Here is a 72,089-nt window from a genome sequence, read left to right on the forward strand (position 1 = left end):
AATGTTATATATCATTTACTAATTTTATCGAATGTGTTGTAATAATAATTTTATTAAATTACACTTAATTTTATTTTTACTTTCATTTATAAATTATTAGATGCAGGATCCAAAAATAAACTTGGATCTTGCTATGTACACGACCCAAATAACCTTGGATCTTGCACGACTTGACCCAAGGCTAGACTTGAGCCAGGTTGGACATGATCCAAAATAACCTTTAGATCCTGACCACAGCAGGACCCAAATATGCTTGAGATCTAGCTTGATAGGATTTAAATAGGCTTTAGTTGTGCTTCTAATTTTTTTTGCAAATTGAAAATGAGCCCGTGACGTAACGCGAGTCACCTAACTAGTTAAAAGCTATATGGATTAGGACTACTTGACGGTTAATAACTTTTATTTATTTATTTATATTTGATTTTGTATTACAATTTAACTGGATTTATTATTGCTCATTTAATTAATTAATTTATTTTTTTAGCTTTTAAGCACTGATTTTTATTAAAAAAAAAGAAAAGAAAAGAAAAACTCAAATCAGTAATCAAATCAAATTTATCATAATCAGCAGCACAGATGAAGCTGACTGGAGCTAATTCAAAAAATCGTAAGCAATCTCTCCAGCAACGTATCTTTCAAAACTAAGTTAGGAGGAGGTAGCTTTAAGTGCCTATTGCATGCTCCAGGGGACACCATTATGCTTTCATGAAGAATTCCACTTTGAATTGGTAGTTTTGTCCGTTCAAAAAGCCATTGAAGCTTGAAAGGTTCGATCCCCAAGAGAAGTACGGCAGCTCTATAACCTGTACCGATTCTCAATAATGTATATAGCATTTGAGCGCATCTTCCTCTATGTGATCCTTGCCCTCCAAACAATAATGATCTCTTGCAAGTTGAGTGTTGTCGAAAGGAAGGGGGGGATTATGAGGATAAAGCAAATACATTTAGCGAACGACTACTTTCTATTAGGACATCCTTAAGGATATCTCCACATGTTGATCTGGACGTGGCCACTTATTTAGCATGGTCAGCCTCCATTAGTGGTTGCTGATGGGCTCTTCAATGGGATGGATTCCTTCAGTGTTCACGACTCATCGTGTATGTGATCAAACAGCATTGCCCACTTGCGGTGGTGGTATCTTAATAAAACACAGGCTCCGATGTCATTAGGGCCTTACGGAGGCACTGATTTTGAAGGAAAAGAGAGGAGATTCTTCTCATCATTTCTTAATTACAACTCTAAATAAGAATCCCCCCCACCGCTCGTTCTTGGATCTCAGGGGGTGATGTGTAGCGACAACAAAAGGAACAGTGCCTTTGAATTCCTTCCATTTTAACCTCTGATATTCCACTCACCTCACACTTGCCAGTCTAACCTCTTTGCAAAGAAAGTGGTGCGGTCACCTTCGGTCATATTGGCCTTTCAGAAAGTGGTGCGTCAGAATTCAGCTTCGGTTTGGTCAAAAAGAACCTTGAAAAGAAACTCCAGATATTATTGTGGCCCATTTTTGGTCAGGTGCAATAACCAATAATATATATATATATATATATATAACCCTTCAGCCTCTGGGACATCCCTGCAACTTCATTTTTGCTCAAAATTGCTTTCATGGCCAGGCAGAGGTAAATAGAACTCCGATGCTATGGATGAACATCAATTTTGGAGCCATTCACACCAGTGTGTACGGTTTCAATGGATAATTATCAATATTGTATTTTTCGGGGTCCAACCGTGATAGGAAAGAAAGCTTTCAAGATCCACTAATTAACGTGACTTGCCGTCACAACTCTCTCTGTCCTTTAGGAGCAATTAAGGCAATTCTATGGAGCACAAAGCTGCAGCCAAGTCCGCACGGTGCGGTCATGTTGATTGGATAGCCATGGGAACTATAACCTTGACGAACAGGAAATAAAGCTGAGATCCTCACACCAAACAAAGGACCATGCATCACCCTGCTACTTTATGCAATAGAAAGCATACAATATTGTTGAAATACCAGTGATCTTATGCAAACGAATGAAGAAGAAGATCAGAGTAGGGAACGTTCTAGTTAGGGAACTAAATGGAGAAAAGTTTTGGTAAGAGTTAGTACACAATCAATTAAGGCGCACAAATCCCTGTAGAATCAAGAAAATAAATTCTTTACCGCATTCAAGAATGGTTTCGAGTCATGTCTTTGCCATCGTTATTACAAGTGATACTTGTAACAATAAAAAACAGGGACAGCCTACCTCTGCTGCCCGAAACTTTTGCAGTGTATCATGTCTCTCCTTGGTGTTTCACATTCCTATCTTGCCTTCCAATTAAACTCTAAAATCTTAAACCCAGCTTCCACCCATGCCTCTCTCTTCAATTATTTCACCGATAGATCTGAGATCCAAGATCTAAAATCACAGTTTAAGGTTCCTCAATGAGTTACAATTTTTGCTCCTTGGAACTAACAACACTTTCTAATGCTGGCAACAAAACAGTCAATTAAACAGCAAAGAAAGAAATTATCACTATACTATATCTGTTACTTGTACCAAAATAACAAAACAAAAGCAACAGCTATATATGTATTGTTCAGATTCCTCATCAGGAACTTTCTGCACAGATCCTTCCACTCGAACCTCAAAATAAAAATCACAGTTACTATTCTTTTAGGCAACAGACCAACAGCTGGATCAACTTCATGATTGTATAACAATTAATGGGCTATAGAACCACGCCTAAAGTAGAGTGGAAGGATAGCCTAAATATCATGCAATATATGGATAATGGTAACATTATATGATGGTCATAGTTAGGCAATTAACATGAATTATCGATGCAGTGCAAACATCATTCTCTTGACAACGGTAAAAAACTTCTACTATTTCTCAGATGCAATGCAAACATCATTCTCTTGAAAATGGAAAAAACCTTCTCCTACTATTTCTCATGAGCAACAATGTAGCATTGATCTCCGGGTTATTCAATTATGTCCCATATACAATGATGACAGACCTACAGCTTTGGATACGGGATCAGCATGTGTGAAGAGAACTAAATTAAATTGAGTATAAGCAGAATGTGATACCAACCTGCAGCTGCTAAACATTTACTGCCAGTGTAGCACTGGATTCAACAATGGACTTTTGAGGTTAAGTTTACACATTATTTGAATCATCTGAGTGAACTTTAACTAGAAAAGATAAACTGCTCCATGGACAAATGGACCAACTGAAGAAAATGAAACTCCACGGTCATATTTTCCATAAACAGATGTGACTGTAAAAGGTGCAGAGAGTGTACAGCGCAGATCTACCAGTAGGCAACTAAGTTAACCACAACCCAACAATAATGATCACAAGAAAGCCCATGAAACCAAAAAAACAAGGGTATTTTTTGGTTTCATGGATCCATAAGAATTCACACTTTTTGTCCATTCTCAAATGCCTGAAGGACCACACAGGTGAATATCAAATGCCCATCAGTGTCTACTGGATCGATATATAATCTAAGCTCACTTACAGCATACAACAATGAATATGATATAAATACAATGCCTCCTATCAGCCTTTTGTTTGATATATCCTCAAGGCCCCCTTCCCCCAAGAGAGGGGATTCAAGTTCAAGTAAATTCAAAAGGCATGAAATACCTGCAGATTAAGACCATCCCAGTAGAAAAGGAGTGATGCATGAGGATTTTCAGATTATTCACGTGCCTTTCGACTTTCATAATTGGTGTACCTTAAAAGTGTAAGATTTGCAGCAATATTAAAAACCATGAGAAGTTTTGGAACCGAATCTAATCTCATAATTTCCATGAAAAAAGCAGAGCACTTACCAAACAAACCCATCCTTGTCAACTCGTTTCAACAACACAATTCTTGATCAGCTGTTGCAAATGGTTACATAACAAGTAATGGTTAGGTAAACTAATTCCCTCAATGAAAAAATTTTCACCGGTCATTTCTGCATCTTTACAGACATCAGATAATTTTGAAAGAACATTCAAAGTGCAGATGTGTTGGGATCGGTTGATCTTTTCCCGGAGGCTAAATACAAGGTCTAACTTGTTTCAGCAACTCGCCTGCATCCATAAAGTAGCCAATATTATTAGATATAGAGAAAGCTACAATTACACAACAATGGAGGAGTCAACTCAACTCCATGCTCTCTTACTCACTGTGCTGCTGCAGCCACTACTGCTGCCCTCTAGCAGCTCACTCATCTCTTTTCTCCTCTCAATTGGCTCTACATTTCTGCTAGTGCTTGCCTCTATTTATAGCTGAAAATGGGGAGCAAACTTCTCCATTTTCAGCCAGCATTTCTACCAATAATGGAAGAAATCCAGCCTGATTGCTGGCTAGAAGTGCACCTTTTGTCTCCACACCCAACAATCTCTCACTTGGAGACAACAGGCACAAGACATGTCTTCTAACCTCAAAGACCTACTCAGTTCTCATTTGCATGACTAACTCCCACTTCATTTGAGTAACTGTCACATAACTAACTCCCAATTGATTTAAGTGGTCTGTTTAGCCTATGCTCATTGCACCTCATTGCAGTTCATCTAGGCTGCATTTCCTTGGTAATTTGGTGGAATCTCTTCATCATCTATGAGTTTGGTCTCCAATCCCGAGTGCAGCAGTATCCATTCATGTATTACAATGCGATCAAAAGCACACTACTCTTTCAAGAGCATGCTTATCTAAGAGTTTGTGCCTGCCCTTTGCTCCACCCTAAAAAACATATCTTATTACTCCATGAGTTATCTATTTTTCATTTAAGAATCCAACTAGCTCTCTACTTTATCATGGGACAGCCCACTGAAGTTAATTCACGCTTGTCTTCATATTTTGAGTATTACAATGCCATTAAAAGCTCACCTATCTGAATATTACATTAGTTTTCTCATAGTGGATTTATCTATCTTCATAAAGTTAAATTTCACGGTTAGAGTATTGTACTACAAACAAGCATGAATGCTCTATTAAAGTGTGACAGATTATCTTGTTGAGTAATACACAACAATGGAGGAGGAAACTCAACTCCATACTCTCTTAATTATTATGCAGTGCTGCTGCAGCAGCCACTATTGTTATCCTTAAACAGCTCACTCTCTCTCCTTTCTCCTCTCAATTAACTTTACATTTATGATTGTGCTTGCCTCTATTGATAGCTGAAAATAGGGGGACAAACTTCTCCATTTCCAGCCAAGATTTCTTCCAATAATGGCAGAAATGCAGCCATGATTTCCATCCTAATATTCTGCCGTTTTCCAGCTCATGTCCATCCTTCTTTTCCAGCTTAATTGCTGGCTAAAAGTGTCTTTTGTCTCCATATTCAACAAAATGTTCCATAACATATTCATTAATATGAATGAAAAGATGGTAATTAATTCTACAAGAAAAATCAAATTTGCATTTTTTAAAAATAAGAAAAGTAGGACAATGTTTGAGTGGAAAATCCTTTCATTTCTAATTCATGAAAGAACTGAGTTAATTTTAAATGAAAAGCAAAGAGAAAAAAAGTGAAAGATGCTTTTAACTTTTGTGAAATGAATAGAATAACACTCATATACAACTTTTGTTAGGATTGTAAAATCTAGCGCAACAGCTGAAAATCCAATTTAATAGATAAATTCAAGGCCTACTTTTATATGTGTGTGTGTGTGTTTATGTTATATGTGTTTTTAGTCTTTGTAGACAACTCTAGTTAAAGTCTAAGAGTCGAGAATTTATAGAATTAAGATGCGTAATAAGTTTTATGTAAAGGTATCAATATGGAAGGTAGCTAGTTTTACATATAATTCAAGGTATTAAGCCATCTAGACGAGATTATATGATGCAATTTTAACTCAAGAAGTGATGTCAGGTAAACATTGTGTGTAATGGCCATGGAAATCTAAAAATGATAGTTATAGTATTAATTTCTTTGATTGCACCAAGGAATTTAAGTGAAGACTATTTATCTTTTTTCACTCGTATTAGCCTAAAAAATCTTCCTTTTACAATGCAAATCCATCTTATAATCAATTTTCTTAAAATAAAAAAGAAAAGAAAAACAGAGATTATGACTTGCTAAAAGTATCATAACCACACCAACACCAGCCCTAAGAACTAGATTTCCTTGTTTAGTTTCAATTTGCATTCGTCCTTTAAACAAACTCCAATGGAGCTAACCTACTCCAATAGCTATGTACCATTCAGTTGCCTGTAAACTAAGAAAGCGCCCAAAAAAGATCCATTACTGCAACTTTCATCAAATTTGGGAACTTATTTCTAAAGTCATTTATGTCACATGACATTTAAGTCATTACTTGGAACTCCTATATGGTGCACAAGCTTCAAAGTTTCCATAAAGCACAAAAAAGGATAGACAAGTATCGTGTTAGTTCCATAAGCTTTCTCTTTGAATTCAGATTGAAGATCTTATTAAGAAAGAATTATATGGCCTACCATTATAGTATTTTGAATTTAGATTGTAAAAGTGAAAACTATTATAAATCAGATCACATTATCCCTTAAACAAAAAATCGATAAATACATCAATTTGGTACCTTCAAAAGTAGCATGCATGTCAACATGGTGACATAATTTATCAAACCATCAACAATAAATAGCAAAAGAAGAGTAACATATGATTTTGCATCCTTCCCAACTATTGACAAGGCCATAGCATTTGGTTCCCTCAACCCAAAAGATGATGCGTCATCAAACCATTTATGGAATTGTAAGATAGAAAACATAAGACTTGTAAAAGAGCAAAAATGTCAAAATTTGTTTGAATGCCCTTTCCATAGGGTTTCCCTTAATTATATAGAGAAGATTTGCATAATTAATGATAGATTTCCAACACCTAAATGCTATACAAGGTAAGTATTAATGGCAGATTTCCAGCATGTAAATGTTATACAAGGTAAGTAAATATCCCTAAAATAGTATAAATCAAATCCCTAAATTATCTCCATAATATTTGCTCTCAAATTGATGCTAGTAGATCAAGAAGCATAATTTTTTCAACCAATAATTGATGCTGGTGTCGAGAAAGAGATTTAATGAAGATATCTACAGTTTGATGCTCGGCATAAATGTGAGGAAGAGTAATCATATGTTGGTCAAAAGATTCACGTATGGAACGACTATCGACTTTGATATGTTTCGTACGATTATAAAAGACAAGATTAACAGTGATATGAATAGCACTAGTATTATCAGCATGAAGATGAGTGGAATGATCTTGAGGAAAACCAAGTTCACCCAATAACCTATGAAGCCAAGTGATCTTGGAGCAAGTTGAAGACATAACGTGGTATTTAAACTCAGTGAAGGACTTAGAAACTTTGTTTTGCTTCTTACTCTTCCAAGAAATAAGTGCATTGTCTAAAAACATGCATCAACCAATAACATAATTATGAGTATCTGCACATCCAACCCCGTTAGCGTTACTATACCCCACCAACTGTAAGGAAGACTTCTTAGGAAAGAATAATCAGTGTGTAGAGGTGCCCTTCAGATATTGAATAATGCGATGAACAACGGTTAGGTGAAGATTTCGAGGGGCCTACATAAACTGACTAATCTGTTGCACAACAAAATAAATATCAGGACGAGTAATTGTTAAGTACTTCAAACTCCCATCAAGTTGTCGATACAAGGATGGATCTGATAGGAGATCTCCTTCCTCTTGATGAAGCTTAAGATTTACCTCTAAAGGAGTAAGAATATAAATACTCAATTGGAGGCCAACTAAACTCCTATCAAATCTCTATTGATTTTTTTAAGATCACATCTCAATCTTAATTATAAATTGCGTGATAACGAGTTTCACTCCTTAAAATTCAATTTTATTAGTTTTATTATTTTTATTTTTTATCTATCTTATAACAACAAAATGAAACAAAAATACAAAAAATAAGGAAAAATAAATGAACTTCACTAAAAGTATATTGTTTTTAGAAATTTTTTATTTTTAAAAATACATGGGAAAATAAGAGTCAAAATGGTAACATGATATATCTAATGAATGTGATTCTTTATTTTATTTTATTTTTGCATTTTACTTCATCAGGATAAATATTTGTTAAACATCAACTTACCAAAACCATAAATGTAAGTATTAATAAAAAAGAACTTGATTTTTTTACACAAATATATTAGAAAAAAAAAAGAATAATATACTAATTGCAGGTTGTAACATAAAAATTTTTTGAATTCTAATTTGTTAACTAATTATACAATTATTAAAGAAAATTTAACATCAAAGAAAGCAAATAAAATCATGAAGGAAATATTTTTTTTTAAAACTTCTTTTATGATTCATATAATAATCTCTCTTTAAAAAAAAATTGTATAAGACAAATAGTTCATTGATCAAACAATGAAAGAAATTTAAAGAAAAATATTTGACATAACTATGATGACAAGAACTTTATTTTCATAGAATATTCACAACCATGAACATAAAAAAATTGCATTGTAGGCATATAGAAATAATTAAGAAAATGATTGCTAATATGATAAAAAAAAGGCAAGAGAATCTCATTCAAAAATAAATATTAAATTGATTTATATCTAATAAAATAATATTATAAATATAATATCATTTATTCAATTTTTTTTTATTAAATTTAAAAAAAAATCATGAAGTGCATAATAAAAAGAATATATGCTAATACCATAATAAAAGTCATAAATTTCATTTGAAAACAAATCCAAAATTTGTTGTAGTTATTTTATATTTTATATAAATATAAAATAAAGGCTTAAAAAAGCTTAGGAATTTTTTTTTGTTAGGTTGGGTGGATAACATATTGTATGTTTTAATTTTGTTTAATATTATATGACATGTTGTTTACACTGGTTAAACGTCACCCATTTAAGTTTGGTTTTCGGCTTCAAGGATCTAAAAAACTCTTTTTTAATCTAAAAAAACCTTCCTAAACATCTAAATAAACTCATTTATGAGTTTAAATTAGAAAAAAAAATCAGTTAAAATACAAAAAAACCGACACTAATTTAAAGATCTCATTGAGCTCTGACTTATATTTTTTTGATAGAAAAAAGCAAACAAAAAAATAAATCAATGGAATTCTTCTCTTCAAAGAAAATCTGTTAATATTAAAAATGACTTTTTTATTATTGAAATTGGATTAACCGGCAATCTTCTCTATTTTCAGTAACTTTCTCTCTTTTATTAAGCATATGAACTACAAAAGAAACAGAATGGAGTTGTTTTACTGAAACAAAAATTGCAAAAGCTAAAGGGGTCAAAAACAAAATTCAAATGAAAGTAGGTGGACCAAACTTTCCTTTGAATAGTAAAAAAGTATTCAAAGGTGTCACAGTTATCATCAATAGTAAAAAAGTGATGTTTTTCTTTTTTATTTAATAATCATGCCCCTTGTAATCTAAGAATATAAAAAGAGGAATTTTGATATTACGATGATAATTATATTTTATTTGAAAAAATATTAAAATATTTTTTTATTTTTAAAATTTATTTTTGATATTAATATATTAAAATAATTTAAAAATAAAAAATATTTAAATTAAAAATATATATATTTTTTTTAAATTGATTCGAAAATGAAAGAAGAAAATAAATAAATGCTTCCGCGTCTAAAGAATGAAAAATGTATTCGAAACGCTACGCACATCAAAGCAGTAATTATATGCCACGTATGAAACAAAGTGCCCCCTTCCTTCACCGGATCCCCTCTTTACAAATCCAGAAAAGAAAAGAAATTCGACGGAGGATTTCTTGCTTGAAAAACGTCAACAATTCTTCCAATTGAATTATCGCAAGTCTCCCTCCCAGTCAAATTTCCTTCAAGAATGGCGTCAAGGTCGAGCGGAGGAGGTGGTTCTATTTACGGTGGCGCTGCTCCTTACAGATCCAGGTATTGCTTGGTCGTCAAATTTAGGGTTTAAGATTCTTTTATCATATTTGTAATTTTTGTATTCAAAATCTTTGTAGAGAGGGACTTAGCACGAGACCGATGGCGAGCTCTGATGAAATACAATTGCGGATTGACCCGATCCATGGGGATTTGGACGACGAGATCACTGGCCTCCGTAGCCAAGTTAGGCAATTAAGAAACGTAAGCTCTTTTTAGTTGAAATTGTTGAGCTTGCTTAATTATGGTAAAGCAATTCCTCTGTAAAAGGTGGATATGCTGCAATTTTATTTGTTTGGGGCTGTAAATGGGGTAATTTATTAGGGATTAGGTTTTGTAATACTTAATTGCAAAAATAAGCCTGATTGTGTTGCAAAATTGGGCAGTTCCACATGCTGTTGGAATTATGCACAGGAATTTTCTCCTTGTTTGTAAGATTTTGTATTGGGGTTTACTTCAATGAAATCTATTCATACTCGTTTTATATTGGATTGGAGGTAAAAAGTGGCTTTTCTTTAACAACCAGTGCAATTGAAATATTAACTTTGAATGCCAGGAAGATGAGTTGTGGAGTGAATAAAATGACCATCAAGGTTGTATTGGAGACCCTAGGCTCTGGATGGATTATCCTCTATAATCTTTATAAAAGTTGAAGATATATGTGATTTATCAACTCTGGATTTGTGAAATTTAGAGATGTTCTTTTATGGGATTTAACAAAATTATCGTCAATTTTGGTTTTTGGATATCGTGTTGTTTTTTTTTATTAAGAACAGAAACAAAACAAGGTTTCACTTGAGGTTGTTCCACCAATGGAAGGATTATGGTGGATTGATTGCTTTAAAGACTCTGGGGGAGTGCTTTCAGTTTGAAATATGAGCACATTTCCTGCAAAAATAAAAACTGCTGTTGATGATTTTGCTAATGATGAAGTGCTTTCAGTTTGAAATTTAACATTATTTTCTGGCGTTGCCAGTTTGACTGCAGAATGGTTTGAAGTTTCCCTGCCATTGTTATGTTCTGTTAGATTTAATTTTAATAATGTGGTGCAGGTTGCGCAAGAGATAGAATCAGAAGCGAAGTATCAGAAGGATTTCTTAGAGACTCTGGTATATGCTTATATTTATTTTAACATTTGTGCACGCTAAGTCTTCCTTCTTTTAGATTCTGGTTTCCTCAATATTGCTACTCCTAGGATGTTATAATATCCATTTGAATTGCTAGTTTGCGAAAATCAATCCATGTTTTGTTATTAATTTGAAACGAGCACAATTGCTTTCATTATGTGAAACTATAGTAGATAAGGAAATGGTTGATAAAAGTACTGAACGTTAGAAATAGCACATATTGTAAAAAAGAAGAAGAAGATTATTATCTGCACACAACTGACAGTATTGATTCTCAAAAAGAAAAAAAAGAACTTGGAACATTGAATTTTATTTTCAAGAAGGAATTGATAAATGAAACATTCATCCATTTCTAAAATCTGTAACTGCCTTCTGAAAGCTTGCTTTTAATGACATGACAGCAAATGACTGTGATGAAAGCTCAAGCTGGTGTGAAGAACAACATCAGGAAATTAAACAAGAGTATCATCAAGAATGGTGGAAACCATATCGTTCATGTGGTTCTTTTTGCACTGTTTTGTTTCATGGTGGTTTACCTGTGGTCCAAAATGTCTAGAAGATGAGGTATATTGAGCACCAAAGTATCTGTTAAGCGATCAACGCCCATCCTCTGGATGTACCAAGAGTCAAAATGCGGGTTCTATTGTAAATCTTCCCAGCAGCAGCTTCATTTGTAACGAGACGTTTGAAAATTGTGTTCCCCCGTACAATTGTAGTTGAATGCTAGATTACTTTTGCAAAGAGAGAATATTACTGCATGTATTTCCCCTTGTTTCTCATGTACAACAACAAAGCCTTATTCCCTAAAACTTATCTGTTACCATTCAACTGTGCCCTATGATATAAGATTGTAAAATGCCAACATCGGAGCACGCCATTACTCTGCCCTGAATGAACACAACTACAAAAAGAATGAGCTTTTATTGCAACAACAGGCATTGAGCTTCTTTGTTATTTCCAGTTGGTTTTTTGCTATTTTCATCGCATTCTGTTTAGCATTAGCATGTTCCGAAGAAAATTTCAGTAAAGGAAAACTTGTTGCCGTTATAGTTAAAGAGTTATATATGTACTTAAAGTAGCATTTGATTGTTATCTCGGATTAGAAGAGGTAAAAAAAAATTGAGATATAAACATGTTTAGTTGTCAAGACACTGACAAAAATAGATTTTTGTCTCTACCCTAAAATAATATTTAGTCAATTTTTCATCCATCTAAGAAAGAGAGAAGGAACAGAAACGAATAAAAACCAATTTTTCACAAATCTCTCTTTAAATATTTCGTAATTTCAAAATTTTATTGTGTATATATATATATTGAAAAATACTTTTGAGAATGTCATTGTATTAAAAGTTTGATTTTTTAATTTAATCAATTTAATATGGAAAAATCAATTTCTTAAAATAAATAATAAATTATTTTATATAATTTAATAATTTGTAACAATTAGAAAAATGAAAGAATCAGAATAAATAACCTTTTTTTATATATATATAAATTGAACATGAGTAATTAATTAACAAAAGAGTGATTTTCATTAATTAAAAAATATAAGAAGAAATGTTTTTACCATTTTATATTATGAAAGAAATGAATATCATTATTAAAAAAAATTAATATAATGATTAAAACATACATAGCATAAAGAAATAAAAATTACTCATTTTCTAAAAAAAAAGAAGATTTCATAATGAAGAGGTGAGGACTGAAAGATAACAACACATGTGTATTTATGATGAAATTATTACCTTGTATTTTGTAACTATGTTAGGTTTTAATTTTGTGTTGATGTAAGTATTTTGTTTGACATAATTGGTTTGATTATTTATTTTATTATTAAATATATTTAGATAAATGATTTAATGACTTAGCGAAATCATAATTTTAACATTATCTTCTTAAGAATGAATTATCTTTTTTATGATGATTACAAAAAAAATATAAAAATAACATGACTTTGATGATGAGCAGAGAAATTATCATTTTAAGCTAATTAAAAAAAAAAAGATATTCATTATAGAATATAAACTAAAGTGAAAATAATAATTTAAATAAATCATTACCAAACATAACTTTATTTTGTTTATCTATCTTTTTGTTCTAGTTATTTCTCTTATTTTATAACAATAAATAAATGTCAAATTGGATTAAGTTGAAATTTTGCTTAAATTAGTTATGCCCTATCCTAGCTATTTTTTATTTATTTATTAATATAGGTGTCTGGACTAGTTTGCATGTACTTCGATTAATTCCACGGATCCTAAAATTAATGACTATATAAATTTTTAATAATCCTGAAATTTATGGAACTCGAACCGATAAACTCTTAAAAATAAATTTGGAACTTGACAGGTAAGTTATATTTTGCGAGATTCCTATCCTTATCATTCCTGAGGTAACCGGAGATGTTAATCATCATGATTACTAGCATTTGTTGGTAAGAAATTGAAAGCTGGGTAATTTGCTTCCAGTAACAATAAAGGGCTAGGATGAGTGTCGTTTTTTCTTTTCTTGGAGAAAAATTAAATGTATATATTAAATGGATCGATAGCTGGGATATATCATGTGTTGCATGAATTCTCTCTGACAATATCAATTTTTTTCTTGTAAAAAGAGTGGGAAAGGGAAGAAAAGTTTGAGATCCAATAGAGTGGAGGTTACAGACAAACCTGGTCACAGAAGCTTAGATCTTCTGGCGGAGCTACCTTCAATGTGCAGCCCTCCACCTTTCACATGCTCTCTTGCAAATATGCGTATTACAGCTGCTGCGTTCTTGAATGATCTTGAACCTCTTCTCATAAGCAGCGTCGGCCTTGTAACAAGTTGAACACTCTTTCACTGGTTTCTTGTCCCTTGCCTCCAGGGCTTATGTCGCAAAGTCTTCTAGCATTACATCGCAACAGATCGAAAACCTGAAGGTTTCTTTCCTTTCCCATACTTCCCTCGTCATGTCTCATGATCACAACTGCATGTCTTCTCAAAGCAGTAAGGCCCTTCAAATCTCCTAACAGCTCCAAAGTTAGCTTGCATGAGGTGCAGTAGCCATGAGTACCCCATTTTAGACCTCAACTCTCCCCAATGGAACAGAACCAATCTTGTTTCAAGCTCTCTTTTTTTATAGACCAACCAACACCGACCAGTCGAACGCCATAATAATTGCATGTTGGCTCGTAGTTAGGCGGGTCAATAATAATAATTTTTTTAAATGTAATTTTTTTTTGAAGTATAGAAAATATTTTAAGTGTTTTAAATTTATATATATATATATATATATATATATTTTTTTTATTAAAAAAATATTGTTTAAACTACTTTTAAGGTATTCTTAATAATTTTTTTTATTTTTTATAAAAAAACATTTAAATTATCTTGAAGTAACGAAATACTAATTAATTTTTATTTTTATTTTTTATAAAAAAATATTTAAATTACCATTAAAGCATTAGATTTGACAATCAATCCAAACACGATATCAAAGAAAATATAACATACACAGTAACTGCACAGTATAGTATAATATGACTGACACGAATGCCAAGCCCTTCACGAGCGTGGCAGAGACTGGAAGAGCCTCAGGGCATACGAGTTCTTGGTTCCATCTCTTGTTTGACACCCCTTGATGCATACAAGCCCTCCCTTGGACGTTTGTGAAGGGTCATAGAGGTATTCAGCTTCATTCGCCTCACAGGTGTCATCCAAGGAGCTCATAAACCGAGTGTTCCCCACCATGGAAGTTTCAGCACACCTCAGATCTTTCAAGGGTAGGATGGTGACCGAGTCTCGGAGCTTTGAGATCAAGCTGCCACTGTTCTTGGAGATAGCTGGACCGTCAGAGGATTCAAGTGCTCCATTTGGGGAAGAAAGCAAGTGAAGCAGAAGTGGGAGAAGCAAGGAAAAGGAAAGGAGAAGCTTGCAAATGATTGAGTATGGGACTCAGAAGCAGAAGACAAAAAGATGTGATGATCTTGGTTGGGTGACAAGAGCTCTTCGTTTTGGTAAACGGTAGCTCTTTTCCACCTCCATACTCCTTCACTCAACTTAGTTTTAGATGGAAGTGGTGGAAACCTGTAGCCTTTTTTATGGCCTTTTGTAAGGAGTTGAGTCTTGAGATTGAAGAAAGCTGATGAAAATTTCTGTTAATCGTGTATGGTCGAAGGTTAACGCATAAAATATAGTAACGAATAAAACACTGGCGGACGAAGTCCCACCCACAGGTCCAGGGCTGTAGGATTTTCCTACCAGCTGCTCTAAATCCAGGGCAGGGGGTAACAGATGTTTATATTTCCTGATGTCATGTTCTGATTTTGTTAATTTGCCACTGATCCTATGTTTGGTTAATTTGCAACATTCAAACCTTATTGTAACTGCATCAACTTGGTGCAAACATAAATTTAAAGGGCGAATAATAGAAGATGCTAATCCGCATTTCCAAGTTCAGCAGTTCATGTTCGAAAACAAAGGCCTATTGTTTGTAAGGTTTAGAATCAAGATCCATAATTGACGGTGGCACTTTACCAGTTGAGAGAGAGTAGCAGTCGCCATCCAATCCCGAGGGCATCAGCTATGGCGCAACTTCGACATGATTACTTCTCTGCTCAAAGAGTTGAGCTCTTTTATGCAACTCCCTGAAACAAAATTAAAAAGGGCCTGCAATTTACTCCCAGCAACTGACTTCGAAAAGCAAGGAACTAGCCCATGCAACAGACATTACTAAAACATAAATCATAATTTCCTATTGGCACTCTTTGCAAAACTTCTCAGCTAATCATCAGCCTAGAATAACATTATTGGGGTTAAATTGTGAACATGGCTGCTGAAAGGAATTACAGTCAAATTTGCCGAAAAGAAATGACTTCATATTTACCAGCACTGTTGCAACAAATGCTCCCACTGAATATTGGGGTTAGGGCGTGGTTGTTTTGAATCCTCTCCCAGCTCGCAAAACAGTGGAGAAGAGCAATGTTAGTGGTGTCAGTCTGTCAGCAGAATCAAAATGCTCTACACTGATTGTTAGCTGAGATGTTAGATGAACACTGCTGCTCTATTGGGCCAGTGGGTCCACATAATCTACTCCTCTTTGGCTCCAACATCTTAACATGGGAAATCGCCACTGCAAGAGCGTCAACCAAACCACATTCACCATGCTCTTCTGACATGCAGCTCAAACTATAGATGGATGCTGATTCAAGTCCTCTTCAGGAGAGCCAACTCCCACCTGGTTTCCAGGTGACACAAATACAAGTGCATTTGCAAGTTGGCAGGAAGTATTGATTCTTTGTTTTTGATCTGATGGACAATGTCTTAAAGGTAAGCTCCGTGTAAAACAAAATCCATGGATGCCCTGAGAAGACACCAATTAACAGTCAGTTTAATAGACAGAAACAGCAATAAACTTACAAAGTACTCCACATTCCCACCATCACAGAGTCCAAGAAATGAATCAAGATCACAAACAATGCACAATTCGGGAGAGTTAACAACTTGGTGAAAATGGATTTAACAATCACCTTCGCAAAAAGACAAGGTCCAAGGGGTGGTAAACCAAGTGAAAATGGTATGCCTAAGTTCATGCATGTGCGTTAACATCTCAAACAAATTTACACTATCAGAAACTGATGCAGGAAGAAAAGAATGAGCTCAGAATTACAAATTAGGAAATTTGGAGCTGCTTTTAATCAAAACCAGCACCTCAAGGCCAGGAATCGAGGACTTTCCTGCTATAACTTTGCGGAGCCATTGCAAATTGAGATTAAATAGGAAAGATGAAAAGATTTTTTTGGTTTGACTCATAAAACTCGACACATCATGCATCATTTATCTAACTTAGTATGGCAGTTCACCACATGCAATGCACAGAAGATGAAAATTCTTCTTTCAGTGAGAGAGGTAGTAACCCAGAGAGTAAATACTCTGAAATAAGTGAACAATGGAGATTTATGGAGGAGGAACACGCTGGCAATCACCTAAAAAGCTTTACATGAAGTTGCTGCTAAGCAGACAAGGGCCACAGAGAGAGGTTCCCTTAAAATGCAAACTGCCTACTCATTAAAGAAGCTATTGACATCCTAGAAAATAGGATATGCATTTTGCAACGTTGTAATCACTAAAATGCAATATTTTGGAAATATTTACCCTACATTGATGACATCAAATGCTACTAGATCCAGATCAGAATAGCAGCTAAACACAACAAACTTTTTGCTTGATTGTATTCTCATTCAAGAACCTTCAAAATACTTTAGATGGAGTTAAAAGTTGATTAATATTAGATTACAAGCGATCACATTCAGCATAGAATATACGGCTTTCCTTTCCTTTTCTTTTTTTTTTCCTATCTAGAAACTACATGTGTGTGTCAGTGATCATGCATACATGGGTTACGGAAGGAGAGGAGAAAGGGAAGGCTGCAAAAGAAGCTCAAGAGAATCTAAAGACTGGAAAGTGGTCTCGAGGGGAAACAATTCTTTGGAGGTGAAACTATAGGCGTTGTGGCTGGCTAGATTGGAATCTGGGCTCGAATAGTTGAGGAAATTCTGGATGTAAACCTGATTGATGAAGAGACTATACCTTTGTTTAATGCTTGGTTTCATGATTTTCTAGAACTTCCTATTATCAAAGAATGGGCGACTCCTTATGATAAATTGCTAGAGCACAACATACACTTACACAAGAGATATTGACAGCCATATGTACCTGAAAGAGTGAAGCCTTCAGCACCATTGATGATCGCTCATGCTTTGATGCACACCATCAACAAGTCATGTGGAAGTACTCATCAATTATTCATGATTAAGCATGGCGCAAATAAAAAAAGCTTTGCCAAATTGGAGAGCAATTGTACCCTTCTCTTTTAATTTCCTTTAATTTATTTGCAACAGTAATTTAACAAAGTACTCCTGGATGAAATCCATGCTGTCAGTGTTTGAGAGGCCAATTAGCATCCATATGCAGGATTTCACAACCCTTGTGTCCCTCTCTCTTTTGTCCAATAACGCAAAGCTTCAAAGATCTTTCAGAATCCTACTTCCACTTCAGCTGGAATGACAAAGAAGCAATTCCTTGTATCCATGAAGTGATGATATGAGGTGGTGAAGATGGAACACAGCTTTGCTTGGTTTTGGGATGGTGAGAGTTTTGATTCCAGCCAAGCAAAGCACCAAGAAAGCCAGGCATTTATAAACATAGGTGAGGAACAACTGGGAGAAATGGCTATACGGATATTTGAAGGAAATCAAGTCATAATAACAACCTCCTAATAAATTCTACATAAAAACTTTCATATCCAACCATATAATATAGCACCAAATAAACTTGAGATAAAAATATTGTCTCGGTTCAGGTAACACTAAAACCATAACTTCCAGTTATTAACCAATATATCCAAAACATAATTTGTTTTTCAGCAAAGAAAGAAAACACCCTACCCATTTCAACAAGGTCAGAGCATCATCCATTGGTTTCAGTTACCAATGCCATCTCCAAATCTACTGCAATGACCTATGCCATCAATCACGAGTTCAAGGCAACAAGGGCAGAAGTTTCATCATCCAGCTCAATCCTATCCTTCTCCATCATTTTAAGGATGTCCCATGCTGGTCTCTGAGCACTGAGGTACATTCTAAGGAATAGTTTATACAAAGGTAAAGTTGCAACACCCAAGCCGTGAACAGCCTTAATATAGTGATTTGCATCTTCAAAATTTCCATGCTTCTCAAAGTGCTCTGCAATGGCCATCAAAATACTGTGTGATGGCCTCCAATCACAACGTTCCACCTTCAACACAGAAAAGCCTTTCTTCATGGCATCAATGGCTTTATCCATCTTTTGGCTTTTCACCCATCCCTCCATTAGAATCTCCCAAGTCTTGTAATTTGGGCACCCACCTCTCTCAACTGTATGAAGATGAAACGATTCAGCTTTTCCCATCAATCCATTCCGTACATATGCACCTAGAAGCACATTCGAGACTCTAATATCATACTTGAAACAATTTGTCTCCCATTCTGCAAATACCTGCTCTGCTGCTACAAGGTCACCTACCTTAACCAAGCATGAAATTACGCACATATAATCAGCACAAGGGATCCTCCCACCAACCGCTTTACTTGCTTCCCAAAGCCGAAGAACTCCCTCTTTATTCTTCAAAGATGAATACAACGTAATGAGAAAGAAGTAACCAAGCCGGCCATTAGTAGACAACTTCATCTCCGCATCTTTAAGCACCAAAAGAGCTTTATCAACAAACCCTGCCTTGATATAAACATTAGCCAGACTAGCTAGCGTACTCCAGCCCACCTCAACATTTTCATCAATCACCATTTTCTTGTAAACCATCTCCGCTTTGGCAACCTCAAAGACCTCTCCAAAGGCACCCATCCAAAGATTATAAGAAAGAACATTTCGACATAACTTGTTTCGCTTCATCTCTGCAATCACAAGAGGCACTTTCTCATACTGAGACAGAGCCATGTAAAGCTTCATCATCTCATTGTACGGATGAGGGGTCACAAGGAGGCCCGAGGAACTCAACTTGATCATGAAACTCTCAGCTTTACTGATATCTCTTTCTTTCACATAACCATGTAAAAGAGGCAAAGACGCAGCTTTTTTAGAGCCTGAACCGGGAATTCGTTCAAAATACTCTCCAGCCTTATTTAAACCATGCACTTTAACAATCAATTCCATCATTAAAGCATGATGCCCCGGGGTTATGCGAAAGTTGTTTTGATTTTCCATCCATTGTAATATCTGTGAGCATATATATATATATATATATAGATAGATAGATAGTAACAGATTCTATGTAAAATAAATCCCAAAGAACAAAAACGGCAGAGGATAAAAGAGGTTACCTCAAGGGCTTGTTTGTAGCGCTTGGATTTAAGGAGTTGTTTAGAGATCAAATTGAGCTGGGAGAGCTTAACCTTGTTTCCGTTGTTGATCCAATCTTGAAGCACTCTGCTTGGGCTTTTCAGTCTCAAAATTTCAGTTTCAAGGCGGCTGCTGCTGCTATGAATATATTTATACTTGGTGCTGGCTTTACTGATTGGTGATAAAGATTTAAAGAGGTTTCTTGCTTCGAATTGAAGTTTATGGCAGTAACTGTTATTTCTCAGATGATTTGTTATCAGTGACCTAATCGCCATGGAAGCAGCTGCTTCTTTTGATTTTTTGTCGCAGCGAGCAATTTTCTCTCGCCTTTCCTTGTTCTGCCTGAACTAAACGTCGCCGTTGTAATCGTACTCTATTTTAATCCTAAAAAAGGTTCAGTTTGCCTCTTTACTGAGTAGCATAGTCTTGGGAATTTCAATAAGTTGGGGCGGCAGGCTGGATTTTTGCCTCCTCCACCCCATTCCAACCTTGAATCAGATGCATTAGACTCCCTTCTTGGCGGTTCCTTGTTCCTATTTATTGGCATCCCCGCAAGTTTGAATTTTTTTTTTTAATGCTTTAATACATTTATTTATGAATAAAAAAACTCATTCAATCATGATATTTTAATATTTTATATTTTTTAAAAATAAAAAATAATATTATTTAACTGATTTGTTAAATTCCGTCTCCCAAACTGAAGCGAAATAAGAATCAATCAAGTTTTATCATTGCATCCAGAATAATCTAATAAGAAACCCTTTTTCTTTCCTTTACCTTTCACTTTCATTTTCTCACATTTTCATCTTAAAGTATATTAGAAACAAATATTCTCTCTCTCTCTCTCTCTTTTTTTAATGCTGTAATACATTTATTTATGAGTAAAAAAACTATGATATTTGATATTTTAATAACATAAAAAATAATATCATTTAGCTTTGGAATCTTTTTAATAGGTCAAATAAATATCAATTAATTCAAGTCAAATTTATAACTAATAAATCTAGATTGATCTGGTAGCTTAAACTGGGACTTGGTCGACTTGGTGACTGGACTGGTTTGGATAAGTTAAAAGAACAGGATAAGAAAAAATCCGGCAAAACCCGGTTGACTCGCAACCCGACAAAATTTAGTTGATTTGTTTTTTTTTTTAAATGTGTTTTTTTCTTCTATTAAACACCTCTTTATATATATATATATATATATATATTAGTTGATTATTAATTATTTTTAAAGTTTATTATATAAATACTAGAATAATATTTTATATTTTCATTGTGAGATTTGAAAATAATTTAGTATATATATTTTATGTTCATAAAAAAAAAATTATGTTTTTTCGAATAAAAAACTTTTTTGGTTTAAATATTTCAATTTAAAAAGATAACATATTAACATAATATTTTTTTAATATGAGATAAAACACCTTTTGAAATAATTTTTTAAATTTTATTATTTATAATATTTATAACCTATATTCACATGAATTGTTTTTTAATTTTTTCATATGAAATATTAAAAATTCAATTGTTTTTTTTTTTTTTTTAGGTTGATTGAGGTTAATTCATGTAACCTAAAATAAGATTTTTAACTAGATTAATCCCAAATCGAGTCCGATAATTATCATCACATTATCATTCCATCCAAAATAATTGATAGAAAGTCATTCCTTTTTTTGGTAATATTCTGTCACTTTCATTTTCTCATATTATTATCTTAAACTTCGTAAAAATAATAAATAAAACCATTCAAATCTATACAAGTTCAAAATAAAAACCCAAAAGTGAACTTGCCATAAGTTTTAATAGCCTGGAAACTTCGGGATCTGCAATGAGATTATCATGAATGTGAGATGGTTATTGGGATATATCTAACTTTACAAGGGCTTAAATGTAGTTTATACAAACAGGGAAACCCCTTGCCCCCCCCCGAAGCACGCAAAACATTGCATTAAACCCTAAACCGCCAGCCGTAGAGGTTTATGGAATCGGTGGAACTCGGTGATTCTTGCCAAACACGATGGCTTCATTTTTTCGCTGATTATTATCATTATTATTATTCTTTTATGTTCTTTTAATTTTGGATTGTAAAATTTGTTTTCGATTCCAAATGCGAAGTTACAGCTGGCTAGGACTCGTAAGTGAAATGAAATTTGAAATTTCTATTCTTCGATTAACAAAAAAATAAATTACTCTCTCAACTGAATTTCGTTTCAACAAAGCAACTGTATCTATCTCGTGTTGATAAGTTATTTGGCAATTTATGCTGTGCAGTGCCGGCGGCATTTGCTATCATCCACCGCCGTTGATCGTGGGGATCGCCTTCGAAAAGTCTCGTCGTTTTCTAATCGATGTAAGCTCTTTTTGTTACAATAACAAATCTGATACAATGAATCTTGGCTTTAGTAGCAGCAGCAACAATCTGTGGAGTCTGATGCTAATTTTTGCGTTTTTTTTCTTATTTTTTTTGTTCTTTGATAAGTTTTGAACAGTTGCGGCCATTCTATTAGCAAACCTCCTGATTTCGGAACTACAGAAACTCATTTGATTAAACGGAGATACATTCATGCCACAGGTTTATAATTTAATTATCGATGAGTATTTTATTTTATTTTTAATTCAAAACTTAAGCTTGCTTTTGTTTTTTCTTTCTGTGTAGGAAGTTGCAATGCTAAGGAACGCAGTTTTTACGAAATTCTTGGTGTTTCTGAAAATGCTAGCAGAGAAGATATCAAAACGGCTTTTCATTTGGTGAGTGATGTTGAGAATTTTATGTCCTACGTCTTACTTCACTTGTTAATTGGAGTATTAGAGATCCAGCAAGCTTCTGTTTGAGTGGCTGGCTTTGCTTTGTATTTGCAGCTTGCAAAGAAGTACCATCCGGATGCAAATAAAAATAGTGCTAGTGCGAAAAGGAAATTTCAAGAGATTAGGGAAGCCTACGAGGTCCATACCATTAATTCATCAGCAAAAATGTTTATTCTTATCTTCGCTTTTAATGTTTATTTTAAGTGATTATTTTTCACTATTTAACTGCCAAAGTAAGTATTTTTTGATGAGGGAAAAATTGTAATTACCAGACTTTAAAATTGTTGTTGATCTTACTTAAATTTAAGTGATTTATTTTTACATGTCAGACGCTGCAAGATCCTGAGAAGAGGGCACAATATGATGCGGTAAGAAGCTTCTTTTTTACTTTTATGTATTTGGTTTTTAATATTGGTAGCTTGTTGAATTTCTAAATTGCTCAAACTCTCCAGTCAGCATTGGTTATCGTTTGCTATTATGCAATAATTAGTCTGAGCATTGGAGTTTGTGTTTCTGTTATAGTTTTAAACTAACTGGATTTCTTCTTCTTTTTATTGGATCATATCTTCTGATGAAGATGCGTACTGGAGGTTTCAATTATGGCGCTGATAGTGCAGAGGGATATGGTGCTGATGATGCAGCGGGATTTAGATATGGTGCTGGTAATGCAGGGGGATTTAGATATGCTTATCGAACTAATTTCTCTAATTCATTCCATAAAATATTCTCTGAGGTACACTGTACTATTTTATATCCTTTATCTACCTGTAGTATGTTTCTCTCACTCGTCAGTAACTGAAACCACAACATATTTGATTTCTTGCAGATCTTTGAAGATGAGGCCAATCATTTTGCATCAGATATTCAGGTGAACTTCTTTCATGCCTTTGATTTCCAATGCCTTTTCTGAACTGAGTTTGCATGCTAAAAACTCTCGTGTTGTATTTTCATATTTCATAGGTGGACCTAGTTCTCTCCTTTTCTGAATCTGCTAGAGGATGCACAAAGCATGTGACTTTTGATGCATATGTTCCGTGTGATTCTTGTGGTGAGTAAAACTATTATTTTCTGGGGATAATTGAATTTGGGTAATCTAGCAGCAAAAGGCTTTTCTGTAAATGAATAGTTCTTTTCTTTCTTTGCAAAAAGCTTGGCTATTCAAAGGTCATTCATGCATATTCATTGTGAACATGAATATACAGTAGATTTTTTCTGTACTTTTTAATTGCAACAAAAGCACTGCAGTAGTGAATAAATCTTTTGAAACCCCCATACCTTTTTCATTCTTGACACAGAAATTTCAATTTGTGAATTTTTATTTAAAAAAAGAAACATATGGTAAGTTAATTTTTTCAAGATATCAGTGGACAATTATTAATTTTCAAGGGTGAAAATTTAAATCAAACTCAGATATCCTCTGCACATTAAACATAGGGTTACAATGTTCTTTTTCACTTCCTGAAAAGTGCTGGGAGTGAAATTTCTTTCGGCGGATAGACAAGACATGTTTAAATTGAAAAAGAAAAAAAATCAGACATGATTGAAATTCACATTTTTTTATGCTATCCGTTCTCCTTTCAAAAATTCTTTTGAAACTTCTTTACCCAGTATAAATGATTGATTTTCCTCCTTCCTGTCAATCCCAAAATACACGATGCAGATGGTCATGGCTATCCAGCAAATGCCAAAGCAAGCATTTGTCCTACTTGCAGAGGTGTAGGGAAAGTAAGTGTTCTGAGGATCTACTCTGATTATAATTAGTGTATAAAAACCATTCTGTAATGACCCACTTTTGTGACAATAATTTTCTTTTCCTGCTATTTAGGAAGGCCAGAAGTTTTATATCTATTTGTTTATGTCTATTAACCCCCATTTACATCCAGGTTACAATTCCTCCATTTACATCAACTTGTAGCCATTGTAGAGGATTGGGCCGGATAATTAAGGTCTGACATGACTTCCAGAGTTTAACTCCTATTTTTATTTTGTAACTATTGGTGATGATTTATCCATTTTCACAGGAACACTGTATGTCATGTAGGGGATCAGGGGTTGTTGAAGGCATTAAGGATGTTAAAGTTACAATACCAGAAGGTTTGTTTTAATTCATGTGATTAATGAAACCATGTTGGGGTACTGGGACCTGAGTTTAAGTTTTTTACCACTCAATAATAGGAGGAAAAGGAGATTAATAATTTTTTCATTTAGTTTGTCTTCTGATAATAGTTATAGCTGTTTCCTTTAGATAGTTGGCTAAATGAGCCCTTTTGCTCAATGTCCTTACATTGAAGACTAACTGCAGTATTGTGAAAATGCTAAATTTGTGATTGATGAAATTGTAGGGTTGTGTTGGGAAGTTGTGTTAATGATGCTGTTTGTTTGTGTTGTGGGTAGAAAATGCATCATTATGGTTCACTATGCAGTCTTTCAAAGAAAAACTATCTATAAAAAAATGGTGTACTTTGATTTCTGTATTTCCAATAGATACCTACAAGGTGTCTAAATGAATAGCTTTATAAAAAAAACTGAGAAATGAAGCTGAGGATGCAGACTTTGAAGCATTAGAGTCCAATCCAAAGTCAAAATCAACAACATATGAGATTTGTTTTTGTGCAGAACTTTCTTGATGCATATCATCTATCTTTATGAAAAAAATTATCATTTCTTTGTTATTGAATTGCATCTGTATATGTAATTTTTTCAATTTCTTTTTGTAAATGGATTAGGTGTGGGTTCTGGAGATACGATCCGTGTGCCAGAAGCTGGTAATACAGGGGGACGGGGAAGTCGATCTGGCAACTTATTCATTAATCTTAAGGCACATCCTTACCTTTAGTTAAATCTCCTCTCTCATGCAGTGAACTATCTTTCCTTTCAACATTTATATTTTATACAAGGGACCATATTAGCATTTTATAAAGGCAGGCTTTTAGTTGATTTAAGTATGTCCTATTAGTCTGAACCTGATGCAAGACCTGAAAATTGACTAATGAATCATCAATAGGAATCTGCTTGGAGACTTGCCCTATTTGATTTCCTAAGTGCTTAGAATCAACACATTTTATCTGCTCTGTTTGGCAGCTTGCACTATGCTCTGTCTTCCTCCATTGATCTTTGATTCTTGTGGCATGAGAACTTCATTTGTAGGATTTTCTCGTCAGCTGTTATATCTACAAAGTTTCTTAAACTTTTGAATAAATTAGTCAGGATGGAAAGAGTCTGTATGTGGTGCTAGCTGCAAACACCATTGTCTGAAATATAGTGTATGAACGTGTTCCAAAGTCTTACCTTCAATGGCTGTTTCCAAAAACATAATGTTCGTTATTCGTTTAATATTTCTTGTTTCCTATGCTTTATGAAATTAACTTTGCTGTGCTAATGCAGGTTGCCGATGATCCTGTCTTTGCTAGAGAAGGTGCAGATGTTTATGTTGATGCTAATATTAGTTTTACACAAGTGAGAACTGAAATCCAAAGCAAAATTCTTGTTGAGCATGTGTCCTTTTGTTGTTTTATCTATTTGACTTGGTGCAGCCACTTTCAAGTGTACCTGTTCCACCCACCATGAAAATACACTGTTTCTATTTGTTCAAATTACTGTTTCATTTCTTATTTGTTGAGTCATTCCACCCTGATCAGCATGAATGCTTCACTCTAATCAAAGCAATAAGTACCATATATTAGTTTTATGAATTTGGACACAAAAGAACAGTATTTTTTCAATTAATCAAGGTTTGTATTTTTGTACAGGCAATTCTTGGTGGTAAGGTTGAAGTACCAACATTGTCAGGGAAGACACAAGTAAATGTAATAACCTTTTACCTCCAACTTAATCTTTACATTTCTCTTAAATTATTCTAGAATCAACTGCTTCAATGTTTTACTGTATATTGTCCAATGAGTTGAGGGATGTTTTGTTGTTCAACTTGGTCACTGTTTTCACAAGGACCGCCAGAGCCATGCTTAATTGGGGATACTGCCTATGAAGGAATGTGCAGTTTAAGATGTATCAGCCTTCGCTAATTTTTTCTGGTATTTGAAGCAAGTGAATTGAACAAAGTTTTTCAAAAATTGGCCTATGTTGTGTTATGAAGACTAACTTGGCCCTGAATTTTGATATCATTTGTATTGATTGCTATGGAAAAATCTGGAAATGTGATCACAGGGGCATAAATTGTTCACCCATGCTTTTGTTAGAATTGTCTTTTTAATTTTAGGTCATATTAAATAGTAATATTTCATGATTTCGGAAGTTCAAATTCCATGCTAGACCCAGTGATGTTAATACCATTTCCAAGTTTCCATCCTCTCTGAAATCTAAACTTGTTTTTTTTTCTTTTTAATATATATATTTATTTATTTGTTTTTTGTAAGCTTTAGATGAGCCTCCACTATTTTAACACCATTTTTTTATGCTCTGTTATATATTCACCGGCAGATACCAAAGGGAGTTCAGCCAGGTCAACTTGTGGTACTAAGAGGCAAAGGTACATTGGATATCCAAATCCTGCTTTAATATACTCTTACTACATTTCCAATAAATATGATTACAATTTCAATTTCCTGCAGGTCTATCAAAGCATGGTTTTCTTGTAGATCATGGTGATCAATATGTGCGGTTTTGCATTAACTTCCCCACGTAAGCTTTTTCAATTCAACCAAGTAGTCTTTAAAATAAAATATTGTATAATGTCATGTCCTGTTTCTATTTGAAATTATAGTTTGCACCTGAACACAAAATACATGGACCTTGCTCGGCCTGGCACCTAGAATGTGGTTTTAATGTGCAGCACCTTCTGCAGAGAGGTTATTGTTAAATTGTGACACTGTAAATATGATTTTTTTTTTACACTCTCAGAACGCCCTGTGAATTTTACAATTATCAGATCTGGAAGATCCAACAGTATATATTGGTCTATTTTCCAATCATGTTTTATGTATTCATTATCTTGCAAAGTGTTTTTTTTTTTTTCCTTCTATGTATCCAATAACTTTGTATTTTTGGATGTTATTTGCTGCAGAATATGCAGCCAGATGCAATGTCTAATCTTTTTTTCATGTTTTATTGTGATTTTAGTGCAATTAATGAGCGCCAACATGCTATTTTGGAAGAATTTGCCAAGGAAGAGATAAATAATGAAAATGACACTTCCAATGAAGGAAACTGGTAAGACTTGTTTGTTCTTCAGAATATGCTTGCTATCCACTGCTTCATGTTATCGCAACATTGCTGCCCATGAAGACCATCTGGATAAGGAGTAGGCTTCATTCTAATTGCATATCCATGCTCTGACACACTGAGAGCATGGTCTGTATATGACTACTAAGTATTTGGACCTATGCCTGAATAGTTTACCTTACAATCATTGAATAGTTTATGAGACCACAAACACTTGTAACCATCATTTTGGAGACAAATTCAGAATTGTACCATTACAGTAGTGCTTGTCAATTGTAGGCTTTGTTCCTTTCTTGCTCTTGTTTGGTAAAATTTTAATTTGGACAATCATACATCAATTGGCCCTATATTTGACTGCATCCATGGCTCCTTTGTTAAATTTTTTGTTCTTGCTGTAATGAACATCCTGAAATGGATAACAGGCTTTATCAGCAGCTATCTACTGGTTGAACTTACAGGTGGCAGCAACTTCTTGAACGGGTGACGGATCCTAGGTTTATGCTAAAATTTTCTGTGCTCATGCTAATCCTGCTGTTCTTTAACAAAACCATGATTTGAAAGCTGACTCACGGTGGCTGCTGGAGAAACGTGCACCAATTATGCTGTCATCTGTTGTGGAGCTTTACTTTTATCGATAGAAGGTACTGATTTCTAACACTTAAATAGAAGAGTTCTACATTGATGGTTGTGCTTGAAAATGTAGGACCGATGATAGTTATTGATTATAATGCTTTGTACCTATTTGTGGTAGCCACAAAATATTATCCAGAAATTGATTCAAAGTTGCTCGTAGTTGACCACGTTAATTTATCACGTGCGTCAATGACGTTGATTTCTGCTCTCCATAGTAATACCGTGATAGGTTTGTATGAAGTAGGGATAAAAATTCAGATTACTTGCAAGCAGCGGAACAAAAAACGTGCACTCTTTTCTTTCCCCATTCGATGCAAATGATGTCGTTGTAGGTGTGGAAGAATGAACAAATACACTATTTGATGGGCCGACATGCTTCATCATGGAAGAGATGGATACTATTGGAGCCTCTCTCTCCCCCCCATGCTGGTGGATGAAATGGAGGGATTGCTTTACCAATAATGGGAACACTACCTCACGGAGCTGGGCCTTGCTCATGACTGCGGTGATTTAAATATGCCAGAATGATATACATACCTTTTTTTTTTTAAAGTATTTTGTCTGAAATTATACGAGGGTCATGGTGTATACAAGAGCATGAACATGCTAATCTGACCTAAGATTGTCCATTGTATCTCAGAACGGGGTATTTGTCCGTCTAAAAGCATCATTTCTGCTGCCCTCAGTTCAAGTATAATCAACTTGGTAACCTAATCTGACCTCAGTTCAAGTATACAAGAGCATGAACATGCTAATCTGACCTAAGATTGTCCACTGTATCTCAGAACGGGGTATTTGTCCGTCTAAAAGCATCATTTCTGCTGCCCTCAGTTCAAGTATAATCAACTTGGTAACCTAGTTTCTTCCTCCACGTTTTGAGAATAATATACGAATTATCTGATTTAACCTCTTCCTCTTCCTTTTTTCTTTGAACTCAGTTAATCCCCTTGGTTAGTTGCAACCAAGTTTAAAAACCTAGAAGGAAACGTTGCCATTTTCTCAAAGCAGGAACATCAAGATAGGGGTTTTAAAAAATGAATCTGGAATGGCATGATCCAAATGGATTGGTGCATAATGACTCCTTTTCTGACCATATATAGAGTTGATTATTGACAGTTCCTTTGTTCAAGTTAATATATATATGGAGTCTGAAATTTGAAGAAGTGAGAACCGAAATGAAGGCTCTCATTGCGATGAACATGAATGGCGTTTTAAAAAAAAACTTGGCAATTACAGCACTGTTGCAACAAATGCTCAAACATTTCCTACCGGATTATTACTTGGATCCATCGAAGTTTCTGGAGCAGCTAGTTTCTTTTTCTTGTTTTCTTTCATCTCACCATAGAAGTAAGAAACAAAGCCCCAAAGCGAGAGTACAAGAGCGACACCCTTTTCTGCTTGAAATTTCTCTTGGAAGAAAATAACTGCAAGGATTTCAGTGACCGGAAGGAAAACAGAGATTAGAATACCGGATAGCAAAGAGGAGGCACAAAAGATGACTCCTATGGCTCCCAAGAAGAAACACTGCCAGATAATTGCACTCCACACCAGCACTAGGTAATACTTGACTTCTCCCAGCTCAGAGTTTCTTGCTTCTCTTGGAATCGCCTGTAAGAGACATACCTCGAGTGACATCCATATAACGGATTAAAAAAAAAAAAAGCACATGGATTGGCTAAACTACTCGAACACCTGCCATGAAAATTCTTATTTTATCATGATTCTATATGATGAATTTTGCAATAATATATTCTGAATATACAGACTATAAAGCAAGATTCCAGCAGCTTCTTATTCGCTGACCAATTCTCCTCGTTGTCTATACCTTGGCCGCCAAGAGAGACGGCAATTACATGGATGATATTTTAGAAAAACCAACCTGGAAGTCTTTGTTGATGAGCATCCCTACGGTACAAAAGACAGTAGCAAGCAAACACATAATCATCTGAATCTCCATCACAAGCGTGTAGTTCATTTCCTGCCTGGACTTCCTGTATGTCAATTCCACCAACGGCAAGATAAAGCCGTACAGAGCGGCAGCTACAAGCGTCATGATAAAACCCAGTATATACTCTCTACTCGATTCATGAGCAGGCTTGTCACTACCTGTATGCATAGCCAACACTCCAGCCCCCACCGTCAATAAAACAACAGCGTTTATTGAATAAGAAGTGAACTTTTTTTTGACTAGAAGGAAAGCAAAACCAGCTGTGAAAGCTAACTGTGTTGCAATAATCAGAGAAGAGGTTGAAACAGGAAGACGGGCTACACCATAAGCGTAAAGATAGTCATCCAGACCAGTAATGACACCAATGATGGCGGCAGCAATGAACAAAGGAGGTTTCATATAAAAGAGTTTAGTGGTGGGATCGGTTGCACGGCGGTGAAAGTAGGAGAAGGCAAGGGGGATTAGAATGATGGGCCAACCGCCCGTTTCAAGCCAGGCAGAGAGCCAAATACGTTTGCCTCCATGGATGAAGTAGAGGCGCATTATTAGAGGACCACCACAGTTTCCTATGGATAGTATGAGGCAGTTTAAGATGAGAAGGGCTTTTTTCATGGTTGTTTTCCCTGGAGTCTCTTCTCTGGTCTCCATGATGAATAAAGATGAGAAATTGTACCACCGTGAGTACAAATTGCGCTCCTATATAGGACCAACAATATAACAAACAAAATGAATGTGTTGGTTCTATATATATTGAGAAAGCAAGTCTTTGTGGTCGTCGAAGACGGCAAAGTGTAGATATTGTTAGTAATGGACGTCGTGAATAACAACTCTTTTACCCCAATTTTTCTCTTGTTTTTCAAAAATTATATTTGTAGTCCAATTTAAATTTTAGAATTTTATTTAATTTATGACGATGAAAAAAACAAAAGAGTTTATAAAGTGAAATAAGAAGAAAAAAAAGGGACTAAGGTGATTAGGAACTAAGAATATAAAGGAAGATTATGTAAAAGAGAAAAAGAAAAATAAATAGTATCAAACAAAATTAGAAAATTAATGAAAGAGATTTTACATATTAAGAAAACAAAGTTTAATTAATTAAGAATCCGTGGTAAAAAAGGAATCAATATAATTGCTAACATTATTTTTTTTAGTTTTAGTTTTTCCTAATTTATAGGGATTACAAACATTATAAATAGAGGGTATTCAGACAAAGAAAGGATACACATAGAGATTGAAAATAATGACTCTTGAAAAAAGTCTAGCCAAACAAAAGATTTAGAAAAGAGAAGTCAAGAAGATAAAATCTTAGCACAAGAAAAAGAATAAAAAAACAATGGCAATCCAAATTTTCTAGCAGTAGACTTAAACTTCTTAACTGTCGATCTTCCATCTCAAGAGGGGGTCGTTTACACCGCTACCACCAACAAGAAGAGGAAGAAGTTGTCTACCATGCAGTATGGTCCATGCACCCCAAGACTTAACAGTGTGTGATAAAAAAGCACCGCACCACATATTGGTCGTCCTATACGTGTAATACACTCACTTATACTATTATTTTGCAACACCTTTTTCGGTTCAACTTCCATTCTCTCCCGTCCAAATCCAACCAACTCTAATGAATCAAAAAGCTTAATTTTAATACCATATGTGATTTATTTGTTGTTCAAAAAAATTTTGTGAATTGTTTTGCTAAATTTTGAATGGCAAATGTATGTTGATGTGTATGTTGTTTTTAATAAATTCACAATGTACATTTTCTTTCTTTTCATGTTCAATTTATTCGTTTATATCAATTAAGTTGGTTAAAATATTTGCGGTTATTTATAACAAATATACTTGGTAAAATAATTAATTTACATAGGGTTAATATAAATTGGGTAATTAAAGAAAATAATTTAAAACTCGAGTCTCTATTAATTGTTATTTCAAATCCTGCCCCAAAACAAGAAAAAAAAAAACATGGATTGGGCTTTGTTGTCAAGCTAAAATTCCAAATCACTATCCTAGGAATTCTTACTTCTAAATAAACATACATATTTAGTTTAGGCAAAATAGGTATTTTTATTATAAAATTAAACAACAATGTAACTTATCTTAGTATGATGTTTTAAGTTAATTTTCATCTTCCTTTTAGTACAACCAACTCCTTACCCAAAAATATCTGAAGACTAGTTAGGGTTCATAATAACTATAAAACTAGGAAACTCATTTTCTTATTTAAACCCATTCTTAAAATCATTAAGATCGCCAAGATGTCCTCAACAACAAAATGGCAACTTCATTGATAATTTAGAGCTAAACTTTGATTGTTTGATTTTGTGATGATATCCTTGACATGCTTTGTACATATTTTATGCTTTTTGCCTAAACTAATTAATATGTGTTTATTATTTGTTATTTGCATGTTATAATGTTCTTGTATATATGACTCTTTATGTCGTATTTCATAGATCATTCATCTTTATTAATCTCATGCATCATTTTTTGAATTGAATATTAGTTTATACCTATGCCTTTATTACATGACACTTTATTTTACACATATTTTGCCTAAGTTAACATATGGGGAATTAGTGGTATCCCGATGGGTTTTCCCCTGGGCTAGTACTTATGAAACCTTAAACTCTCAGAAAAAGTTTACAAAGTATGATTAGTAGTGAATATGGATTTCCCTGATCTATATGTTTTGTTCTTTGTAGGTCTTAGGGGCAACCTTTAAGGGTTTGCTTCCTAAGCAATGAGGGATCTTTTTTAGACCAATATGTTAGCTAACCTACTCTCATATAATGCTATAATTGTTTCCGTAAGGTGTTTACCTACATAATCATATCCAATAAATTATATTTGTTTTTATGAATATCCATATTCATAAATTACATTTTTGAGTTTCTACAAGGGGAAAAGAAAATAAACAGAAACAATATTTTGAAAGCTCAATCTCCTTGAAGTCATGGAAGATGAAAGAAAAGCTATTTTAGAGAAAAATTACTAGAAGGATATGTAATTTATAAGAAGTGAGATAGGTAGGATCATTGGTTTGCTTGAACAGAACCTTTAAACTAGGCCATCTTGTGAAGGGCCCTCAAATAAAGATAATTCTTTGGAAATGTGCACATCACAACACATTCCTATAACTCCTAAAACTTCTAACATTGCACTTGGATCTCATTCACATCTGATAGAGGTTACTCAATAAGAAGTAATGATTAACACTAGACCCCTTAACTAAGGATTCCCAGAAGTTACTTAAGAAAAAATCTTCAACAAAAAGTTAATAAAAGAATCAGAGGCTAAGTTCTTATAGAATGAACCATTGCCACCTATATTGTCCTTGTAAAAAAGGAATCCTTGCTAAATAAAAAGTTAATAATCATGAGGAAACTAGTAGCAAAACTTGTATAGAAACTTCTAGCATGTACCATGATGCCTTTATGAATTATGATCAATCTATAATTTTAATACAATATAAAACAAGACCATTAAAAGCTTTTAGAAAAATGTCAGCTCAATCCAATGGTCAAATTGAGTGTTATACTTGTTAGAGTAAAATTACACATTATAAAATATTAAGCCAAAAAATGAATCTAATTGTCCAACCCTTGCATGGATCGTATCATTTCTCCTCTCTTTTAAAGGATTCTTTCTCAAATCACTATAGAAACAATGGTAAGATCCAGAGCAACAATAACACCCACTTTATTATCCTCTTATTTAAGAATTCATCGCTCTTTTTTTCGTTTTGCTATTTTTTACCTACAACAACACTATATGAATATAACAACCTCTCTCTTTTGTTTTGCATCTTTTTGGTGCACAACTTCTCTCCATCATTTTGCATCCTACTAGTGCTAATATGAAGCTTCCTAATCATAAATTAGGTTTCTTGTTTATTCAAATAATAATGTAATTTCTTACACACTCCTTTGTAAAGTTCATAAAAGTCCTTTCACCATTAGTTTTTGAAGCTCTTGCCTCCTAGCATTAGGAGCCCTTTAAGATTCTTTTACAATTTATCATCTCTTTATTGTCCTATTCAAACCGCTCATCAAATCTCATATTCATCCTGTCAACTTGCTCTTCCATGATTTGTAACATGAAATCTTGGTTTTTCCTCTCTCTTGGTAGGGATGTATCATCTTTGAAAGACATCATCTTAGTAGTAAGAAAAAATATCCTCACACACTTCCCCACGTGCTTACACTCAATAGATGTCACACCCCTTTGTGTTTATATAAATTTGACTTTTCACTATAATAAGCTCATATTTCGTCTTTTACCACTAAATCCAAACAATTTCAGTTCTTTAAGAAACTAATTAATAGCAAATCAAAACAATTAACCACTTAATAATGCATTCTAAAATATTATAAAGACTCAAGAAGCAATAAAAAAATAAAAATTATCAATACAAAACCATGAATACAAAATCACGAATAGAAAAACAAATTTGTGTAAAATATGAATGATATGAAGACATGAAAAAAATTAGAAAAATAAAAGAACTAATGAAATAAGACTTAAAAAACCTAACTAAGCAAAGAAACTAATTTTTATTTCTTTGACTTAGCCGAAACTTAACAATGAAGAGAATATGGGTGCAAAACTACCTGTTATGAATTGTTTTTAAACTTTTGGCAATAACCCAACAAAATATACCTAAATAACAGAAAACATTAAAATATGACAATAATTTATCCTAATAATAAAAAAATTTAGATTTGAGTTGCCAAATCCAAGTTTTGTGGAAAAACCCTAAGTTTTGCTACCTAAACCCTATATGTGTGTGTGTGTGTGTGTGTGTGTGTGTGTGTGATTTCTTAGATCTTTCTTTTTTTAATTATAGACAACCAAATCGCAATTAGTATGCATTTTTTTTTAAGTTGTTTTGCAAATAGGTTTTAGATGACAACAACGATGAAATAACATGAAAAATAAAATATAAAATAATATAACTTGATTTTAGAGCCTTGCTCTAATACCAGCTGATGCAAACTCCGTGGATAAAAAGATCAAAAAACCTATAGTCAAATTGACTTTTTCACAAGAAAGCTAAATATAGACTTGTGATTGAGCTAGAAATAATGATAATCTATATCGATGCACCAACATTGTATAAACCAAACCCACGCCTAATTACTATAAAGAGACGTGAATGAAAAAGACATCATGAAACTTTATTCTTTGATAAGTTGCATTTGTTTAATGAAGATCCAATTTAAGATAATTTCCTCTCCCATAAATCATAGATTATTCTAAAATTAAAGTCTATAAAAAAACCTAAATCAACTAGGAACACTCATATAGTATCTTATAGACCTTATTGCAAGGCCTTCCCAATGTCTGGTCACTATAAAATTTGAACCAAATATAAAATAAGGTTTTTGGAATCATATGGAAAAATATCAGCCGATCCAATAGTTGAATTGAAAAATATGTTTGTCAATATAAAATTATACATTAGAAAATATATGCTCAAAATTGTCTCTAATGTCATTGAATGATAAGAAAACATTGCCAAAGAGAAAATCCACAAAAAAAAATAAAAATTGTTGACTTAGAAACCCTTGCCAAAATAATACCAATTGTTGCTACCTATATTGTCCTTGTAAAAAAAAGAATCATTGTTAAATAAGAAGTCACAAATCATAAGAAAACAAATAGCAAAACATGCACAACAACTTTTAGCCTATATTGCAATGTCTTTTTGAACCCTAATTGACCTAAAATTTTAAATCAATATAAAACAAAACCTCTAGAATTTTTTGGTAAAAGCTTAGCCAAATGCAATAGTTGAATTAAAAGTTGTGCTTGTTAGAGTAAAATTCCAATTTAATCTTTGGAATTTAATTTAATTCATGATGATAAAAAAAAAAAAGAAAAAAGAGTTTAAGGAGTGAAGTAATAAGAGAGAAAAACAAGGGACCAAGGTGATTAAGGACAAACAAATAATGGGAGATTATGGAAAATAATAGAAAAAAAAAGTCCACAATGTATTCATGGTCCTCTTTCTTTTATTTGCTTATATCAATTGAGATAGTTGAAATATTTGCAATTATTTATAATGGATATGCTTGGTAAAATAATTAATTTATAAAGGGTTAATTTAAGTTGGGTAATTAAAGGACATAATTCAAAATGCGAGTCTCTATTAGTTATCATCCCAAATCTTGCTCTTAAAACAAAAAACAAAAGTGTGGATTAGGCTTCATTATAAAGTCAAAATCACAAATCACTATCCTAAAATGTTTTACCTATAAGATATATATGTATTTTGTTTATGCAAAATATTAGCATGAATGTATAATAGGTGTTTTTATTATAAATTTAAACAATAATGCAACTTATCTTAAGTATGATATATCAGGATGATTTTTATCTCGTCTTTAATCTAACTAGACCCTTACAAAAAATATTTTTGAAGATTAGTTAAGATTCCTAGTAACCATAAGATTAGGTGGCAACTCATTTTCTTAATTTACCCTCATTTTTAAAATAAATAAATTCATTAAGATGTCCCCATTATAGTTAGTGAACATATAAGTACGAGTGAAATGCATTTCATGTGCAATAAATTTTAATGTTATCTATTTGTAAATTTGTCAATAATATTGAATTTATAATCTAGTGAGCGATCCCCCTCTCCCTCTCCCCATTGTTTCTTCTTCCTTTATTTTTCTTACAAATAACTGCAACCCCCCTTGTAACACCCCACCTCACTAGTAAGATATTGTTCGTTTTGAGCCTCCCAATCCACCCAAATCCAGGGCTTCCACCCAGGTCCCCCTCACGGTTTTGTTCTTGGCAGCCACGCGTGACCCCAAAACGCGTCTTACTAGTCAAGGTGAGTATGAACTTATAAGGCCTTGGCTTTGGACGCTCGCTTCCGATGTGGGATCCTACAATCCCCCCACCTTAAGACAAGCCGTCCTCGGCTCTGATACCAAATGTAACACCCCACCTCACTAGCAAGATATTGTCCGCTTTGGGCCTCCCAGTCCACCCAAATCCAGGGCTTCCACCTAGGTCCCCCTCACGGTTTTATTCTTGGCAGCCACGCGTGACCCCAAAACGCGTCTTACTAGTCAAGGTGAGCCTGCACTTATAAGGCCCTGGCTTTGAATGCTCGCTTTCGATGTGGGATCCTACACCCCCCCCATTTTATCATAAATCAAACTCTTATCATCATAAATTCAGCCATACCAACACTCAATCTGTCTACTTCCTTATTCTGATTTAATATTTTGTAGGATTCCTCACATCAAGTATGCAAAACTATCAATTTTTTTTTATAACTCCTTTTTAAAATGTTTTGGTATTTTTATGTTGTATATGTAGTATGTTTATGTGTTTACTTGTTTTATAGCTTTTTCTCCAAGGAAAATTGTTGTATAAATGTATGATTTTTTACATGTTAGTGTTTGTTTGAGATTTTGAAATATTATATTTGTTTTTAATTCGTTGAAATTGAAATTGAATTTGTGACTTGGGTGTTATGTAATGGAATAAATAATGTCTTATGTAATATGTTCATTTTTTATTTTATCAATTTTATTATTGAGTTGAAAATTTTATCAATAAATAATGTCTTGGGTGAATGGATTCTATTATGAAGGGATCTTGCCTTTACATTACAACATCGCACTCGACAACACAACATCGTGAATCGATAACTGTGCCTCAAGTGCCTCTTAGTCAACACCAAATGAATCGTGGTTGTCATTATCACTACTAGAGGAACTTGTAACGATCCTATCCTCATGATGTGCAATTGGTTTTCTGCTAGGCATCTATATAAATTTATGAAAAAAATAAACAATTTCTATAATTTTAAAAAATAAAATTGGTAGCAACTTCCCTATACGGGAAGCAACCTAAATTCGTTTTATCCTGCACAACATATATACCACAAAACTAGTTGATTTTGTTTCTACCAACAATTTTGAATAATTCAATTTCATAGAAAATTCTCATTTGCTGTGATAATATTTTTAAACCTAAATTTACAATAATTTATTTTAAATGGAATACATACAATATAATAATTAAATTAATATTACACATTTAATTAAATATTAACAATACAAATAAATAAATAAAAATAACTAAAATGATTGATCAAAATAGTGAAACAATTATTTCAATAGCAACTACATTTGAACACAATTATTTCTAAATGGTAATACTTGTTATCCTAAATTCACAAAAAATATTCTAAATGGAATAAAATAAAAAATAACAATTAAAATTAATCTTATACATTTAATTGAAATTGAAGAACAAATTTGAAAAAATAACTAAAATTCAAAAAAATAATGAAAAATTATTTCAATAACAAGTAAGATCCAACACAACTATTAATTCATAAAATTATTAAGAACAAATAATTGAACAAAAAAAAAAGAAAAAAAAGAAAAAACAATGCAAAAACAAATAATGGATAAGGAATAAAAAATTCTTACTTTAATAGCATGCTTAATTTTAGAGTTGAACTAGGTGTGATACAAAAATAAACAAAAAAAAATACATTGTTATAAAAAAAGAGAAGAATAAGAAGAAAATACTTAAAAAAAAATTAATGCACAGCTACTTATTGATTGTGTTGGGAGAAAAGAAGTTTAATTTCTAGCCTTGATGTTTGAGAGACACAGGAGAAGAGTAGACTAAAGAGAATAAGAGAGAAGAATTGAGTTTAAGCCTAGAGAATAAGAGAGAACAAAGAATTGAGTTTGTTGCAGCCGTGTAGCTTTTATATTAGGTTTTATGAATGAAATTCCTGATGAGCAATTAAATATTATTATTCATAGTATTTTATTGGTGATTTTATCTATAAAGTCAAATTGAAATTTTCTATTTACATTAAAAATTCTAAAAACCCCTTCAATTTAATTTCATCCATTATTCCATCGGTAACAGAGTACACAATAAACAATTAAAAATGCATTAATTACTAGCATGTTGGAATTTCCATTCCGTCGATGATTATGTTGGGAAACCTATAATAATCATGTGACTCAGTAATTAAGTGCGTTCATTGTTAGTGCATTGGTCGATGATTTCATTGGAAAAAATAAGGCCATTAATTGGAATCATTGCCTTTGTAATATACCGACGAGCTATATCCATCAGTATACCCATGTGTAATAAACATCATGAACAATGTTAGGGAGAAAGGGAACAATTCCCATCGCTTTTAGAACATACCGATGGACACAACTTGTCCATGTACTTGTGTGTAATGAACACCATAAATAGTGTCAGAGATAGGAGGAATAATATGCATCGCCTCTGTAATATACTAACAGACACAACCCATCAGTATTTCCATCAGTGTGAAATAGTGTCTGATGTCAGATTGTATCTGTATTCCCCTTTTGTTCATCCTGCAAATACTTAAATTGATAGTTGCACACACAACACAATAACATTAATTCACATTACAATAATAAAATAAATATTTTCTTGTAATTCAATAATAAATTAACATTATTGTCATTACTTTAAAGTGAATTTCTTCCATAAATATTGTATTATAGTTGCACGCATTACACTTTTGTGTTTTGAAAATTAATTAGAACTATCATCTTCTTCTTTAATTGATTTATCGTCTTCTTCATCACAATCTTCTACATTGATTTCATCGCTATCATAATCTTCATCAACTTGTGCATGTTCGCTGGAGCTACAAACAACATTCAATACATATATTACAAAAATATATAAAAAAATTTACATTTTAAAATTGTGCTCAAATGAAAAGGCTAGATTTTCTTACTTAAGGTGGACAATCCTCAATAAAATTTGAATCAAAACATGAATGTTGACAAATCATGATACGATCCAAGCAATGTCATATTTGAATTTCAGCGTAAAATTTCCTACCATCCAGTTTTATGTCATTGAGCATAACTCCAAATCCAATCATTGAATTGAGTTGAAACTTTATCAGAAGATTCCAAATGTATTTGTCTATTATAGAGTAAACTTTTAGGGGAATCAGAGTTTTGGGAGGATTTATGATATAGGTCAGAACAAGCTATATGAATTTTGTTATTTACTTCCTTTTGACTTGTGAACATCCTATTTGACAAAGATCCTTTTCCTATAAGGAGGATATGACAACTTGTTTTGGAAATCTCCTAGTTCTACAAGGATCTTTAATGAGTTGCAACATAGTTTCTAAGTGTGGCAAGGATTCATTAATGTTTTAAAATCCTTTTCTTACAAGGATTCCTTATTCATCATAGCTACACAAGGAAAGAAGGGTTGTGGTATTTAATGACATCTTAATTTCTAGGATCATTGAGCAGATAAAGATTTAGGACTTGTAAACTTTATTTTTATTTTTGTTAGCTACAACCCAAGGCTTGTTTGAGCTTAATTAATTCTTTGTTTTCAATTAGGATTCAAGGCTTGTTGGGATCAGATTATGGGCTTTTCAGTTTAGGATTTTTAGGTCAGTTCAGCTCATAAAGGTAGATCTATTAAGATAATTTTTCAGAACTATTTAAACACATGTAACCTAAATTTTGACAGCCTTTGATGAATATTACCTTTGAATTTTGAAGTTTTAATAATGTGAAAGTGATTCTTGCATTCTTTAGTTCTTAAAATTACTGAATTTGACTTATCAAATATTAACTGGCTTCATGGTGCCATTTTACTTTATCCTAATATTGTTGGTGCCTTGAGGTAAGTTCTCATTGTGTCACACTCTTATTATACATATTTGAGCTTCATGAGATCAGATTTCAATCTTGATTGTGGGTTGTGTGACTATGTGATCACGAGGTTCATATCAAATCGAGTGTTGTTGTGGCTGAATTTTTATGGGAGGTTGAATTGTGTTAAGATGGGGGGGTGCTTGTTTGTTGTAGAAAAAAATACACAAGGAAAAAGTAGAAATGAGAGAGGAGGAGAGGAGAGAGTGTCAGGTCATAAATTAAATATTACATATGGATTGACCGATAAAATTATTCTATCGGTGTTTTGGTCGGTGGAAATGTCATGCCACCGTACAATTTTCCTTCTTGAACCCCATTGTAATACACTTTGTAACGTCATCGGTATATACTAAAGAAAGTTTTCTGTAGGCATAATTATGGATGAATTTTACTGTTAGGTTAATTCCGTTGGTAATGTCATGTGTAAACCTACATGTCGTCAAATTGTTTGGCTTTTTTTAATTCTATCTTTTTCACTGTGATTTTCTTGGTATATACCATAAAAATATTCTTATTAGTGTTTACTGATGAATTTAATGATGAAAAATTCGATCAGTAAATGTTATCATAATATATTAATAGAAAAATTTCATCAGTCTTTCTATTTGTATTTGTCAATTTTATGTTAAGTTCTCTCTTTCTTTTTTAAATGCTCTTAATTAATCTTTTTGGTTTAACAAATACGTTAATCCTATTAATTATTGTAATATACTTAAGAGCTAAAAAAACTCTAAATAATTTAGGATAAAAAAATATTTCAAACTTTTGTATAGAACAAAAACAACTAAAAGATCAAAAAGGCAGATTTTATATCGTTGATGGAAAAGAAGGGTTATATATATATATATATATATATATATATGCCGTGTGGAGATGTCGGGAGGGAATAATAACAAACCTACCTACGCGTTGTATCAAGCTGCAAGTCCACATCTGCCAAAAATACAGAAACTACAAGTCAACTACCGGCTGGAGTATGCATGTAGCTGTATAAATTAGGATATTATTGGCTGTCTGTGAGAGGAAAGCAAAGCAGGAAAAGAAAGGTAGCCAAGAAGACCCTTCGTTATATTATTAGGGTTTGGAAAACTGTTATTCACTAGCGTTGACTTCCACCACTGCTGGGATAAGGACCCCTCTTTTTAACGTCATTCTTTGACTGTTAGGAACAAAAATGAGGATCACGAGGATGCAATTAGTGTTGCATATTGCAGCTCTTTCTCACTACCCAACGATACAGGAATGTCATACCAATAATGACTGCACATCCTTTTCAGCCAGTTTTTAAATTTAACGAAAAGTCCCAATTATTAATAAATGAAACCTTATCGGTGGTTTTCATATATCTTATGTGCAAGTGACTCATTCTGGTAGTTTAGCTTGAAAATCTTGTCAAAATAATTGATTAAAAACTTTACATTTATTAAACATAAAATGATTCAATTAGGAGTATACGAATATATTGGAAAATTACCATATATTGAGCCATCAACTTTAAAAAAAAAAGGGAAAAATGATCACCATGAAATAGTATTGTTGGTGGTTAAATTAAGCTTAAATTAGGATACGAAGAGGTCAAAATTATAGAATACAAGACTTGTCTCTCAACGTTACGATCTCTAAACTTTTTTTTTCTTGCCATATATGTATAGAAAATTATGGATGTTAACTCTCTAATGCCATTGAAATTACTTCATTTCTACCTCTACAACTCAAGTTCTGCATAAAACATTGATCATAGATCAAATTTGACAATATTCAACACGAGTTGGAATATAGTCTTAATTTTATTTTCAATTTACTCATTTTTGAATTTACATCCAAAAGTGCCTTCAAAACATTAAAAAAAAAAGAATATCAAGACATTTTATATGCAAAACATGGGAAAACTACTGGGTAAATATGGGTAAAACTATCAAATAATATGGTTGCATCATCCATCCTTATGGGCTTAATTGACCTACTTATAAAAACTAACCCAAAATCTTTATCAGTAATCCCAAACCATGATCTAAACAATCCTTGAATCCTAATTGAAAAAAAAAATTAATTAAGCCCAAACAAACTTTGGGTTGTAGCTTAAAAAAAAAAAAAAAAAGCTCATAAGTCTTAAGTCTTTATTTGCCTAATGATCCTATAAGCTAATTATCAATAAATACCACTACTTCTTCTTTTCTTATGTAGCTAGGATGAATATGAAATTCTTGTAAGAACAAGATTTTGGAACATTAATGAATCCTTGCCCCACTTGAAAATTATATTGCAGCCCATTAAAGGTCCTTATAGAATGACACGACCAAAAGATTGATGCCTTCACCCAAGTGTAGGAGTGTCGAAGTAATAAATAACCCAGCAAAACCATGGTCGAATCACAGGGAGGTTAGCTATATATATTATAAAATAATAATAATAATAATAATAATAATAATAATAAGTTAAAGAGGACTTTAAGATATAAGATTAATGTGAGAATTCAATAGTGATAAAAATAAATGTCAAGGTTAGATGATCCATTAATAGTATTAGAAATAAGTATAGTATAAACTTTTTTTTATTAATCAACTGGAAACCACACACAAAGGAAGTTCCAATCGGATGGTTTATCCTTAATAGTTCATTATAAATTTTTAACATGATCATATTAATTATCTTATTTAAGTAACACCAAAATTTTAAATATTGTCAGGAATTCATGATGCTAACTTGTGTTAACAACAAATCAAGTATCTTTTATAGCATAGATGTAGGTTATACCATACGGTTGGTTATGAAAGTGCAAGCATTTGTTGTACCAAGTGTTATACAACACAAATCTAGATTAACCATTTAATAAGCAAGGTATTAAGAATTATCAAGATAAAAAGATAAGACATGTTAATAACAAACTTTCTTGGATATAAAAATTGAAGTCCATGTTGAGTTTATATTATACCTATTCTAACACCATTAATGAGACCTTTTCTCCTTGACATAATAAACTTAGCTAAACATTATGAAGAAAAGAAACATAAATAAACAAGAGGAGAACATGATTATATAAGTATAGTAAAGGAAATGAAAGGCATAAATAAGAGATTAATGAAAATATAACATAGAATAAAACTTGAACATTACAAAATACAAAGAAAAAGAGCAAGAGCAAGATCTTGATCTGAACAACCAAGATGCCTAAATGCATGACAAATACCTTATTTCATAGGCCAAAATTTGAAACTACTGATTGGATGACTAATTGTTGAGTGGGTGGCCACATCTTGACTTTGTGACAATCCTTATCTTCTTGTTTGAACAAAATATCATTGTTAACATCAGAATTTGAACAGATTTTTGTCATAAAAGTTCTAAGAAATTGTCTCAACTTTCCAACAAAAAAGGAAAAGAATTGGTGCATTTGAACTTCTAGAACTCGAGATATGGGTTGAACACTGAACAATGTTTGAGCTGTAGGACAGATTCGGACTTCTCCGTGTTGCTACAATTTGAACTTGAAAACAACCTTTTTGAATCTTGGACTCCTCATGAAAGTCTTAGGCCTATGTTTTAGCTTTCCATCCATATAGAGTAGACCTAAATCCAAGTTCTATAGCTCCATTTATGATCCAATAACCGAGTGGTGTTCTAGTTTGAATTGAACCAGCATCTCTTTTCTAAACTTAGCCATCTCTTTTCTTCTTAATTTCAGTAGTTAAATTCATCAATCAATCCTTTTATTTATGTGATGGGTTTGCATTTAAGATGAACATTTACCATAAATTAAATATATCTTATATTATTTGATATGTTATTATAAAACATGCTCTAGTTAAGGAATTATTGATACTTAAAGTGCAAAATGATGATATAAAACCTTGATAAAAATTTACTTTTAAGTACTAATCATAGAACTAGGAAATTCCCAAAACAAGTTGCTACATCCTTTTTGAAAAATAATCCTTACCAAATAGGAAGTCCACAATTCATACAACATATACTGACCTATATTGCAAGTCCTTTGATTAGTACTTAAAAGTGCATGTTTATCAAGGTTTTATATCATCATTTTGCACTTGAAGTATCAATAACTCCTTCACTAAAGCATGTTTTATAATAACAAGTTTGATACTATAAGATACCTTAATTTATGGTAAATGCTCATTTTGAATGCAGGACTATCACATAAATAAAAGGATTGATTGATGAGTTTAAGTATTGAAAGTGGAAGGACAAAGAGATGGCCAAACTTAGAAAAGAGATGCCGGTGCAGTCCAAACCAGAACATTGCTCGGTAATTGGATCATATCTGGAGCTCTAGATCTTGGATTTAGGTCCATTTTATATGGATGGAAAGGTAAGACAAAGGCCTACAACTTTCATGAGGAGCCCAAGATCTAATAAGGCCGTTTTGAAGTCCAAATTGAAGGAACAACGAAGAAGTCCGAAGCTGTCCTGCAGCCCAGACACTATTTAGTGTTCAGCCCATATCTTGAGTTCTAGAAGTCCAAATGACCTCATCTTTTTTTTTGTTGGAAAGCTGAGACAATTTCCTAGAACATTCCTGAGGATTCTGGGCAAATTATGATGTTAGCAATGACGTTTTGTTCAGACAAGAAGATAAGGATTGTCACCAAAGTCAAGATGTGGCCACCCACTCATCAATTAGTCAACAAATCAATAGTTCCAAATTTTGGCCTATAAAAGGAGGCACTTACCATGTATTAAGGCATCTTGGTTTCCAGATCAAGATCATGCTCTTGCTTTCTCTCTTTGTATTGCTTATGTCTTGCTTTCATTAATATCAAGTTTATGCACTTCATTTCCTTTCTTTTACTTAGTTAACTTCTTTCTCATTTATGTTCTTATCTTGTTTATTTATGTTTCTTTCTTTCATTATGTTTAGTTAAGTTAATTATGTCAAGGTGAAAAGGGTACACTAATGGTGTAAGAATAAGTATAATATAAACTTAATATGGACCTTAACGTTGGATACTAACATGTTTTATATTTGTTATCTTGTTCACTTTTAATACTTTGCTTGTTAAATGGTTAATCTAGATTTATGTTGTATAACACTTGGTACAACAAATACTTGGTACTTTCATAGCCCATACTGTATGGTATAACCGACACCTGAGCTATGAAAGGGACTTGATTTGTTGTTAACATAAGTTATAATCATGAATGCCTGCCAACATTTACAAGTATTAGCTTTATTCGAATAAGATAACTAATGTAATCATGTTAACAATTTATAATCTGATTGGAACCTCCTTTATGTGTGGTTTCCAATTGAGTAATAAGAGTTTATATTATACTTGTTTGAAGTACCATTAGTGGATCCTCTAACCTTGACATTTGTTTTTATCATTGTTTAATCCTTACGTTAATCTTTTATCTCAAAGTTCTCATTAATTTCTTCATCTTCTGTTATTATTATTATTATCATTGTTATTATTATTATTATTTACATTCTGTTTATATTATATAATATATATCTTTGATCTTTTCATAAAGTCAGTATATAGGCTGGAAACCTGTGACCCGATCTTTAGATCATTCTCAGGTATAACAACGCCACGTACTGAGTATTATTATTGTTGTTGTTGTTGTTGTTGTTGTTGTTGTCTTGTTATTTATAATTTATACAATTAACCTCTCTGTGGTTCGACCCCGGTCTTGCCGGGTTATTTATTACTTCGACACTCCTGCACTTGGGAAGAGACATCAAGCTTTTGGTCGTGTCAAGTTTTTGGCGCCGTTGCCGGGGAGGTAAATTCTTGTATAAATTATAATATTTAATTTATTTTCTCTTTTCACTTTTCATTTTATCTATTTTTGTTTCCTTTGTTTTGTTTTGTTTCTTTTTCTTTTATTTTCTTTTCTTGCTTTTATTCTCTTCTTACACGTGCATGAGAGTTTGGTCACGTACATTAAGTGGTAGACTTTGTAGGGTATCCTCATCATTTTCAGAAAATATGGCCGAAGAAGATAATCAATCACTTCATAATGAGAATAACCATATGAGAACACTTAGAGACCACATGAATCCCACAAGAACAAGTGCACCCTCATGCATAGTTTTCCCTCCTGATGCATCTCATTTTAATTTTAAGCCAGGCATTATTCAACTTTTACCATCTTTTCATGGCTTAGACTTAGAAAATCCATACTTGCATTTAAGGGAATTTGAGGAGGTCTGTAATACCTATAATGACTCAAATTGTAGCATGAACACCATTCGATTAAAGCTTTTTCCTTTTTCATTAAAAGATAAAGCTAAAACATGGCTACAAAATTTGAGACCAGGATCCATTCGTGCTTGGGATGAAATGCAACAACAATTTTTAAAGAAGTTTTTTCCATCTCACAGAACAAATTCTTTCAAAAGACAAATCATCACTTTCACTCAAAAACCAGGAGAAACATTTTACCAATGTTGGGATAGGTATCGAGATTTGCTTAATACTTGCCCACATCATGGTTTTGAAACATGGAGATTGGTTTCACATTTTTATGAAGGTTTAACACCTAGAGATAGGCAAATGGTTGAATTGATGTGCAATGGAACTTTCGAAGATAAAGACCCTAATGAAGCAATGGAGTACCTAGACTTGCTAGCCGAAAATGCTCAAAATTGGGACACCACAGGTACTTATGAGGCACCAAGTAAAACTCAACCTCATACATCTAGTGGAGGTATGCACAACCTTAGGGAAGATCATGACCTCCAAGCCAAGTTTGCATCTTTAGCTAGAAAAGTCGAAGCACTTGAATTGAAAAAAAAGTGGTCAATTAAAATCTGTTCAAGATATTGTGTGTCAAATATGTGAAACCAATGAACATTCAACAAATGATTGTCCAACTTTGCCTTCTTTCAAGGAATGCCTCCATGAACAAGCCCATGCTTTAAACAGTTTCCAAAGACCCAACCATAACCCATACTCACAAACATATAACCCTGGTTGGAGAAATCACCCAAATTTTAGTTGGAAGAGTGATAGCAACAATGCACAAACTTCACATCCACCGTTTCAAGCACACCATAATTTCCAAAATTCTCATGGATATGCACCTCCTTATGCTCCACCTCCTAGAAGAAATTTTGAGGAAACATTGCATGCATTCATTGAAAAGCAGGAGACAATCAACACTCAACTTGCTCAAAGCATGACTGATTTTAAAGATGCTCTTGCAAAATTAACATCTGCTCTCAGTTTCCAAGAGAAAGGTAAGTTTCCTTCTCAACCACAGCAAAATCCAAAGGGGCAATACAATGCAAGTAGTTCCGGAAGCCAACATATGGATCAAGTCAAATCAGTCATCACTCTTCGTAGTGGTAAGGTTATTGAAAAACCTATTCTTGAACCTTGTGAGAAAGATGATGAGTCTATCTCTGAGGGTAAGGAAGGGGTTGAACCTGAACATTGCAAAGAGAAGGTTGATTCCCCGGCAGCACTTCCATTTCCTCATGCCATGACCAAACAAAGGAAAGTCAATCACAACTCTGAAATCTTTGAAATTTTCAAACAGGTAAGGATCAATATACCTTTGTTGGATGCTATTAAACAGGTTCCTTCCTATGCTAAATTTTTGAAAGATTTGTGCACTGTGAAGAGAAAACTGAATGTGAAAAAGAAAGCCTTTTTAGCCGAACAAGTAAGTGCCATTCTTCATAACAATAATGCTTTGAAATATAAAGACCCTGGTTGTCCTACAATTTCTTGCTTTATTGTAGAACATAAAATTGAAAGAGCCTTACTTGATCTTGGAGCTAGTGTGAATTTACTTCCATATTCAGTCTTTCAAAGTCTCAATCTAGGTGAGTTAAAACCAACCTCTGTAACTCTTTTACTTGCCGATAGATCTGTAAAAGTGCCTAGAGGAATAATTGAGGATGTGTTAGTACAAGTTGATAAATTCATTTATCCTGTGGATTTTATTGTCTTGGATACACAACCTGTTGAAGCATGTAATTCGTTTCCTATTATTTTAGGATGTCCGTTTCTTGCAACTTCTAATGCATTGATTAATTGTAGGAATGGACTGACGAAGTTATCTTTTGGAAACATGACATTGGAGATGAATATTTTCAACATTTGCAAGCAACCTGGAGATGATAATGATTTACAAGAAGTAGATCTTATTGAAGAATTAGTTCATGATCAACTTGAATCTACTTTGAGTAAAATTGAGTTGGATGAATCTGAAGATTTGCAAATGATTTATTCTCAGGAAGAAATCACGGATGAAAAAGGCACCAAAAATATTGATGCCGATCTTTTGTCAAGAGTGACAATAGATTTGATATCTGACATCACACTAATCGATGATTACTTTCCTGAAGAATCCTTACTTTCTCTCAGTTCAATGCCTTGGTTTGCTAAAAATATCAATTTTCTTGCAACAGGAGATTTGCCAGCTCACTGGAGTATCGAAGACAAAGGAAAGTTTTTGAACGAAGTGAAGAACTTCTATTTGGATGACCCTTACTTATTCAAAAATTGTCCTGATCAAATATTTCAAAGATGCATTCCCGACAATGAGGTAAGTAGTGTCATTAAACTTTGTCATTCTGAGGCATGTGGGAGTCATTTCTCGTCAAAAAGGACGACTGTAAAAATCTTACAATCTGGATTCTATTGGCCCACCTTGTTCAAAGACACACATGTGTTCTGCAAAACTTGTGAAAATTGTCAAAAGTCAGGATTTATTTCAAGACATAAGGAATCTTTAGATAATCTTTTATTGACTTTTGCAACATATCCTGGTGGCAATGTGCATTGTGCATTTCATGACTTATGACCCAATTTTCATAAAGAACATGCTCGACTTAGTCTTGGGAATCTGACTAAAAAAGACCCTGTTTGCCAGTTTTTAAGAAAACTGGATGGGAAGCTTATCCCCGACCCATAGAGGGTGTTTAAGCCGTTCTTGGACGTAAAACCAAGGGAAGATGTGAGCCACAATCACAACTACCTGTACATACATGCTTTGCCAAAATAAATAAATACAGAGAGAGAGTGTGAGACTACAGCTAGCCTACATATAGGTGGTATGATTGCATTTTCACTTTTTCATCTATAAATTCTTCTCTTCCTTCCCTTCATTTCTACTCATCCCATACATTCATCAAATATAGAAGTGTGTAGAAATGGCAGGTTCCTCAAGTCATCACATAAAAAATATTTGTGTTTTCGGTGGATCCAGTCCTGGGAAAGAAAAAGAGTTTTTAGAATCAGCAAATCACCTTGGTCAGGTACTAGCTGAGAGAAAGATTCATTTAGTGTATGGGGGAGGTAGCCTTGGGTTAATGGGAGGTGTGTCAATGGCTGCATTTTTAGGAGGCAGTCAAGTTTTGGGGGTTGTCCCCAAAGCTTTAGCAAATGGGGACATCATTGGAAAAACAATTGGAGAGGAACTACAGGTCCCAACAATGTCTGACCGACTGAATACCATGTTTAACCATGCTGATGCCTTCATTGCCTTACCAGGTGGTCTGGGCACATTGGAAGAGATCTTTCATATTTCATCTTGGGCCCAACTGCACATTCACCATAAACCTATAGGTTTGTTAAATGTTAATGGTTTTTATGATAAGTTGCTATCTTTCCTTGATCAAGCTGTGGAACAGGAATTTATAACATCTTCGGCACGACAAATCATAATCTCTGCTGCTACTGCTGAACAATTGAGTGACCAACTACAATCTTTCATCCCTATCATTGATCCTTGCATGAGTCGCCTAGATTGGTCAGCTAAGGAAAGCCGTAAAAAGCTTAGATTAGATTTGAGCCTTCATCTGTGAAGCCTTGTGTCTTTTGTGTTATTAATAGCATATTATTTTGTTTTGTTACTTCTTATATTTGTTTAAGTGTGTTTCAGGTTTGTCATTGTTTGCTGTTTCAGGTGATGTCTTCTATACTCTATCTTTCTACCTTAGGACATTGAGGACAATGTCTCGTTTTGGTTGGGGGGAGAGGGTAGTAGTTTAAAAAAAAAAAAAAAAAACTAACCAACTGTTGTTGTTTTTAAAAACCATTTGGCAAAATTGTTATTACTAGGATGGCAGAGTAAAGAGGAATTATTCTTGAGACGCATCGTAGTAAAAATTTTCTAATGGTTATTTGCAATATTCATAACAAGGCCTATTAGAATACTTCTTGAAATATTCAGTTTTACAAACTCTCGCATTGTTATCACTTGATTCTGCTCATATACTCATTTAACAAGTATTATTAAACCTTCATTTTCACACACACACTTTAACATATGATTGTGGGTTGCACATTGGATTATTACATTATTTATGTTCTTTTGTTGAAGGTAACAACTAAGGGTAAGGGTTAGTATATAATTTGCAAAAAAAAAAAAAAAAGAAAAAAAAAAGATGATAATATTGATGATAATAAAAACGTAGATAAGTTTGGTTTCGTAGCCTCCTTAACCTAAGCAATTAAGCCCGAAGGGGTGTTTTAACACCTAATACCCTAAAGTCAACTGACTTGGGAGTTATTGGCCCAAAGCTTGTTACATGGGTTAAGGAGAAAAGCTTAAGGGAATCAAACATTGCACTATCTACGTATCAGTATCTGCAACCCGAGTTGTTAAGCTCGTAGGGGTGTCTCAACACCTAATGCCCTAAGACCAAACTGGTCTGGGAGTCATTAGCCTAAAACTCGTTACATGGGTTAAAGATACATTATGTTTTAAGTTGTATGTGTATATAAATAAAAATTAAAAAAAAAAGAGAAAAAAAGAAAAAAAAAGAAAAAAAAAAGAGTAATAATAATAATAATCCCAACCCAAGGAAGTTCACCTTAAACATTTGAACATAATATTGTTTTCTTCCAACAAAAGCCCCATCATCTATGTTTTCATATATTGAGCACGTAAAAAGAAGGTTTATTAATATCTTGTTTAAGAAGTATGAAGCAGTAATATAAATTTAGTGAGAGTTTGTTTATCTGGATAGATTAATAGAAGTTGAATGATGAATGCCTTGCTTTGTGATACTTGCAAATTGTTTCTCTATTTTAACGCTTTAGATTACTAGGGACTAGTAATAAGCTGGTTGGGGGGTGTGATTAGTACTTAAAAGTGCATGTTTATCAAGGTTTTATATCATCATTTTGCACTTGAAGTATCAATAACTCCTTCACTAAAGCATGTTTTATAATAACAAGTTTGATACTATAAGATACCTTAATTTATGGTAAATGCTCATTTTTAATGCAGGACTATCACATAAATAAAAGGATTGATTGATGAGTTTAAGTATTGAAAGTGGAAGGACAAAGAGATGGCCAAACTTAGAAAAGAGATGCCGGTGCAGTCCAAACCAGAACATTGCTCGGTAATTGGATCATATCTGGAGCTCTAGATCTTGGATTTAGGTCCATTTTATATGGATGGAAAGGTAAGACAAAGGCCTACAACTTTCATGAGGAGCCCAAGATCTAATAAGGCCGTTTTGAAGTCCAAATTGAAGGAACAACGAAGAAGTCCGAAGCTGTCCTGCAGCCCAGACACTATTTAGTGTTCAGCCCATATCTTGAGTTCTAGAAGTCCAAATGAACCTCATCTTTTTTTTTTGTTGGAAAGCTGAGACAATTTCCTAGAACATTCCTGAGGATTCTGGGCAAATTATGATGTTAGCAATGACGTTTTGTTCAGACAAGAAGATAAGGATTGTCACCAAAGTCAAGATGTGGCCACCCACTCATCAATTAGTCAACAAATCAATAGTTCCAAATTTTGGCCTATAAAAGGAGGCACTTACCATGTATTAAGGCATCTTGGTTTCCAGATCAAGATCATGCTCTTGCTTTCTCTCTTTGTATTGCTTATGTCTTGCTTTCATTAATATCAAGTTTATGCACTTCATTTCCTTTCTTTTACTTAGTTAACTTCTTTCTCATTTATGTTCTTATCTTGTTTATTTATGTTTCTTTCTTTTCATTATGTTTAGTTAAGTTAATTATGTCAAAGGTGAAAAAGGTACACTAATGGTGTAAGAATAAGTATAATATAAACTTAATATGGACCTTAACGTTGGATACTAACATGTTTTATATTTGTTATCTTGTTTCACTTTTAATACTTTGCTTGTTAAATGGTTAATCTAGATTTATGTTGTATAACACTTGGTACAACAAATACTTGGTACTTTCATAGCCCATACTGTATGGTATAACCGACACCTGAGCTATGAAAGGGACTTGAATTTGTTGTTAACATAAGTTATAATCATGAATGCCTGCCAACATTTACAAGTATTAGCTTTATTCGAATAAGATAACTAATGTAATCATGTTAACAATTTATAATCTGATTGGAACCTCCTTTATGTGTGGTTTCCAATTTGAGTAATAAGAGTTTATATTATACTTGTTTGAAGTACCATTAGTGGATCCTCTAACCTTGACATTTGTTTTTATCATTGTTTAATCCTTACGTTAATCTTTTATCTCAAAGTTCTCATTAATTTCTTCATCTTCTGTTATTATTATTATTATCATTGTTATTATTATTATTATTTACATTCTGTTTATATTATATAATATATATCTTTGATCTTTTCATAAAGTCAGTATATAGGCTGGAAACCTGTGACCCGATCTTTAGATCATTCTCAGGTATAACAACGCCACGTACTGAGTATTATTATTGTTGTTGTTGTTGTTGTTGTTGTTGTTGTCTTGTTATTTATAATTTATACAATTAACCTCTCTGTGGTTTCGACCGGGTCTTGCCGGGTTATTTATTATACTTCGACACTCCTGCACTTGGGAAGAGACATCAAGCTTTTGGTCGTGTCATCCTTCATAGACTTCAATTCACCTGAAAGGTTACCCTAGCATAGACAAATACATATGAAATCTTCTAGTAAAGTTTCAGCTCGATCCAAAGATTTAATTTGGAGTTATGCTCAATAGCATAAAAATAGATGGTAGGAAATTTTACGCCACAATCTGAATCTGACTTTACTTAGATCGTATCATATTTTTTTTAAAGCATCTACAATAAATAAAGTGAATGAAAAAGTTGACAGTAATTAACTATAAAAAACAGTTGTTAATGTTATACCTGGGAGGGAAAAAAAAGAAAAGTTTGTTGAAGACTTATAGTTGCTCCGCTATAGGCATTGCCTTACCACTATAAAAAGTTCCTTGAGACAGTTCTAATGCCATTATGAAATCTTGTATGACGACATCGAAAGAGGTCAGATGCGGCTTCAAAGGAAAAACCAAAAAAGAAAACCAAACAAACCATGAAGTGAGCATATCATACTTATATTTAATAAATTAATTAAATTAAATTAAATTAAAAAAAATTCATTTACAAACACTAAATTTAACATAAAAATGGCATATAAAAAGACCTGAGATAACTCGATCATTTTCAAAAGTAGTAAAACAAAATCCTATAGAAAGCAAATAAAAACAATAATGGAGCCCAATCTCTAATTAAATAAATGCTAAAGTTCCTTGAAAATCATGAGAAAAAAAAAACAACAAAACCTGGATGAATCTCCTAAACTTGAGTTAATCTTCAAAACTTGAGTTATTCTTCTAAACTTGTACTCATGAAATCTCAGACACAAGCTCAATCAAGAAGCTCAAGTTCCAAGGAATTTAATGTTGAAAGATGAAATGAAAAAAATAATTTAAAAAATAGCAATTAAAACAATGAGTATCAAATTTGATAGGAAAAAAATCAGAGGATGACATCATAAAAAAATATTCACAAGCATGAATATTGAAGTTTGGTGGCCAATTAGGGACTTCATAGCATAAATCCCAAACTAAGGACCAAACTGGAAAAGAGGTGTAAATAGTGGGACTGAAATTTACCGAATCAGGGACCAAATTGAAGAAATTCAAAGTTTATAAATCAATTGAGAGTCAAAATTCACAAATTCAAAACCAAGGACTAAAGTGAAAAAAGGCGACCAACTATAGGGCTAGCAATTGAAGTTGGCAGGGATGCAATTAAATTGATTCTTAAAATCAAAATTGTATTTGAGGACTTAAATGAACAAAGGATAAATTGAGGATTGATTTGGAAGTTGACATGTTGGTGCCATATTTAAATGAAACGGTGTGTTTTGTCCAAAACGACGCCATTTCATGTTTTTTTTTTTTTTAAGAATAGAACAGTGTCGCTTTTGAGCGACACTGTTCCTCCTTCTTCTTTCCCCTGGACATTGCAACAGGGGAAAGATAAAAGCTTTTGTTTTTTCCTTCTTTACTCCTTCCTGTTGCATGCTCTGCCAAAACCTAAAGCCCCACACCCCTTCATAATGAGAAACCAGCAAAGTTGCACCCTTAAATGCACTCCCATTGGCCACTTGGCATGACGCTGTGGCAGGGCAGGAAGGCCCCACTCTCCTTTGCCCTATAAATACTGCTCTCAACACCAGCATAGGGATTAAAAAACGGAAACGAGAGGAAAAGAAAAGGAAAGAAGACGAGAGAGAGAGAGAGAGAGAGAGAGGAAAGAAGACGAGTTTGAAACAGGAGAGGGTTTGAGAGAGAATTAAACAGAAGAGCAGAGAGTACAAAGAGGGAAACCACTTGACAATGAAAGAATAGAAAGAAAAACGAAACACTGGAGGAGAGGGGAAGAGAGTAACCTCTCTCTCCATCGCTTGAAACAGCAGCACCACTACTTGAAGCTACCAACCATGAACCACGACAATGCCATCGGCCTTCATCGCAGCACTGCCAGCAAAGCAGCTAGACCAGTAAGGCATCGCCTCCTCTGCGCCAGGTAACTCTTCTTTCCCCTCCACTTTTACTTCATTTTCGGCATAAGTTTCTCCTGCATGCAGAACGATATTGCATGTAGGAGGATGGGAGGGGGGAAATAATCCCCCCCTGTTTTTTTTCTTTTCTAGGCTAGGCTGGTTCTAGAAACCACACACAAAGGAGGTTTCAATGGGATTATAAATTGTTAACATGATTATATTAATTATCTAATTTGAGTAATGCCAATACTTGTAAATATTATCAGGTATTCATGGTGATAACTTATGTTAACAACAAATCAAGTTTCTTTCATAGCACAAGTGTTGATTATACCATATAGTTGGGCTATGAAAGTGCCAAGTATTTGTTGTACCAAGGGTTGTTCAACACAAATCTAGATTAACCATTTAACAAGTAATGTATTAAGAGTGAGCAAGATAATAAATATAAAACATGTTAGTATCAAGCATTAAAGTCCATGTTGAGTTTATAGTAAAGGAAATGAAAGAAACATAATAAAAGAAAGAAACATAAATAAACAAGATAAGAACATAATTATATAAGTAAAGGAAATGAAATGAAAAGTATAAGTAAGAGATTAATAAAACTTGAACATTACAAAATACAAAGAAAGAAAGCAAGAGCATGATCTTAATATGAACACCAAGATGCCTAAATGCATGGCCAATGCCTCCTTTTATAGGCCAAAAATTGAAACTATTGATTTGATTTATAATTATTGAGTGGTTGGTCACATCTTGACTTGGTGACAATCCTTATCTTCTTATCTGAACAAAATGTCATTGCTAACGTCAGAATTTGAACCAACTTTACCATGAAAGTTCTAAGAAATTATCTCATATTTCCAGGAAAAAAATTTGAGGTCATTTGGACTTCTAGAACTTGAGATATGGGCTGAACACTAAACAGTGTCTAGGTTGCAAGATAGATTTGGACTTCTCTGTTGTTGCTATAATTTGGACTTGAAACAGCCTTTTTAAATCTTGGACTCCACATGAAAGTTTTAAGTCTATGTCTTATCTTTCCATCCATATAAAGCAGACCTAAATCCGAGATCTATAGCTTCAGATATGACCCAATTACCAAACAGTGTTCTAGTTTGGATTGAACCAGCATCACTTTTCTAAGCTTCAACTACTCTTTATCTTCATAATTTTAGTAGTTGAATTCATCAATCAACTCAATCATTTGATTTATATGATAGGCCTGCATTTAAAATGAATAGTTACCATATATTAAGGTGTCTTATAATATCAAACTTGTTATTATAAAACATGCTTTAGGTTAAGGAGTTATTGATATTTCAAATAACAAAATGATTGATATAAAAACCTTGATAAAAATGCACTTTTAAAGTACTAATTAAGGTTACTCCCCAAATTCATTTTTTCTCTTTTCCAAAAATAAAAAAATATATATATTTGGACTAAAAACAAAAACAAATCGAAAAAATAACAACAGTGAGAAGAGGATGACAAAGTGCTTAGAAAATAACTAAAAATTGGTTAAGGAGGTTTAAAAATACAAGGATTGAAATTTGACAGTATATCATTGACTGATAAGAAAAAATCAATTTTAGGAAGAAATGTCTAAAATCATATATTTATTGGACTCAATTAAATTTATTGAAGGGCTAAATTGAATTTATGAAGGGTTTAATTGCAAGAAAAATTAATTTTCAAGTCAATTTGGGTTTTAATTGGAAGAAATTAAAGTTCTGGGGTTAAATTATAATTTTTTAGAGTTTAATTTGGTCAAATTAAGGGGCTTAATTGCATAAATATTGAAGTTTGATGGCCAATTAGGAACTTAATTGAAGAAAATCGAAACCAAGGAACAAAATGAAAAATGTGCATAAATAGAAAAGCAGTAATTTACCAAATCAGGGACTAAATGGAAGAAATTGAAAGTTTATTGATCAATTAAGGGTTCAATTGCATAAATTCAAGACCAAGGACCAATGTGAAAAAGGCAGCTAACTTCTAGGCCAGCAATTGAATTTAGCAGGGATGCAATTGAATCCAAATCAAAATTGAAATTATGGACTTGATTGAATAAATCACATATTGAGGACTCATTTGGATGTTGACATGTTTTTGGCACCATTTTTTTTTAAATGACATGTTTTGTCCAAAACGACGACGTTTCATCCACTATTAAAAAGAAAGAAAGAAAGACCCAAATGGTGTCGTTTTGAACGACACTGAAGGTCTTCTTCTTCCCCTTGACGCGCGAGGTAGGGGAAGAAAAATATTTTTTTCTCCCTGCTTTTCTCTCCCTCTTTCTCTAAAAGCATAAATACAATGCCGACCATAACCCCACTTGCCTAAACTTTGACCCGTGGCCTACCACGAGGTGGTGAAAAACAGAGGGGATGCACCCCTTGGGCGGCCATGGGGCGACTGCATAATACATCAATCATTTAGATGCTGGTTGGTGTTTTGGTGGTTGCCGATGATTCTTTCTCACACCAGCAACAACCCCTACTTGTAGAGCAGCACCATGGTTCCTTCTCCCATGTTTCTATCATCCTTTTTCACATCATGGGGGATATATGAGGAAGGTTTGACAACTCCTTCTAACTCATTATGTTGTTTCAACACTTAGTAAGTGGTTTCATTGAAGCTTTACAAACACCACGATTATCTCTATGTGGTGAATACAGATGAAGCCATATCTTCATGGTCAAAGTGTTTTCCACTTTATCGATGACTTAATGCCATGTCCTCCCTCTTATATTTTTTATAATTCTAATGGTTTCTCTTTGGCAATCAACCCTTCTTTTCTTCGTTGGAAGTAACATGATCAACTTATTTTAAGCTTGTTACTCTCATCTCTCTCTATGGATGTACTGCACCTTGTGGAAGAATGTTAGACTTCTTGTGTTTGGCGTATTCTTGAGAAAACGCTCCATTTTCCATTGAATTCTCGTATCATGCAACTTCATAGGTCTTTTCGAGATCTTCAACGAGGCCATGCCTTAGTGCTCAATATATGCAGCACGTCATGTCATTATTTGATGAATTGGCTACTATTAGTCGACCCCTTTCTTTTGAATACTTCAACCTCTATATATTTCGTGGTCTTTATGGTGAGTTTAAGGACTTGGTAACTACTATCATACTCTGACCTTCATAGCCATCTTTTTACTCATAATATGTTTTTATAAGACTTCCCTTCTATCCATGGCTGCAAATCCACCTATGTTGCCCACACCATCTTTTCTGTCCTTTGCTCCCCACCATCTTGCCCAGCATCAGCATAACCCCAATTTTAGTTGTAATAGAGGTCATGATGCGAACCTCGTGATCACGTGGTCATGCAACCCACAATCAAGATTGAGATTTGATCCCGGAAAGTCGAAATAGGTCTGATAGGAGTGTGACACAATGGAAACCTACCCCAAGGCACCAACACTATTGGAATGAGTAGAATGACGCCACAAAGCCAGTTAATCTTCGATAAGTCAGATTTAGTTCGTTCAAGAACTGAAGAATGCAAGAATCACTCTCACACGTTAAAACTGAAAAATTCAGAATAATAATCATCAAAGCTGCTGAAATTTTGGCTTACATGAGTTAAAATAGTTCCTGAAGAATTAACCCTAATGGACCCCTTATGTGGACTTATATGAGGTCCACTCAAAACTAGCCCAAAACCCTAATATGAGAAAAGCCATAACTTAATCCCAAACAAGCCTTGGATCCTAGCTTAAAACAAAGTATTAATTAAGCCCAAACAAACCTTGGGTTGTAACTAACAAAATAAAATAAAGCCCCTAACATTAAATCCATGTTCTGCCATGAGAAGAAGAGAATGAACTAAAATAGTACAAAACTGATTGAAGGTTTATTTATAGCCTTCCATGCAGCCCCTTAATCTTAGAAACAAAAGAAAAAGGTAGCCACCATGTTGTTTCCAAGTTGTAGTAGGATTCTTTTGTTTCCTTTGTTGTCCTCACTTCATGGCCCAAATAAGGTTGTATTGGACCCCTCTTGCACATGGATAAGATGTACTAGGGTCTCCTCTTGATACTCCAATGGACCTTCCAATTCTGACTTGGTGGAAACCTTCAAAACCAATGCAGTTCAATACATCTTTTAATGTCTTTGTCTTGGACCGAGTCATTGGTCCATTTGGAACATGTAATGGGTCCTTGCTGGTGTTTCTAGTTTGGTCCGCATTAGGTCGTTTTCGCGACAACTGGTGCCCCAATAATAACCGGTATAGTAGCCAACACATGTATAATTTTCATGGTTTTCATTCCTCTACTCTCATAGGCTGAAAGTAAGGTAATTGGTAGCAGAATCCATAAGCGGCGGAGATATTGTGCTGCTGGTTCTAGGCAATGGCCTCCTTACTGACCTTTTGAGCAGAATATTAAGTGCTAGCTTTACTTCTCCTTCGGCCACACCACCCCCTAATGTGCTTAGTTTTGGGTATGTTGGGGCAGTAGTGGCACCAACTTAGGCCTCTACTCATCCTTGTTGTTGGCTCCATTTCTGCCCCTACTTAGTTCCCAGATACTGCTGCGAACTAACACGTTACGCCTGATCTTTCAACTTTAACTGATTCTGCACCCTATCTTGGTAATGATAAGTTGCATATTGATGACTATAAGGTTTTTTCCATATCCTTGAGTCTCTGCAACTGTTGATCTGTGGCATCATCAATTGGGTCATCCTACTTTCCCGTATTTTCAATTTGTTAGTTTTCAAAAATAAAATAACATGTAGACGCTCTCTTGTTCAATGTCAAGCATGTCTGCTTAGCAAGTCTTCACTTTTGTCATTGTGACCTATGAGTCATAAAACTATTGCTCCACTTGATTTAATATACAATGATGTTTGGGGCCTGCTCTTATGTTTTCTGCCTCTGATGGTTTTTGGTTACTATTGTTAACTTTACCAGACACACATACAAAATATTTATAGTATTAATCCTCTTGTTGCCAAAATTGCTGATGTGTTTTATATAATTCCAATGTTTTCCCAAGTGCTTGTGAGCGTGCAGTTTTTCCATAAAATCTAAATCTGTTCAAACTGATTGGCGTGGTTGAATATTGTAAGTTAAACAGTTTCCCTTTCAAACTACTGGTATTCATGCTAACACTGTTAATTTGTCCTCGATAACACTGAAGTAAAATGGCAGTGTTGAGCATCGTCGTCATCATATTGTTGAAATAAGTCTTACCCTCCTAGGAAAATGTAGTGCTTCATGATGATTTTGGAATTATGCATTTGAATCATTAGTATATCTCATCAATTGCATGGCTACTCTTGTCCTTTAAAATCAGTCTTCTTTTGAATGTTGTTTTCATCGTACTCTTGATTTTGATTTTCTGTATACATTTGGTTGTTCTGTTTTTTTTTTTCCTTTTTTGAGTCCATACCATGCTCATAGTGGATTTATGTTCATCACTCCAGGTGAGTTCTTAGAATATAGTTCCTCTCATCTTGGTACTACATTGTCTTGATTTATGCGTCTCAACCATATATAATTTTTCATCCATGTTTGTTTTCATGAAGGTGTGTTTTCGTTTTGTAAAATCTAAATAGATAGCTCAACCCACCTTTGGTTACCTCCCAATTTTTTTCACTCCAAGTTGACTCGCCAATCACCGTAAGCAACAGTTCTGTTTCCCTTGCCCCCCGACCTTTCAGCTCCACACAAATTCTAGAGAAATGGCTCCTCATTCCCCAACCTTGTTTGCCACATACCACAGCACCATCACCACCTTACCCTTCTATCACCGGCGATCTCCATGTTTCTCTAATGATTGTTATATACTAAGGACAGGTTTCTCCTCCTTCAAAATTACATCTTGACAAGGTTTATCATTTGTAGTTAACCTGATTCTGGCGGCAGTGGCTCTCCTACATCTATTTTGGCGAGCTTAGGTCTTCGATAGATCTCCTACACGGTCTTGGCAACTCTTTATTATCTCTCTACTTATCCTTTTCAATAGCTTTCAAGTTCAGATTCTTCTCCCTTGGTCGCCGCTCATCAGCATTCAATTGGTTCTTTTTTGTGCCTCAATGGCTAGCCAAAAACTGCCTTTAACAATATATGTGGCCTCATTTGGGCTGGCACCTACCTATCATAGTAAATGTCCTCTCCTAACCTCTAAGCCCCATTGTATTATTTCTTATGCTGACATGTATAAGGCGTGGCATGGTGCTATGTGCAATGAAATTCAACCTTTACGCTCTAATAACACTGGTCCCTTAGATTCCCTTTTCAACTTCGATGAATGGTTGTTGGTAATTCGGTGGGTGTACAGGATAAAAGCGGTCATGTAGATGGTAGTGTTGAGCGATATAAAACATGTTTGGCCTTGTTAAAGGTTTACTCAGCAAGAAGGCTGATTATGTATAAAACTTTTAGTCTAGTTTTAAGCAGGAGCGAGGCCGTCTGATTAGTCTTTTCTCCATTGCAGTCTTCGTGTAATTAGAAGATTCTTCAACTTGATATTCATGAAATGTCTTCCTTAATGGTGTTAATTATCGAAGAGGTCCTAATGAACAACGCTCTAGGTTTTTGGTCAAACTTTTGCCCTTCCCTCTATGTGGGTGGCCGGTTGGCATAAGTCTTAAATGGTTTAGAATCCGACCCCAATGGGGATCATGGTACACTCGTTTGAATGATTACCTGCTTCTATTGGCTTTTCCATTCTTCCAACGTGACACAATCCTTATTTTATTTCTTGTTTGTTGTTGCTGATATCTTTTATCTTCTAGTTTTATATTTAACATTCTACATGCGGGTAGGCACACTCTACTAGCTTCACCGGGCTATACAATTACTTAGTTTTTAGAGTTCAAGCTTCCATACTTAGGTGTCGTTCATATCTTTTTTTGCATAAGGTTTCAGTCCACTACTCATGAGTATGATGTTGCCACGAATCAACATAAAATATTTTTGACATTCCCACCACTCAAGCTAACCATGACTTCTTGGCAAACTGGTTGATACCTCCGGATTCTCTACTTTCAAAGTCACTATACTGCAGATCCATGTTTTTTAATCATACGACGTTGTCGAATATATAGGTGCTTTTTAACTATCTCACCTTTACGCAAGACTGACTATTTGCTTATTTTTGTTAATTAAGTCTAGTCAGTTCTATGTATGCTGCCTACAGTATTCTTAAATTGGGCGTATGTTAATACACATTCTGCATTATCTCAATAAGTATGACCACCTATCTGCATATCAATTGCAGTTTCCTCCTTTGCTCTACATGACTTTATAGGTGAATTGCGGCGGTAGTAATTGAATGATTCGCAAGTCTAATGGAGCGATATCTAGTCATTCATTTGGTTAGACTCCATTTCATGGAAATCAAGTAAACAACGCACAATATGTTTAGCTTTTACATGAGGCATTGAGTATAAAGCCTTGATAGATGGCCCCTCTTGAGGTTATTTGGTGTGATAATCTAGGTGCTACTTATTTATCTGCAAATCCTATCTTTCATGCTCATACTAAACATGTTGAGGTTGGTTATCAATTTGTACGAGACAAGGTTGCAAAGAAAGAGATTCAGATTCGCTTTATTTCTTCTCATGATTAACTTGTAAGATTAAGTTTTTGTACTAAGCCACTTCCTACTCCTTTAATTTATTGTTTTTCGATCAAGCTTAGTAGAGCCTCCCACCCTTAGCTTAAAGGGGCATGATATTAAGAATGTACCTATATAGAAAATATTGTAGGCATAACTCTTATGTTGTAATCTCCACCATTACTATTTTATATTTGCCCTACACGTATATAGTATATATATATATATATATATATATATATCTATATATTATATGTAGAAATATATTGGCTCACCAATAGGTTAAGCCTCCAATTATTCTCGAAGCTGCCAGTGATAATTAGGGTTGAAATGGCTATTGGCTAGCTTAAAGGCTATTGAGGAAGAGGTGCACTCTGGTGATCCCCTTTAACTAGAACTAAAATCTATGTCTTTAGCTTGGTCAACCTGAGATCCCAATTTGACGATCCCCTTTAACCAGAACCAAAATCTTTGTTTATAGCTCGGTCAACATGAGATTCTAATATGACGATGTCCTTTAACCAGAACTAAAATCTTTGTCTTATAGCACGTTAACCTTGAATCCCAATCTGACGATTCTCTAAACCAGAACCAAAATCTCTGTCTTTAACTCGCTCAACCTAAGATCCCAATCTATCAATCCCATTTAACAAGAACTAAAATCTTTGTCTATAGTCCAGTCAACATGAGATCCTAATCTAGTGATCCCTTTTAACTACAACTAAAATCTCTATCTATAATTAAGTCAACTTGAGATCCTAATCTGCCAATCCACTTTAACTATAACCAAAATCTTTATCTTCATCTCGATTAACCTGACATCCCAATATGACCATCTGTTTTAAACAGGACCAAAATATTTGTTTATAACTTAGTTAACTTGAAACCCTAATTTGACGATCCATTTAACCATAACAAAAAATTTGTCTTCAACTACTAGGAGAATCAACACTAGGATGTTCACGGTCTCATTACCACATATAATGGCAGCTCCGTACCATTTATTTCGGATCCAAAGCGGATGGTAAGATTGTTTTTTTATTACCGTTTTTTTACTTGATATTTTTTATAAGTATATTTAACTAACAATATTTTTATCTTGCAAGTAACGTTTCTTAGATGTGTGTTGCGATGTCGCGGTTGCACAAATTAATTACCCTAGCTTAAAACACACAAGATAGTATAGAGCAAGCAAGGGGTCGATCCCATGATGAAGGTTTAGTTCAGATTTTTATGCTATACGTTATGCAATGGGGGGTTTGATTTGCAATGATTTAAACTATGGTAGAAAATTAAACTAGCAAACAAAATCAATTTGAAAATTGAAATATAATCAAGAAAACAAACCTTGGTTGCAAGCACACATTCACCAATGGAAATTAGAACCGATCCTTGAAACGAAACTCCAGTTTATATTATGAATTTTATCTTTTCTTAATATTGGTTAATTAATGGATCCGCCATATAACTAACCCTAACCAACAAACAATCACAGTGTCCGCACTAATGATTTAATCCAATGGCAGCCTTAAGATCCAGATAAATTCATTAATCTTAACAACCAAGTTGTCAGTTTGTGTGTGCTTTGAATCGAAATGTTCTCCCTAAGTTTAATAACGTAGTTCCCGCTACAATTATCAAGCTTAGTTGCTTCACAAGTTTATATACCACAATTCCGGTTTTGATATCAAACTTAACAATAGATTGCTCACAATAATAACTTAAAGTCCGCTCTAGCAATCATCAACAACAATCATAGGAAATATGCATAGGAAAACAAACATACTCATTCATAACATAAACTGAAAATAAAAGGAAGAATAAATCTCACGGTTCTTGAAATCCGAAGGTTCGTTGTGTCCTTACAACCAAGAAAACGAGCTTAGCCTTGCATATCTATTAAGCAACTACTACTAAAGATGGAAGAATACATGATTTCTGATTTGTAGAGGGGAGAGTTTGTGTTTCTTCACTTCTTGCTGCCACCTCCTTCTACTCTCCCTCTATTTATACACAAATTGTAAGTAAGAAAAATCAAAGTTCAAGTGTGAACATCAATAGATGGTGGTAGTGTGAAGGCGGCTGGCGGCTGGTTTGAGGTTGGTGGCTACCTTCCTTGACCTTCTAGAATATTTACTAGAGGAGCTAAATTGCTGGAAACACTTGTATGTTGGTTTGGATGCTTCTGGATGAAATTAAGATTCGTTTCTTCACGCAACCTGCTTGGTGGCAGAATTCAGCTGTCATCTTTGAAAAATCATATCTCCCTCATATGACATCTTTTTTTTCTGAACTTTGGAGCGTTTATATAGCTTTGAGTAAGGAATCCAAAAAAATTGAGTTTGCATCAATTGGACTTCTGAAGCTCCAGATATTGAATTTTGAATGGGCAAAGGTCAACATTGGCAGACTGCGAGATTTAACTTTGAAGGATGTGATTTCCATGATCTTTCTCTTTTTATTTTTTCTTGCATTACGTTTCTAGAAAGGTATGGATGTTAGCTTTTTAATGCCATTGGAATCACTTCATTTCAACCTCTAGAACTCACGCTCTGCACAAAACATCGACTGAACGTCAAATCTGCCAATTACCTCCAATTTACTTCTTTTTGTATCTTTCATCCAAAAGTGCCTTCAAAACATAAACAAACAATATCAAGGCATTTTATATAAATAATGTACGCAAAACACTAGTTAAATGCGGGTGAAACTATCGAATAATATGGTTACATCAATGTAAGCCAAGCTCGATGGAGCTTTTTGTTAAAACACATGTATGGAGTGATAACCACCAAAAAGAGGGGCATCCACTTATAGATAGCTAAGCTCAGCATTTTGTGGTATGTTGGTTTTCAACCATTTTTTTTATTAAGTTATAATTTCCTTCAATTTGATTAATTTAATTTTTCTTTCCAGGATAAATATAACAACCGTTTGAAATAGAGATGATCCTTCAACCCATTCAGATATCGATCTGAATTTATGGTTGGAGGTGCAATCATCTAATGGGCCCAATAGAAATTGGGTGTATGGACTTTATAACACTGCGATTGAAAAATTGCGGACGACCAATTATGTTTCAATCGTTGAATGCTCACAATCAGTTTTGAACATTCAAACTCTAGAGTTTGTGGCGATGTTAGACCAACAAGTTCAAAATCAGATGACCCATTTTAATGAACAATATGAACGGCTCACTAAGGATTGGGGGAGAAATAAGGGGACGATCCTTCGACCCACCTTGATTTTGAGCCAGATTTGTTGATAGAGGCAGGATTATCTAGTGGACTCGATAAAAATCAGGTGTATGGACTCTCCAACACCATGGTTGAGAACATGTGGATGGCCCATAGTGTCTCAACTGTTGGGAGCTCGCAATTGATATGGAGCACCTAGTCTCAGGAGCTTGTGGCCTTGCAAAAACATACGACCAATCTCACTGAAAAATATCAACTCTTTGTGAATTATGAAAAACTCCGCCAAATGATCTTGGATATGAGATCACAGATGAGTGATTCATGGTACCTTTTTTTTGGCAATATGGTTCCGGGAACGACCAGCTTCCTCCTCCGCCTCCTACATCACCATTATGTTAGTTTAAATTTATTTGAACACCCAAATTTGTAATGAATATTTGGCTTTTATGATTAAGATAATTTATTTTTACATAATTGAATTTTATAAAATTTTATTTTTATTTTTTTATTATTCTATACAATTTTATATTAACTTTTTTATACAATTTTATTTTTTTTAAAAAATATATTTTTAATTATCATGGACGGTGTTATTGACGGAATCACTTTGTCGGTATATTTTAGAGAGTTGGAAAAAATTTATTGCATGTGCCACTATCACCGACGGAATCATTTTATCGGTATATTACCGATGAGAATAACGACGAACTCGAACTGTCAGTATATTCCAGAGAGTTGGAAAAAATTTACTGTATATGTCATTATCAGTGATAAAATTATTTCGATGAAATAATTCTGTTGGCATAATTCCAGTGGGTAACTTTTTTTTTGGCACGCATTTTTTATTTGTAAAATCATCGGTTTTTAATTTTTTTTATTGATATAATGGTGACATAAATTGAATTACCAATGGACGAATTCCATTGGTGAATTAGTCGGTAAAATTTCACCGACGGAATGGTAATGTCACACCGATAGAAAATTCTGTCGGTCAAACTAGTAAATGTAGTAGTGAAATAAATACATATAATGCTTCTGTAATAAAATATTTTGATTGAATTTGTACCCTTTTTTTTTATAGTAGTTAAGGCATGAATAATAGTTTTATAAATCTTTTATTATTATAATTTTATGTATCCTTAGTCTCAAGTTTCATTTTTTTTTCAATTCTCTTTATATTTATTAACTAATTTTTAAGCATTTAGAATCTTGTCAATGTTTTTTTTTTTCATAGATTGATGTTATTTAAAGTTTTATTATATACTATTTCAAGGGCAAAAATAAAATAAAATGGAATCAGCATCTTCCATAACAAAATCTTCAAAAATAGAAGAATTTTTATTAAATTAAACAAATCTTTGCATGAAATTAGGCTTCCATGGATAGAGTGATCGATATATATATAGATTTTTCTTAGAACATTTAGATATACTATATTGCAAGAGAAGCTAAAAATAGTAATGACATTGAATGGCAAAGCTACAACCTTGCACAAACATGGACAAAATTCATCAACTGCTTGATAAATTTACGAGTGGTGTTGAATTCCCCTCGCGCCCTATAAAGGATCGACATGGAAGATTAAGAAATTCATTCGTTTTCCTAGAGTATTGAAGAAAGAAAGCAACATAGCTGACAAAAAGATGGGCCTGAAAGTTGTATCCTTTGCAATAATATCATTCTCACTATTTTTATTGTTAGCATCAACAGCTAAAGGCCAATCAAAAGGTGTTTTCGATGTGACTAAATATGGTGCCGATAAAAGATATCACACAGTGACACAGGTATCTTATATATTTTCTCGTATGCATGCGTTTGATTTTTAAATAGTTGAATATATAGTATTCGAGTCAGAACTTATTTACGTTTCCTTAGATTTTCAACGTAACACCCGAATTTGAGACCTACTGATCCTCTCTAAATATTTCCCTTCGCTTTCCATTTTTAGGCTTTAACCAATGCTTGGAAAGATGCTTGTGCTTCAACAAACCCCAGCAAAGTTCTTATTCCAAGTGGGACATACTCGTTACGGAAGTTGACTCTAGCAGGTCCTTGCAAGGCTGCGATTGAGCTCCAAGTTTCTGGCATATTGAAGGCACCGGTTGACCCAAATCAGTTCTCAGGAGGTCATTGGGTTAATTTCATGTACGTAGATAAATTTACATTGTCGGGAAGCGGCACTTTTGATGGGCAGGGAAAGGTTGCATGGAGCAAAAGTACATGTCAGAAAGATAAAGATTGTGACAGCCTCCCAATGGTAATCTACTCATCATTATGAAGTCTAATTTCCTTATTTTTTAATTATATGTTATGGCGCTACCAAAGTTTCTTTAATCATTTGCTTTTTGTTTGCTTCTAACATGGATCAGAATATAAGGTTCGATTTCATCACCAATGCATTAGTCCGAGATATAACTACTCGAGATAGCAAGAACTTTCATGTTAACGTCTTGGGGTGCAAAAACCTCACCTTCCAGCATTTTACCGTGAGTGCACCAGGTGAGAGTGTAAACACCGATGGAATCCACGTCGGCCGATCTACTGGGATCTACATTATCGATTCAAAAATTAGCACAGGCGATGATTGTATCTCCGTTGGAGACGGCACTGAAGAACTACATATCACAAGAGTAACATGCGGACCTGGCCATGGCATCAGTGTTGGAAGTTTAGGGAAATACCCAAATGAGAAACCTGTTTCTGGAGTATTTGTCAAGAATTGCACCATCTCAGATACTACAAATGGCGTTAGAATAAAATCTTGGCCAGCTTTATACGGTGGTGTCGCATCTAACATGCATTTTGAGGATATTGTTATGAACAATGTCCAAAACCCTGTCATCATAGATCAAGTGTATTGCCCATGGAACCAATGCAGTCTAAAGGTATTGCCTTTTCTGTTACCATAAGGATATTTTCGCAGTATTAAATTACTGTGACAATATTTTACCCAATTCGTGGATCAAACACTCCACAATTTATCAAAATCTGTTTTACATCTTATGAAAAAAAAAAAAATGTTTCAACGCAATTCGCATGCAATTCATAGTATTGACTGTGAAGCAAACATGTTGTGCACTGCATTCCATAATTGGTTGCATCATGCTAGATCCATAATGTAATTCTGAAGAACGCCTACACAAGCATACTAATTTTTTTATGTTCCTTAGTGCTAGGAAGATTACTAAAAGTCTATTGGGGTCTTAATGTTCTTTCTTGTTTTCTTTTGCAGGCTCCATCAAAAGTGAAGATCAGTGATGTAAGTTTTAAGAATATAAGGGGAACTTCCGCAACTCCGGTTGTTGTTAAGATTGCTTGCAGTAGTAGCATCCCATGTGAGAAGGTGGAGCTTGCTGACATTAAACTTGCATATAGAGGACCAGGCGGCCCTGCAAAATCCCAATGTTCTAACGTTAAGCCCATAATTTCTGGGATAATGAGCGCACCCGGATGTTGAAGATAGGGACTTCCATCTGAAATTCTTTTGGTTTCGTCATTCATAGGCTCGTTTTTAGATGGAGAAGTCCATCTTGTAATTTTGATTAAACAGATGAATAAAATTTTATTATTTTAATTTTAAATACAAGATCGCTTGGTTTCTTTTCCAATTTAATTTCAATAAAGCTTCAATCTTATGCATAAAAAAGAAGAAGCAAAAAGAGTATAAATCATATAGCAACCCTACAAGATTTTTCCTTTATTTTTTAAATTTATTACTTATGGTCCATGCCCTTTTTTTTTTGTACAAATTTCCTTTTAATCTTATTTTTTTTAATTTGAATAATTAAATTTTTGTTTAATGATTTTTTAAAAAATATTAATTAACTTTGTCAAATATGATCTGAAACGAATATTTATTAACCTTGAATAATTGATTGTTGTTTAATTAAATTTGTTACTCTACAGACATTTCTGAACTTTGAAAATTGAAGGCACTCAATTAATAAATCCTTGTAGATATTTAAATAGAAAAACTAAAACTACAATAGTATGCATTTTAAAAGTATTTTATAAAAAATGGAAAAATAAATTCATATCAAAAGGGAAAAACTTAAAGTAGAATACAAAAAATTAACAATTTCACAAGCCAAATATATAATATCTCCAAAAATAAATGATAGTTGAATTAAGTTAAGAAACTTATTCTTTTAAGAATGTTATCATTTTTACAAAAATTATATAAATTTCATATTGCAAAAAATCCATACAATGTTTTTTGAAATAAGGTTAAATACTAAAAATTAATTAATGATCTTCTTAATTGGCCAATAACTATTTATGTAGATGATTACCATATTACAAGTACAAAAAAACCTTAAATCTCTTCTTTGAATTAATATAAGTGATTTCTTCTTCTTCTTTTTGTCATTTAGTATTTATGTTTTGTTCCTTCAATTTCTTTTTTTTTTAATTGGTTCTTTGACATTGCAATACTATTGGTTTGTGCTTGGTGCATTGTTTTGTTTACTTATAAAAAAGGATGTTGAGAAAAATTTAAATTTATTGATTTACAATAATTAAAGGTTTGAGGAGTAACTTTTAAGATTTGAAAAACATTAAGCCTCATTAGGAACTTGGTTGCAGGGGTTGGTATCTAATATGACACTAATAATCTTGACGTAGTAATCTATTCTTATTTACCTTTTCATTTGACATGTGGTAAGATATTTTTATACAAGGGTAAAAAGACAAATCACATATTTCTATTCTCAAATTAAAAATCCTTCCATAATTTTCAATCTTATTACATAAAAAAATTGAATATGAGAATATGCATCCATTAGTTAAAAACAAAGCATGTTACCGTCAAGGCTTTAAGGAGTGATAAGATTTTATTTTATTTTATCCTTTTAGATTTGGTATTTTTAGGAATTGGCTTATTAGTTTATTTTGATTACCTAAAAATAGAGAACTCGTAATATCAAAGAAAAGTTTGGGAGCTAGGTTTGTCAAAATAAAGCTAAATTCTACTAATTTGAAGTAATTAGGGGTTGAAGAACCAGATTTTACGCTAAATCAAATACAAAAGACTGAAGTTAATATTCATGTAAAGATTGGTTGGTGCGTGCAATGCATATGCAATAAGTGAGGCAAGTCGCAACACTCTGGTAGTGCGTGCAACTTCCTTTGATTGCTAAAAACCGCATTTCTCGGTGATATTTTATTCTTCTTTCCCTATTTTGTCTCTCATCTCCTTAGGATTTCCGTTGATCTATCAAAGTTGTTGTCATACCCTCCTCGTGGGAGCGTGATGTCACGACAACACTTTTCGAACGGTGTTCTGGAATGCTCTTTGTTTGGTTTAGGAAGTCACAACTTAGAATTATAGTTACTAGGAACCCTATTTTAAAATTATGGTGGAAGAATCAACGATTGTCATTGGATTAAGAACATTGATTGTGGACCATTTGATTAAAAGTTGAATTGCTG

At 33.7% G+C, this 72,089-nt stretch overlaps 5 protein-coding genes across 9 annotated transcripts; 3 read left to right on the forward strand and 2 right to left on the reverse strand.

The window, feature by feature from the left end:
- The first annotated feature begins 9,613 nt into the window (after window positions 1-9,613).
- Window positions 9,614-11,824, forward strand: LOC118036711 (bet1-like protein At4g14600). The gene is made up of 4 exons (XM_035042509.2): window positions 9,614-9,872; window positions 9,950-10,073; window positions 10,922-10,978; window positions 11,398-11,824. Exons 1-4 carry the CDS (start codon window positions 9,808-9,810, stop codon window positions 11,557-11,559), a joined length of 408 nt encoding a protein of 135 aa, XP_034898400.1. The 5' UTR covers window positions 9,614-9,807; the 3' UTR covers window positions 11,560-11,824.
- Window positions 11,825-15,700: 3,876 nt separating this feature from the next.
- On the reverse strand, window positions 15,701-20,411 carry LOC118036712 (pentatricopeptide repeat-containing protein At5g27460). The gene is made up of 3 exons (XM_035042510.2): window positions 19,846-20,411; window positions 17,687-19,741; window positions 15,701-16,334 (listed from the first exon to the last, which is right to left on the reverse strand). Exons 1-2 carry the CDS (start codon window positions 20,137-20,139, stop codon window positions 18,503-18,505), a joined length of 1,533 nt encoding a protein of 510 aa, XP_034898401.1. The 5' UTR covers window positions 20,140-20,411; the 3' UTR covers window positions 15,701-16,334; window positions 17,687-18,502.
- Window positions 20,412-21,641: 1,230 nt separating this feature from the next.
- On the forward strand, window positions 21,642-29,161 carry LOC118036713 (chaperone protein dnaJ 1, mitochondrial). 5 transcript variants are annotated; one of them, XR_004685429.2, is made up of 20 exons: window positions 21,643-22,000; window positions 22,138-22,216; window positions 22,346-22,438; window positions 22,523-22,614; window positions 22,726-22,809; window positions 23,001-23,039; window positions 23,249-23,404; window positions 23,498-23,539; window positions 23,632-23,719; window positions 24,332-24,396; window positions 24,555-24,617; window positions 24,693-24,765; window positions 25,398-25,489; window positions 26,056-26,127; window positions 26,421-26,477; window positions 27,109-27,157; window positions 27,240-27,309; window positions 27,748-27,837; window positions 28,308-28,490; window positions 28,712-29,161. XR_004685429.2 is itself a non-coding variant. In XM_035042512.2 (19 exons), exons 1-19 carry the CDS (start codon window positions 21,974-21,976, stop codon window positions 28,297-28,299), a joined length of 1,359 nt encoding a protein of 452 aa, XP_034898403.1. In that variant the 5' UTR covers window positions 21,642-21,973; the 3' UTR covers window positions 28,300-29,161. The 5 variants fall into 5 exon arrangements, 2 of the variants coding, with proteins under 2 accessions (XP_034898403.1, XP_034898402.1); XR_004685428.2 differs by having other exon boundaries at window positions 28,727-29,161; XR_004685430.2 differs by having other exon boundaries at window positions 28,815-29,161.
- A 441-nt stretch (window positions 29,162-29,602) lies between these two features.
- Window positions 29,603-31,152, reverse strand: LOC118036715 (purine permease 3). Its single transcript, XM_035042513.2, has 2 exons — window positions 30,362-31,152; window positions 29,603-30,090 (listed from the first exon to the last, which is right to left on the reverse strand). Exons 1-2 carry the CDS (start codon window positions 31,076-31,078, stop codon window positions 29,737-29,739), a joined length of 1,071 nt encoding a protein of 356 aa, XP_034898404.1. The 5' UTR covers window positions 31,079-31,152; the 3' UTR covers window positions 29,603-29,736.
- A 37,150-nt stretch (window positions 31,153-68,302) lies between these two features.
- On the forward strand, window positions 68,303-70,116 carry LOC118036718 (exopolygalacturonase). Its single transcript, XM_035042518.1, has 4 exons — window positions 68,303-68,443; window positions 68,608-68,916; window positions 69,029-69,544; window positions 69,892-70,116. The coding sequence occupies exons 1-4, from the start codon at window positions 68,303-68,305 to the stop codon at window positions 70,114-70,116; spliced, it is 1,191 nt and encodes a 396-aa protein (XP_034898409.1).
- Window positions 70,117-72,089: the final 1,973 nt, after the last annotated feature.

Source organism: Populus alba, chromosome 5 (genome assembly GCF_005239225.2).
Source record: "Populus alba chromosome 5, ASM523922v2, whole genome shotgun sequence".
Taxonomy (NCBI): Eukaryota; Viridiplantae; Streptophyta; class Magnoliopsida; order Malpighiales; family Salicaceae; genus Populus; species Populus alba.

Excerpts from the sequence above, each read along its gene's own strand:
- LOC118036711 (XM_035042509.2), top strand. The coding sequence starts at position 9,808 with ATGGCGTCAAGGTCGAGCGGAGGAGGTGGTTCTATTTACGGTGGCGCT. Across the intron at positions 9,873-9,949 it reads GCTGCTCCTTACAGATCCAG|AGAGGGACTTAGCACGAGAC; the intron begins GTATTGCTTGGT and ends AAATCTTTGTAG. Across the intron at positions 10,979-11,397 it reads AGGATTTCTTAGAGACTCTG|CAAATGACTGTGATGAAAGC; the intron begins GTATATGCTTAT and ends ATGACATGACAG.
- LOC118036712 (XM_035042510.2), bottom strand. The coding sequence starts at position 20,139 with ATGGCGATTAGGTCACTGATAACAAATCATCTGAGAAATAACAGTTAC. Across the intron at positions 19,742-19,845 it reads GCTACAAACAAGCCCTTGAG|ATATTACAATGGATGGAAAA; the intron begins GTAACCTCTTTT and ends ATATGCTCACAG.
- LOC118036713 (XM_035042511.2), top strand. The coding sequence starts at position 21,974 with ATGCGAAGTTACAGCTGGCTAGGACTC. Across the intron at positions 22,615-22,725 it reads TCAAAACGGCTTTTCATTTG|CTTGCAAAGAAGTACCATCC; the intron begins GTGAGTGATGTT and ends TTGTATTTGCAG. Across the intron at positions 24,397-24,554 it reads CTTGCAGAGGTGTAGGGAAA|GTTACAATTCCTCCATTTAC; the intron begins GTAAGTGTTCTG and ends ATTTACATCCAG.
- LOC118036715 (XM_035042513.2), bottom strand. The coding sequence starts at position 31,078 with ATGGAGACCAGAGAAGAGACTCCAGGGAAAACAACCATGAAAAAAGCC. Across the intron at positions 30,091-30,361 it reads TCATCAACAAAGACTTCCAG|GCGATTCCAAGAGAAGCAAG; the intron begins GTTGGTTTTTCT and ends TGTCTCTTACAG.
- LOC118036718 (XM_035042518.1), top strand. The coding sequence starts at position 68,303 with ATGGGCCTGAAAGTTGTATCCTTTGCAATAATATCATTCTCACTATTT. Across the intron at positions 68,444-68,607 it reads GATATCACACAGTGACACAG|GCTTTAACCAATGCTTGGAA; the intron begins GTATCTTATATA and ends TTCCATTTTTAG. Across the intron at positions 68,917-69,028 it reads ATTGTGACAGCCTCCCAATG|AATATAAGGTTCGATTTCAT; the intron begins GTAATCTACTCA and ends AACATGGATCAG.